The sequence below is a fragment of the Lygodium microphyllum genome, chromosome 10 (assembly GCF_053477565.2).
Source record: "Lygodium microphyllum isolate KBCC chromosome 10, Lygodium_microphyllum_v1.1.10, whole genome shotgun sequence".
Classification (NCBI taxonomy): Eukaryota; Viridiplantae; Streptophyta; class Polypodiopsida; order Schizaeales; family Lygodiaceae; genus Lygodium; species Lygodium microphyllum.
Genome location: NC_141144.1, coordinates 122412127 through 122484215, shown reverse-complemented (window position 1 = coordinate 122484215; position 72089 = coordinate 122412127). Strand labels below are relative to the sequence as shown.

Here is a 72089-nt window from a genome sequence, read left to right as displayed (position 1 = left end):
TCAACTAGGAGGGGGGTAATTGTAACGTGTCCCCTAGTATCATTCCAGGACACGTCTTAGCAGTCCATCGGAAAGGATGTCTAGAAAACTCCGCCCGGCACTCCCATGGAATGTTACGGGTTTTGCGATCTAGGTCTTCCCGCGTCTACCACGTAGCGGAAGTATCCTGGCCGTTCCCCACTTAGGATCGACCGGAATTAGGGTTTTCCTGATTGGTCATTAGCTAACAGCAACTAGCGTCAGACCCGAGCGAACTACTTTACGCAGAAACGCCAAGTCCGAAGCGGATTCACGCTGCACTTGGTTCAAGGAGAATGGGCAACGAGAGGGATGCAAGGCTCAACCTCTCTGCCATAAGGCATAGTCCCATTCCGTTCCCCTAAAATAACGTAAATCGGGTAAGACGTAACTCTAGGTCATCGTTCTCGTTATTCGTTTTGATGATGATGATCATCCCGCTGTTCTTCGAGATTTTTGAGAAAAGTTCCCAGCTAACCGGGACCACCCAACCGTAGGACGGACCCATGGCCCATCCTCCACACTTTCCTCGGTTTGTTTTAGTTATGTAATTATCTAAGACATTAATTTGACATATAACAATCAGCTTCTTTAATTAACCCTGTTAAGCAGCACTGGTTCCTTCACATAATCTTATGACGTGACATAAAAAAACAATATCAAGCAAGTTCTTTTAACATTTCATCATTTTATCTTTGAAATACAGGGAGTTCCGCCCGTAGGCTTGTCCATAATCCGCCCGAAGGCTATCCAGTGATTCCCAGGGATCACTATTCCAAGCTTCCGCCCATAAACTAGTATGCGGGCCTCAAGATCCAATCCCGAGTCACGTTAACCTCTTGTGCAAGACCCGGAAGGCGAGGGATTTACGGCCAGAGCCCCCCCTGGCACCCAAGCGTCCTTCTACTCCAAGTAGAGCTCAACGGAGAGACCTCTCGCGGCGGGTTCGATCCACATTCCCAGCGGGGTCAACAACCCCCTTGGTTAGGGTCAGGCAGGCAGTCGGGGGTAACTGAAGCTGCCTCTCCCTTCAGGCCTTTAACTTGAAGTATAGGTACTCATTTAATTTGTAATTCATAATTCAAACAAAGCCCTAAAATCTCTAGCAAGCACAAACATTTCCATTAATCAACCGAGTTGTGTGGCAAACTGCTAAGGAAGTGTTCTTTCCTTTTGAGTGTATCTGCACTCGTTCCCAAGGTGTCTTGTAAATTGGCAAGATCCTTTACATTCCGGTGTAGGGCGTACCTTATTAACCCAACTTGGTTAACCCTAAAGTTCCTTAGATATGCTAGTTTCCGGTTTACAACTTTCCTTATTTAGAAGGATATCCAAAAATACGTCCTTTTGCAAGATAACTTGCGTAGGGATCTGCCATCCTTGATGAGGGTTTTTACCCTTCCTCCTTGTGAATCAATCACAAGACTAAATGATTTTGTACTTGCTGCGCAAGTCCTGTGATGGAGTAATCCGTTATAGATCCTTTAAGCTGACGTATGTCGGGCCTAGGGTTTCTTTTTAAGGATCTTAGGGACAGCCCTAGTTCCTTATCTTTACGAATTTGTTTGACCCTACAATAAGGAAAATAGTCAAGTGCTTAGGGTATGAATATTTCTATGTCTAGATTGGTTTGGATAATTTTTGGAAGGTAATATTAATCGTCTTGTCATAGTTTTGCTATTCTTGTGACAATTTACTTTTTTAGTCAATACAGTTCAATTTAAACTTCCGTTTCCTTACAGACGAACTCATGCCAAATAACAACATTTGCCTTGCTAAGATGTGCAATTAGCAAAGATAACTTTCTAGTAAATTGGGCAACGAAAGAAACCTTCCATGAATTTAACCATTTACAATGACTCGTTGCGAAAGAAATAAGGCTAATAGTGCAAGATATTATTTCTACACCTTTAGGACTAAAATATACTACTATAGTAAATGGATAATCTTGCTCGTAATTTATAATGCTTGACGCAACTCTAAGGAAACTACGTTCTATTCGTTATCATTCATTCAAATAAGCTAAACTCCTTCATTACAAATAACTCTGACAAATATATCCTATCCCTAACAATTTCTCTTTGCAAGATCAACTTAAAAACCAAATTAAAGACAAGAAGAAAAACCTGGTTTTGGGGTGAGATATCCACATGGATACCGGGGGATGACCCTCCCGCGGCTATGCCTTGGACTTTCTTAGGAGGCATCGCAATTGTAGTCCTTCAGACGTAGAAGAAGCTTTATAACTTCTCCTTAGAATTCCACCGTCGCTCCCTTGCACCGTTCGTCAAAGTAGTTTTTTTGGAAGGCTCCCCCCTTGAATTCGGAAATTCGAAAGGGTGTTTTAGAATCTTTTACAACTAAGACCCATTGAAGCCATGGGGAAGGCTTAATGGCCTTTGTAAGCTCGCACGAACGGGAATAAAAAGGTGTGGAAAAGACACAAGGTGTGGAAGTGAACTCCAAGGAAATATAGTAACCGCAAGGATTATAAGTGAGGTCAAAAGACCTTGGGTTAACTTGGAGGGAAGGGGTTTCAATACGCCATAAGGGAAGGGCTAGGGAAGGATCTAACACGGAGGTGTTGTAGGCTTAAGGGATAAGAGGGGTGATAAGACATGGGGGGGAAAAAGTAATAAGACCCTTAAGGTCTTCGTGCTTTTAGGGGGAGTGACTTCAAAGTGAAGGTAAGGGGTTTTAGCACGAGGGTGAAATGGGGCTTAAAGGTTTTTATAACCCGGGGGGGAAAAAAAAAGGGGCTTAGAGGGATTAAAACCGGGGGGAAAAAGGGTTAAAAGAGTTATAAGGGGGTGAAAAGGGCTTAATGGAATAAAACAGGGAGGGGGAGGGGAAATAGTAGGGAGAATTTGGGGGGAAAAGGGCTTATAGAGCCCTAAGGGGAAAATTTTTTTGGAGGGGGGGAAAACAGGCAAAGGTGTGGAAAAGGGGGCTTAAGAAGGCCCCTTGGAAGCTTCCAAGGGCCTTCTAGAAGCCTTACGAAGGGCACGTGGGGGGTGGAGGGAAGGGGGTTTCAAGGCCGTCTGTCGACGGCGATGTCCAGGTGGCAAGAAATCATGGCGGTTCCTCCCCAGCACGCGCGGCTATGTCCTTCGGCTTCTCCCTCCCTCAGGCCCTCTCTCTCTCTCGCGTTGACAGCACGACGGCTTCTCCCTCCCTCAGGCCCTCTCTCTCTCTCTCACGTTGACAGCACGACGTTATGGCAGCACTCCCTTCTTCACGACCACCCTCACGCATTCACGGCAGCTTCGTTCTCTTCATCATTCGGCGGGCCCCCTTCACCCTGCGGCCCCTCATTTAAATAGTGGAGGGGAGGGGGATCTTCCCTCCCCTGCGTGTCATCATGCATGTTTCCCCCCTCATTCCAAGCTCCACCAAGGAGCTTAATTGCTCCTTCTATTTCCCTCCCCCTCCAGCTCGTCAGTCGGCTGGGGGGATAAGGGGGAATAAAAAAATTTTCATTTATCCAATTTTTCTTTTTCATTTGAGGCAGTTCACACGTGGATTCTTTTAGCAATTCGGAATATTACAGTAATGTTAACCTCAACACAAGAAAAAGTGAAAAATGTGAAAAATCACGTCGCAAGCTAAAAGAGGCGGCCCAAAAGGAAATCAAACACAATGGAAGAAGTAGGATGGAGAACAACCCAAATCACAAGGGTAGCCTCAAAAATCAAGTCAAAGGCAAAGGTGCATTTTTAAATGCAAGTCAGCACCCCTAAAACCTTTGTAAATGAGTGCCAAGCTCCCTTCTATGCAAATTGTAAAAGATAGACAAACATAGGTAAAGAGATAGGGCAAATAGAAGGGAATGGGAAAAGAGGACCTTGCCATAATGGCTGGTCATGTAAAAAAATGGGAAGGGTGCCCAAGGGATTTAGGGCATGTATAAAAGCCAAAAAGTGAATAGAGAAGCTCATTCTTTCATACGTGGCATAGTGGACTCGACTCATCTTCTTCTTTTCTTCCCTTCTCCTTCTCATTTGCTTGTGTGTGCTTGAGAAAGGGAATATGAGAGTGTGAGGAAGTGTGTGTTTCAAGGTGAGGGATCTTAGAGGTGAAGCTCTCCATCATCTCCTCTCTTCTTCTCTTCTCTTGTCTCGCATGCGGCTATGGAGGATGGAGAGCTTGGAGATGGAGGCTTGAGGATACTTGAGCTTGCATCTTGAATCGTGGAGCTATTGAAGTGCTTGAGGGAGGAGGCAACTCATTTTGGCGTCGAGGTAAGCTCACTGCACCCCAATAGGATCGAAGGTGCATCGATTATAAATAGCCATAAATGTTTGCTTGAAATGCTTAAACAATAAGTTGTCCATGGGTCTTGGCAGTTGAGTGTGAGCTTGCTTCTACAAGAAATACATCCTGTATGAAAATGTAATATTTTATACAAAGACAGAGGGGTTGATGCTATTGTTGAATAAGTTGCAGCCATTTGACCACCTCATGAAATGGCTGATCACTTTGCAAGAGTTTAATTATGAAGCTAGGAGTAAAGCTGCCAAAGTTGCAAGGCATCATTGAATGTCTTATGGATTTCAAGGAGCCAAAGGAAGTCTTGGCTGAAAGAAGTGATGTTAAGGGTCTATTCAAAATCGATACTACCTCCATTCCATGCTAGTATGCTACCATAATGCACTATCTATCCACAAGAGAGGCTAGGTCCAATTTGTCGAAGGGTGAAAAGAGGAAAATTAGGCAACAAGCCTTGAAATTTGCCTTTATTATAGGAATACTATATCTACAAGGAGTCGATGATGTTTGTCACCAATGTTTCATGCTTGATGAGATTCCATTTGTCTTGGAAGATTGTCATGACTTTGCTTGTGGAGGGCATTTTGCTAGATAGTTAACTATACAGAAAGTTTTGCGAGCTGGATATTGGTCACCATCCATTTTTCAAGATGCATTGGCACATGTCAAGAGATGTGATACATGTCGTTAGAGACATGATAATAGGAAGAATAAGAAGCGCCCATTGACTCTTATCATTGTTATACATTATTTCACAAAGTGGCCTGAAGCCCATGCTACGATGTGACACTGGATGGTACTTGCCAAGGTTGAGTTTGGGATATTAGTTAGGGTAGTCATAAGGGTTGGAAAAACCTTCTTCACAGACTTTACCAGGATGGCAATGGCATCTTCATCATGGATGGATGCTTGAACGGAGGCAAGATGTGCCATAAGCCCCTTTATATGTGAAATAAACTTGCTTGGATCTTCTCCCTGTTTGTATTCCAAGATGAAAAACTCAATCTTGAGAAATATCCTGGAATTATTCCCTGTAGCACCGTAGAGCCTTTCAAGCTCATCCCACTTTTCCTTGGTAGTGGAGAGTTGGTCAACATGATGAATTAAATATTCATATAAATGAAGCATGATGATGGCCTGAGCCCGTTCATCATCTTCTACATCAAGGGGATTGGATGGGTCAATTTCTTTGGTCCCTTTTATGAAAGGCCAATAGCCTCGTTCCATCATTTTGTATTTTACCAAGACTTGCCAAGGATGGAAATCTTTTCCATTGAACTTGCGAATTTGAGGCCTTACATCTACATAGGCCATGGCCATTATAGGAAGGTCTTACCAATTTCCTTAAGCAATGGCAATGTCTAGTTCTTTACATTTGGCCAAGTACAACCAAATAGCAGAACTAATAGCCAAGTTTTAAAGTTATAGAGTTGAAACTGGTTGGAAATCATACATATGCAATATCTCAAGATAGGATTTAGGAGGTCCTGTTCTTCGAACAACCCTTGATTTAGGCTTTACTATTTTCCTAGGTCTCAACGAGGTGAGCTTTGACTAGACTTCAGGCTCTTTCAGATAATGTGGCCTATTTGAGGAGTTCTTGGTGGAGCACAACTTATTGATCCACTCTATGCTCTTGGATGAATCAGAGGAGAGTGCAATAACACTCATCTGGGATATGGTCTATGTGTTTATAGTTGTACACATAGCCTTACAACCAAGCAAGAAGAGGTTAATGACATAAAGCACTTGATGGATTTAATTTTCTGCTAAAAAACACCAGATTGAGTCAACATCCAGCTAGCAACATGATTGTAAAATGCCACATTAGTGCTTACAAGCACTCATCTCAAAGTTTTATGCCACTTGAGATGTGACATGTAGATTGTTTGATGAACTAAAGAGGTCCACCAAGGGTAAGAAACTTTGAAATAGAGCTTTCAAATCTTTAACTAACTTTGAAGAAGATCAATCAGTAATTAGAATCACTATTAGTGCTCAGAAATTGAAAATTTTGAAGAATGGAAAAGCTTGAAGCTTTTTGGCTATGGCTGCCATGAAACAACCAATTAGGGTTTGACTAATTGCAACCACCATAGGAGTAATTTCTCCAAACCCTCTTAGAGGGAGATAGCCCACTGGGGGGGCTTTGAAAGCCCTATGATGGCTCGAAGGATTGCTCCGTCTACAGGCCGCGCTGAGCTCTAGGAGATGAGACTTGTAGATTTGCGTTGTTTTCACGATTTGCACAATGCTGCCTTCCACGACGCCCAATGTTGCCCTCTGATGTGTCACACCAAGTTGCCTTATGTTGGGAAAGAAGTCCTCAGTTGAATTCAAGAGCTGAAATGCTCTCCTTTGGCTTCCCCAGGTCCTCCAAGGTCGGGGGTCAAGGTTTGGCTATGGAGGTAAGAGGGAAAAGATGAAGATGATGGAAAATCATGTGCACTTAGTGAAGCTAAGGATAGAGGAAGCTAAAAGGATCAGAGGAGGCTCTGATACCATGTGGAAAATCAAAGTTTGCAACAAGAAAAATGTGCACAAGAGGGAGGTGAGACCTCAAAGTATAAGAACAAAATCTTGCTTACTAAGTTGCTTAGAGTACAACTTAGGTACACTCTATCTCACACTTGATAGTGACCGTAGGCTATTTATATAGCCTCTACCAAGCTAGGGTTAGGGTTTTACCTACCCCTTAAGGCTATTCACATCCATCTGCCCTCATAGACCCTTTCTTAGGGTGAATTTCCATGCCTATATTGTAACACATGTGATGGGTCTCGAAGGCCTTGTTGTGATCCCAAGGATACTATGAGGGTAACACCTCACTGTGGTTGCCCAAACTGGCAAATTCACAAGAGAAGGTTGAAAGCCAACGTCTAATCACATCTTATCAAAAAAAAAATCCCATGCCACTCCATGGGCCCAAGAGGGACATCAAATCATGACCAACGTGGAGCAAAGGCGTGCCATCAAGACCTCAAAGTACAACCTATGTGGCCCCCACTTCCTTTAGGGTGTTGGCCATAACCAAGAATCAGCCCTTAGAAGACAATGCCATGCTTCACCCATTCTTGGATAAGATTCTAAGAGAGAACTCCACCTTCCAAGTCGACTTGACTCAAGTGACCTCTTGATTGACGTATTGATGTACATCACACAAGTAGGGATTCATCCACATGATTTGGACCATTATGTAACCCTTGAATATAATGCAAGTTTTACAACAGGTTCATGAGATAGTAAGACACATCACGCATACGTTGAAGTCACATACACATTCATTCCCACAATCCAAGGAAGGATTTTCGAAGGGGGGTAGTGGATGAAAATTCAAATGAGAATTGAATTTTAAAGGAAAAGAATGAAGGTATGGATTGATTGGCATGTGAATTCTTAACTTGCGGGTTTTTCTGGGGTATTATTCCTCATTGTATGAGAATTTTTACTTTCAAACACTGATCTTTCTAGTCAACTTACTTTTTGTGCAAGAGACATCCTTTAAAGAGAACTAATGGTGGATGGTGTTTGGCAACACGAACCTAAATGGCAAGACAACAGGATAAAGACAACATGCTTCCCTTTTTGGAGGAGGAGCATAGAATATATGGGTTGGCCATGGAAATTAGGGCATTCAACCAATTAAAGTATCATAGCATCCACAACCTCAAAGGAGTGGTGACAGCTAAAGAGGCAGTGACCTAGATGGTGAAACAATGCAACTTTACCAAGTACCTGGAGAAGGTAGGACAAGAAATGGACCACAGCAAAAAACTGCATTGAATTCCTAACAACCTTTGATGTCAAAAGGAACATTGGCAGAGTGACCATGAGGCAGGGCGAGACTTCTAGAAGTGTGGTAATCCCCCTTAGCCCAGAGATTGTAGAAAAGGCACTAGGGCTAGTAGAGAAGCCAGAAAGAAGACCCAAGAGAGATGTGTATGGAATGCTAGGGATGGACAAGAGAAGGGTCTACACCAATGATGGCATCAAATTAGTAGATATCCTAGATCCCACCATTCGCTTGAAGGCCAAGATGATCCATACACTCTTTTCCAGCCAAAGATACAATGCTCTAATGAGAAGAATTGGGTTGCCCTTACTCGAAATCCTCACAACCAATGCCCTGGATGAAGTAAACTGGAATGCCTATGTCCAAAAAATGATATAGGCCTCGGCAAGGGTGCTAGCTGCAGCACCAAGGATGGCAAGAGGAGAGTCCCCAGTGACCATTGCAGAATTCAAAAGGAAGAAACCTGCCTCCAAGGCCTCAACCATAGGCTTCGGAGGAGTACTAACAACCATCATCCAAGAAGCATATAGGAGGCAGAGAGAGAGATGGTGGAGGAAACCTTGGAGCCATTACCAGCTCACCAACATCCATCACCAATCCGTGAGGAGCACCACTCCCCCACCCCAGCAAGCCCGACCATCTCAATCTCAGGAGGAGAACACGAGAGAGAAGAAACCTGTGAAGAGAAACATGAAAATTTTGCAAGAGTCATTAATGAGGAGAGGCAAGACCAACCATGTCAACACCAAGACGCCTCGAGTGAAAGAACAGTTAGTGAGTAGCAAGGCTCAGAGCACTCAAGCAAGGGGGAAGAAGGAACATTACCCTCAAGATCCCCAGAAGTCCCACTCCACCATTGAGGAGAACACATAGCTACAAAAGGTAAAAGAGCAGTCAAAGAGACTAGAAGAAGAGCATGCAAAGGAGGCAAGAGGAGGAGGAAAGGCTGAGGAAACAAGAAGAAGAGGAGATTGTTCTTGCTTTTCAGAGATCCGTGGAGAAACCCTCTCTTGATCTCAAGATTTGGCGATGATAAGCCTAGTGGGGGAGAAAGTGCCGAGTACAAGCGCAGTAGCAAAAGAACTTGGACCAAGATCAGTGATGGTGGAAGGCAAGGGCGAAACCCCAATGCACCCCATCCCACTAGTCTTGGCCACACTAACAATCACCCAAACACAGGGTGATGCAGAGGGAATGGTCAATGAAAGCAACATCATGGCATGGGTGCAGTACCTAGTCAATAAGGTGCAAGAGATTGCACATGTACCCACAACAAAGGAGCCCCTCTTACAAAAACCAAGAGACCAGCTGCATGTCGAATGTCATGCCAAGGGCCAAAGGTACCCTACTTGTTGGAAGTCTCAACCACTTCAGTACCTTTGGCCATGCTCCATAACAAAGATCAAGATGAATTGGTGAAAGAATTTTAGAACCAACTCCACAAGGCAATTGAGGACAAAAAGGCCACAAATAATAATTATTTATAACTCCATCTAATAATCTACTCAATACAATGCAAAACGTATTATTATCTTTTCATTTGTCTCCCATGCATCTTGTGACCAGTATCACATGCACGTGTTTGCACAATAAGTCACTAATCATGCGACAAATAGACAAAATTCCACAATAATCAAAATCATTTAATTTTTATAAATTACCATAATAAATAAAATTTTATGATATTTTTTGGGGGTTACAAAGCAACCATCCCATTGACAACTCAATGAAAAATGCAAGGGTGGCCAACCACATGTAGGTGCTACCTCTTGTGGCGAATCTACACCTTATACTATTGCTATCTTCTATGCATTATAAAGTCTCTACTAGTGCTACCTCCTATAACTTTATTTGCATTATAAAGTTCCATGGATTTTACATAAAACACTGCTCCCTGTGGCACCTTTTCTAGCGCTACTGCCCTCTTGACTACATGTTGCCGGCCACCTTTTGTGTGGTGCCTCTTCCATGGCGACTACCATCGTGGAGCTTGCTCACTGGCATGCATCATCACTCACCATGGCACGACTCCCCGCTATACCCCCACCACCATGGCTACTGCCCATACTGACACTTCTTGCCCACCTCCATAGTACTACCGTTGTGTCGCTACGCGGACACAATGTGAAAAACCTTCGAGTGCATCATCATCCGGCTTTCTTATTGATCTAGAGAGTCAATGTCATCTTAGTCATTAGTACTAGTGTCTACATGCAAAAAGCAAGTTGCTTTTTCAACCAATTTTGGAGATCTCATATAAGAAGAAGGGCTTTTGAAATCGCGCGGCGCGCGATCATAGTTTACAGGCAGCAAACAACACTCTAAACTAGGAGAAAAAGAATGAACAATCTGGGAGAATTTTGATCAAGTGTCATGGGGTTTTACCTCCCTTTCGGAACCAACAAAGCCATCAAATTTGCAATCTGAGCAGTAGAGAAGAAGTTGACGTTTGGTGCATGTTTTTGGTCTACCAGGGAGCTCTAGGAGATCTAATGCTTAGAGATTGCTTCCGAGTAGTCTCAGACAAGGATGTTATTTATATTCTCAAATTTTATCAATACATAGTGCTTTCATTCATTGAACTTTGTCTTTATCTTGTGTACCTCTTGTCTATTCTTTTTCTTCTCTTCTATCTCCTATTCTCTACTTTCTTGTCTCTCTAATCCTTGGTGGATATGACCTTTTGACTAAAAGCCCTCTAACATTGGTGAACCTGATGTGAAAGGTCATTAGAAGGAAATACATGATGGGAGAACCTTCAACCACAATTTCTAGTGATGTTTTTGTAACAGTTAGTGTAGAATATGAATATGCTTATGTAGATACAATAATAACAATAGGTGATGTATGCTTTTGCTCAAACAAAAATAGTTATGATAAATGCTCTACTCGCAATAAAGCGTGAGATGAAGTTGTTTAATGGTAGGAAAATATCTACATATTTGTATACCTATGCTCAAAAGATGAAATTCTTTGGGGTGGCTCAACTTGCATGGAGCCAGTATCTTGTACGGGTCACTATACATGAATTGGAAGCCCGAGTTACTGAATTGTATATGCAGGATACTGATTGGGTAGCTTTCAAGAAGACACTTAGGGAAGAATTTTACATTGAAGATACCAGTTTGATTACTTGCAAGACTTTCCAGGAGTGGGTTCTACAACCCAATAATGGTGTTGTGGCTACAGAGTTATTAAGAGAATTTGAAAGTCGTTTGAGCAGCTAGATCTTGCAGAACAACAAGCTCTTACAAGTCAGAAAATTGAATTGTCTCTACAAGCAACATATCCTGAGCTTTAAGAGAAGCTTGATGATTTGTTAGAGAATCAGACTACATAGATAGGGCTTAAAACAAAATGGAGGCATGTTAAGGAAGCTGTTACTGCATTGGTGAAAAAGCATAGAAGGAGAGAAAGATTGCATGTATCTAGCTTGCCCACTATTATGGGCAAAACACTTGATGTATCCAGTAAGCCACCCACTTCTTTGGCTAACCCAGTGGTTGTACCTGTTGTTTCGACTGTTAAGAAAGATATATTAGATGAATTGGTTAAAGGCATGTGAGATCTTTGATTAAAGGTTGCAAAATTGGATGAGAAAGGATAAGAGGAAAGGGGATGGGCAACAGTCTCTAAACTAGGAAAAAGGTGTATGTGGCGTGATAATTTACACCATGAAAGAAAGAATTGTGCTACTTATTACGAGGTATTGGCATGACAGCTCATCTTTTGGAAAGATGGCAAGATCCATGCACAAGAAAGGGGCTGTTCGAAATGCTTATGCAAATGTACATGCTACTACTTTTGGTCTGCAGTTGGATATAATGCCTGGCCAAGTGACGATTGGTCCAAAGGCTACAACATGGACATATGCTTTGCATGCAGCTGAAAAGAGGAAAGTTACTGGTAGTGAAATGTCCCATGTAGGGCAAAACATTTGTGATATAACTAGCTAGGATCACCGGTAGATGTATATTCAGTGGATGTATTTTTAGCAAAAGGGCAAAATACGGATATACTTGTGGAAGAGAAACAGAAGAGAGATGAAGATAATGCAAGGATATTTAATAGAGTGATAAGAAGAAGTGTGGATCCACCTAAAGCTACAAATCAGTCACCTCCCGAGCATATTATGAAAGAGGTTGGACAGGAGAACAAACATAATACCAAGCAAGATGGCAAGAAGTTCGGATATAAGCTATAATTTGATATTGAGACAACCATGGATGCCTTGAAAGATCATATAATAGAAGAGTTAGCCATTGCATCTATAGATTTTCTTAATGCATCTGAAGAGGTTTACAAAGCTCATGTTTTACTTAATGCAGGGACTTAGAGGGAGATTGGTGAAGTGTTGGATGTACATGATTTGTAGGATACAATTATAATTTTGAGACAGTTTATGAGCTTGAGGATATGCCTTTAGAGGATGTTAGATGTAATGCTCCACAGCTGGAAATAGTTTCAGATACTTTATTAGAGACCTTGATAGGGAATTCAAAGATGCTTCAAGCTATGGACTTCTTTACTATTTTTGGCGATAGTCAACATGTGTTGAATGTAAGTGAGGCTTAGTTTATGTTTGATGTGGTACACAATTGTCAATATAAGTAGATTTCCATGCGTTGGACTTTGAAAGAGCAAGCATGTTGCTATGTATTTGTTGATAGGTGTATTTTGAGTATATATATGGAGGTTTCACATCCTCTAGTGTATGATACACACCTAAGGCCTTATGACCCTAGAGGGGGTGCAGGCGTGGCTCAAGAGTTGCACCAATGCTAGTTGTTTTGATCTATGATCTAGGGGGATACCTTCTTATGTGCATGATGAGCAACAAGTTGATGCTATGGGTGTTTGATCCTAGTGGTATATCATTGGCAAATATCAGAGGATGTGTAGATTCAGAGGGGTTGGATTTCATGCTATTATGCAGACACAGTGTGAAAAACCTTCGAGTGCATTATCATCTGGCTTTCTTATTGATCTAGAGAGTCAATGTCATCTTAGTCATTAGTGCTAGTGTCCATAGTATGTTTAGTCCCAAAATACAGGATTTTTAGACAATTTTAGCATATTTTTGATATTTTGGATATTATTTCTTCTAAATATCCGAAAAAGCTAAAGAAAACTTCTAGAATAGAGTGATATACAAAAAGCAAGCTATTTTTTCAACTAGTTTTGGAGATGTCATGTAAAAAGAAGGGTTTTTGAAATTGCGTGATGCGCGATCACAGTTTACAAGCAACAAACAACACTCTGAACTAGGAGAATTTTGATCAAGAGTCTTCGGGTTTTACCTCCCTTTCAAAGCCAACGGAACTATCAGATTTGTAGTCTGAGCAGCATGGAAGAAGTTAATGTTTGGTGCACATTTTTGGTCTACCAAGGAGCTCTAGGAGATCTAATGCTTGGAGATTGCTTCCGAGTAGTCCCAAACAAGGATTTTGTTTACCTTCTCAGGTTCTATCAATACATAGTGCTTTGATTCATTGAGCTTTGTTTTTACCCTGTGTACCTCTTGTCTATTCTTTTTCTTCTCTTATATCTTCGATTCCTACTTTCTTTTCTCTTTGATCCTCAATGGATATGACCTTTTGACTCTAAAACCCCTCCAACACCGTCTTGTTGCTATTGCGGGGGCCCACCACAACCGATGCCTCTGCCCGCTACCACCATCGAATATTGACGCTCGCTTGCATCATGCTCCTTGCCGGCCAATGTCCTATTGGCGCTTGCCCAGAGAGAGAGAGAGAGAGAGAGAGAGAGAGAGAGAGAGAGAGAGAGAGAGAGAGAGAGAGAGAGAGAGAGAGAGAGAGAGAGAGAGAGAGAGAGAGAGAGAGAGAGAGAGAGAGAGAGAGAGAGAGAGAGAGAGAGAGAGAGATTTTGGTAGGCGTCATTTAAGAGAGATATATAAGATTTTCAAAATTTAGGTTTGGTAGGAGTGTAGGCTTGGGAGGCCCTGCTCTCTGGAGGTTTGAGGCCTCCCAAAGCCACAAGGAAAATAATAGTATGGTATAGATATTGATATTGATATATTTAAGATACACATGTGTCATGTGTTACTAACATACCTAACATTGACAACATTAATTGATAATATATTTATGTTATTATTATACTATATTAGGTATATCATGTTATATTATAATAATTATTATTATGTCAAGTTATTATTGTAATATATAATAACATATATCATACACAAATATGTTGCTATAAGTTATTAATAGTATTATTGTTATATTCTACATTTTTAATGTTGTTATTAGACATATCAATTAACATTCTCTTTCTCTCTCATACATTAAATTATTGATATATAATTATCAACATATACACGATCAAGGTTATTACTGTACCCATACATACATAAGTACATATATATACAATATAAGCATTAGCACACCTAATGCCAACAATGTTAATTACCAATATATTTATGTTATATATTATATTAATTACTACATTAATTAGCATATAAACAATACCACAATATATCTTATATCAATGTGTTATTAGATCATATCGATAACCTCATTATATTACATACCATATTCATGATATTGTCATCAAACATAATAAAATTACCCTTCCCTCCCTCCCTCGCTTCCCTCTCTCTCTACCTTCTTGCTTATGTATTCATTAACTATTAATATATGTTAGTATATTTATTAACATTTGTAATATAAACATAATATGGGCATATCAATTAATGCATACACATATACATATTCATAAAACAATATACATGCATACATATATTGAGTTTGTAATATTAAATTCTTGATAGCTGTATTGATATTAATAAAGTTATCAATGTTAATAACTTATAGTATTGGTAATACTTATTCTTAATATTAATATATGTAATAACAATAATGCATTATTATGTATGTAATTTACATTATATTAACATTAATACAATACTCAATAAGATGAACATGTTAGTATAATATAGTAATAGTTGAACTTATAATGATATAATTAATACAATTACAAATTATATTGGTAACTATATATAATACAATACTCAATAAGATGAACGAATTCATATAATATATTCATCATTGAATGTATAATGATATAATTAATACAATTACAAATATTGGTAACTATATGTAATACTAATATTAATATCAATAAATATTTAAAATGTTAATGACATAATAAGCATATCTTTTTGTGATCTATTTTTTATTATTTTATTCTTTTATATATCTTTACTATTAGTTAAGGGGAGGTTGGGGGCGGGTGCCACGTGGCAACCCCCAACCTCCCCACAAAGAAATGCGGGGACGGCTGCCACGCGTCCAGCACCCACCCTCGCCGCGAAAATCGCGCCTGCCACGCCGGGGCGAGTCTAGGCGCAGAGCGCCTAGTACTAACTATGTAGAGCTTTTGGCGGGTGCGATGCGGCGGGCGTTTAGGGCTCTGTTTATTGTGAAGCTGTTGGGATGGGCTAGAGCTATGCGTGGAGGTTTTATGGGCGACGACGCTATTGCCATACAAAACACACTCCGTTTCTGGAGAACTGTGCTCTGTGCTGTGTAGGCGCAGAATGCCTACCTGTACATTCGACGTCGGTTGCTGATGAGCTCACCGGTGGGAACTCGTTCTTATTATTCACATATCACATGTCATATGGATCTAAAATTACAACTTACGTATTAAGAACTTAGAAGAGGCAAGATGGACACGTTGTACGGTTGTGGTGAATTTGTGCGTGAGGAGGTGACAAGTGGGACTTGACACGGGACGCCATCATAGCGGGCCTGCAGATAACGAAAGGGACTCTGAAATCTCGACCAGGCTGTCTGATACGAGACACGCAGACCGGGAAGGGGGTCGGGACTCGGGACTCGGGAGCGAGGGAGGGAGGAAAGAGGAGAGAGAGAGAGAGACAGCCAGCAGAAGAAGACGAAGCAGAAAAGAAGAAGAAGGAGAGGAGGAGGAGGAGGAGGAGGAGGAGGAAGAAGAAGAAGAAGAAGAAGAAGAAGAAGAAAAAAAAAAGACAAGAAGACGAACGAAGGCTGTCTCCGGAGTCCGAGCGAACAAAAAGTTCGGTCGGTCAGTCTGATTTCTGAGGCCGAGGAAGAAGAAGAAGAAGAGAAGAAGAAGAAGACCGAAGCTCCGGATATGGCACTTCCGCAGTCGTCGTTGCACGAGGACAAGACAGATCGCCCGATGCGCGTGCTCATTTCAGTTAGCCAGTCCTCCATAACTGGATACCCCCACCCGTCCATCAGTAGCTCCACGGCCTTTAACTGGACACTTACCAAACTTATCCCCCCTGCCTGCAGAAAAGACTATGAGCTCCTCATCTTGCACGTCCAGGTGCCTGACGAAGACGGTAACTATTCTCTTTTTCTAATGATAGGATCTCTGAACTGCTGCATGGTGAATGTTTCTCCTTGAAATCGCAACGTAAATTGTGACTCGCAGCCGTCCTGATAGCCTCATAATGTTACATTGTTGTACCTGATTTGCTTAAAAAGTTCTCGAACAAGGGCTCCGAGTACGCATAGTGAATGATTTTCATATGATGACATCTGACCTGAATGTGTTGTAAGATCGTTTGTTTGACCATTCGTAATGTAGCTATGTAGAGACTTAGTTCTTCTCATTTGTTACTACATACTGACACTGAAAATTTTCCCATTCTTTGAACTGGCTGTTTTCTGTTTTGAGTCACGGAGCATCTGATTGCTACCCTTGCTTGCTTATAATGCAGGTTTTGATGATTTGGATAGCCTTTATGCTACCAATGAGGACTTCAAGGATATGGAACTCAAAGATCGGATGAGGGGCATTCACTTACTGCAGCATTTTGTAAAGCGCTGCAATGAGTCAAAGGTATTTTGACCAATTCTATGTGTATAGTTATTCTAAATGAGAATAACACAAAGTTTGTGCATTTAAAATAATTGAATCCAAGAATGTGTTTTTTTCTTCACGTGCATCTTGAGCCTTTTGGACAATGAATGTCAGATCTCTTAATTTACAATATTCTTGAAACTAGAAATGGTCTTTCAAACCCTTCCTTAGGACCGGTTTGTAGCTGATTAAATGGGAGTGAAGAGTTAAGTAATGCCAATCCTCAAGTGAGGAGTGGCTAGATGTCTTAGAGTCTCATTGTGGTGCCAAGATAAAATTATTTTTAATAGTTAAAATGGTGCCATCAGGTTTCAAAAGACAAGGCCTAGAGGACACAATTTGAACTCCCTAACTCACTAGCAAAAAACAGGGATTGATTGCTCTGAATGATAGCATTTTTAAAAAAAGATTTTGGGGGTTGAGGTTTGAGAATACACTAGGGTTTGCAGAGAAAATACCTAGTGAATGAATAACCACATGACAAACATAAGAACTAAAAAATTTAAAGAGAACATATGGAATGAATTATGAGATTTGATGAATAAATTGAGTTGGCTAGAAGGGCCAGTAGTATGGTAGCAACTGACAAAGCATTGATTCATGAAATAGGAGGAAGATTTGGAGAAAATCCCATGAGCTCTCTTGTCATCCTAGCATAGGTATTGTGCAAGATAATTTTTAAAGATTTTTGGGTTTCAAGGGCAGCGATTGAAGCCTCGTGATGGATTTTTATGACTATAAAAAAGTACATGTTGAAGAAAAACATGTGAGGACATAAGGAAAAAAAAATCATATGGAAGCCAAAAGCAGGTATGATTCAATCGTCTACCATTCGTGTTGAGATGGCGAGCTTAATATGTGCGGACATAGATGATATATTACATGGTTAGATAGAATTGTAGGTCTACACTTACCATGGCAATGGTCATTATGATTCTCACATGGCCATTGACTTATTACTTATCATATTTGGTTAGTTACACCTATCTACAACTAGTATATTTATAGCTTTAGTCGATTAATATAGTTTGTTATGCAGTATTTGACTTAGTAGGCTACTTTTCTTTATGCTATATCTTATTTATACTTTGTGTAAGGAAGAAAAAAGAAAAACCAGCAAGAAAACGTTTTGGTCTCCATATCTCTTTTTGTGTTCTTGAATGAGCCTACTTTTGTATATATTGTGTGTTTGACGCAATAGTTCAAGCGAGTTCCCCCTATTACGCGATTTTTAACATGGTATTAAAGTAGCACCACTAAGAGAGATGGATTCTAGAGGTTGAAGTGAAGGAGAAGCAAGAATTCAAGCAAGCAAGCAATCAGTAAAAGGCTCTTCCACTTTTTGTCTCTTTTCCTTTGAGAGTGTGTGTGGAGGTATTAGAAGTAGGGTAGAGCAAAAAGTTTAGATTGCTCTTAGATTTGGTGTGCAAGAAGAATGGTATATATTCTGCAAATAGTTCTTTCGAGGTTTTCCAATACGTTTTTGGTCATTTGAGGTTGTTTCGGGTCTTGTTTTATCTCTACAAGGTTGCAGACAATAGTTTTAGAGTATATTATAATTTTGGTTGTGTCGGCCATTCTTAGGTGCACAGGTTATAGACTATAGATTTCAAATTTGTAAGTTTTTGAGGTGTTTATTAGGAAGCAAACACAAGATTTATCAGTAAACATAATATACATTGCATGTATTATTGAGCATTCAGTGAAAAAGACTACTTGGTCTAATCCTATGTATATATTGTGAAAGGTTGCGGAAGACTTGCTTGTTGTTGTTTGATACTCAGTTTTGTCATGATGGTTAAGAACAATAAAAATCCTATTATTGAGAAGTCAAACATGAATAACTATATATCATGAAAGTTTCATGTGACACTTTCTTATTGGAAAAGGTCTTTACAAGTTTGTTTCAGATAAAAAAGGAAAGTGGAGCTAAGTGATTTTGTGACGATTGGACAAGAATTAAAGAAATGGAATACAAAAGAATGTTGTCTGTAGTCACTGATAACAGTATGTTGGGATATATAAAAAATGTAGAGAATTTACATGTAACTTGGATAACCTTTGAAAATATGTTTTAAAAAAATACAAAAATACGAAAGATGGATCTCAAGTAAGAGTTGAATACCTTAAAGAAAGCAAAGATGTTTATAAATGAGCATGTTTTGAAGGTGAGAAGCATTGCAAATGCCTTAGTAGCTATTGATGCAATGCTTGATGATGATTTGGTTTTTTACTTTGGGTGGCTTTAATAATGAGAAGGCTTGAAAATCCTTTGTTACTTTAGTATATGTAAGAAAGCTGTTTTTGGATGTTTATGAGATGGTCTCTCTCATGATTATTGAAAAGATCAACATATAGGGTGAATTGTTAGAAAGAAGCGGTGAATGGGTCTAAGCATTTTACTTAAGTTCAGGAAAGAGACATGATATATTTTCTTTAAGAGGCCATGGTATGGGTCGTGCGGGTGGTAACCGGTAAAACATGTTAAATCAATGGTTCGATAACATGCAGATTTCAGGAGACCATGGTAATTCTAGAGGTAGAGAGGAAGAGGTGGATGGTAGAATAAAGGTTCTAGCAATTTTGGTATTGTTTGTCATTATTATAAAATAATTGGACATCCTATTCATAGTAGTAAATTACAACAAGGAAATTGTGTATTATCTTTAAGATAGAATGATGATAAAAATGATTGTTTGTTTGTCATATAGCATATGATGAATGCTACAATAAGAAAGGGGACATGTGATGATGCATGATTATTGATTTGGATGCATCTAATCATACAATCAGCCACGTTGAATGATCTGGAGAGATGTAAGATTTACAAAGTTCCAGTTATGTAGAGATGAATAATGATTCGCACCATTCAATCACACATTGGAAAAGTTTCTTTTTGTTGTATAGGCAATGTGATTATTAGATATATTACATGTGTTTACACATTGGAAAAGTTTCCTTGTTCTTGTATGATGATCAGACAAAGTGATTATCGGATGTATTACAGATGTTGTCAATCACATACAATTTAGTATTAGTTGGTTAGATGGTAAAGTAAGGGCTACATTTTTTAGATTTATTGCGAAGGGATAGGTGCGTGATGTGCATGTGAAAAGGTTGCAAGCCATTGTTACCTTGATGTAAGTTTTTTACTCGATTGCATACTCAAGTTGTAAATTTAAATTTAAGCATTTTGATCCAAATTATAGCACATATGATAAATACTTGTTAGTTGCTGTTCATGCTTTGTGTACAGTGGAATTGCAATTTAATGGGTTCCAAATTTATGGTGAAAATTGATCAACAATGAGTATCTTTAGTTTCAATCAAAATGTTCTAATCATCCTATTTAATGGGATACCTTTATTCAACCCTTTTGTTTACTTATTCAATCTCATCCTGGTCATGAAAATGTTGTCACCGATGCTTTATATTAATGTTTTTTTTGTAAACAATATTTTTGTGGTTACTTCTAGTTTAGTGAATCAATGAAGGATACACACATGGTGTTCTTTGCTCGATAAATTTATTAAAATTTTAATATTTTAGTTTTGTGTTACTAAAGTATGAGTATGCACTGATTATAAGAATGAAACACGTTTTTGACGTTTCGTTTCTTAACGTTTTTGACGTTTCTGGCTACTATGGTGCTGTTGATCTTTGGGGAACTAGCTGAGCTGGAGCGGGCTGAACAGGTTGAGTTGCCCGTTGTCCACATCCTCTTGGAGGAGGTATAGCAAGAGCCATAACTCCGGGCCCAACTTCTTCACTATTGACATAATCCCAAAGATTCTTTGCAATCAGTACATTCTTCATCATAAAGGACCATAGGGAATAGTTGTTGCCATCCAACCTATCTTCCTTAGACACATATGTAAATACATCACCTCCTTGATTCGCCATGATAAATGTCATTGATCAGAGAGCAAAAGAGCAATATTTCAAGCCGGACCAACTTGGAAATCTCAGAATTTCTAGAAATTACAGCAAGTACTTTGCTGTAATTAGCAAATTTAATTACACTGTCAAAAACTATCTGAAATGCACGCCGTCCAAGGTGCAATTAATGCTCAACAGCACTGAAAATGCAAAAGCCCCAAAATTTCTTGTCCCAAAATGCACGAAATCGGTCTATTTCAGACTGTCACAAATGTACATTTGCCAATCTCCAAGATGACAACAAAAGGCCCAAAATTTTGACCCAAAATTCACAAAATCTTTGCAATAATTTTGACCTAGACAAGTGCAAGAACAGAGATTGTCTGCCCGGGCAAAAGCCCCTTCTAGAGGATTAAATTTGAATTAAAAAATTGAAAAGTTTTTCCTTTTTACCTCCTATATGGTTGGTGCAGAGACCTAGTAGACTTGGTAGAGGAGCACAAGTGGCTGAGCTAGAGGTGCAAGCGGTAATGGCAGCTGGCGAGCGGAGGGTGACCTAGGTTGGTGGTCAGGGATTGGCGGGCGGTGGCTCATAGGACCAGAGCCAGGCGGCATTAGTGGCAATCGTGCAGGCATTTGGTGCCCGCCCATGCAGGCATGGGCAGTTTGGGGTGGGGCAGTGCTGGAGGCGTTACAGGTGGCGCAGGGCGTTGTAGGTCAGTTGGTGGTGACCATTGGAGTAGGCGGCGACCTTTGGAGCAAACGTCAGTTGTGGTGGCGTTGCTATTGGTGCTAACGAGTAGACTTGAGGTCGACTAGGTTGAAGCCAAAGTAGAGTTGGATCCAATGCGGTTGGTTGCGCGCGCACGCACATACACACACACACAGAGGTTTGAGCTGAACTCTGCTTTGATACCAAATGTGAGATGGATAGATCGAAGCTCAACTAAGAGTATAGTTGATAGTGAAGAGTGTGAAAGCACAACACCCAATCCAATAATATTTGAAGTATACGGTGCAAGTTGTTCACACTCGAAGAGTATAAAACACGATAAGTGCCCAAATTGTGTAACATAGGCACATAAAATAAAAGAAATAAATATTGGGGGAAAAAGCCTCTCGTACAAAGTGTAAAAAATGCCGGAGTGTCTTGCTTAAGATCATTGACACTCCTCTGTGAGCATAGGCGTGAGTCAAACCCAACATTGCCAATTAGGGCTACAATAATAGAGGAAAACAAATCCCTACAGGATGTAATGTGCCTAGAAGCACCACTGTTAAAGGACCAAGTGCTAGAATTCTTAGGAGAGCTAAATGCTCTATTAGCCCAAGGTGAGTCATAACTGCAAGTGTAGAGACAGTAGTCACAGTCTACAACAAAGACGCGGACTCAATAATAGTAGAAGATGCATCAAGAACAGACATCCTTGACTCCTTCTCCTTGGCTATGCGCTTCTTACATTTTGTAATGTAATGACTTGGCTTCTTACAATAGTGGCACTTGTCTTTCTTGGCTTGCGTGTCCCCTTGTTTCTTGCTGCTATGTGAAGTACTTGAACTTTCAAACTCTGCGGAGCATTTTTGGACTGGTTGCCCTTGCCCTTTTACCTCGCCATAAAAGTGTGTTCCACTCCAATGTTCTTTCTTGTTTGCTTCTCTTCTAGGAGCAAAATAACCAACTGAAGAAAAGTAAGTGGTTGTGGAGAAATTCTCACAGTGAGATTTAGGGTCATATGAAAGGCCAAATAAGAGGGCGCCAATGAAGTCACAGTAGTAGAGATCAAACGTGAATCTGAATAATACTCATCTTTAGGTGCTTACGCAAGTCCTCGGTTTGCAAACATTTGCTGAAGTGTAAGCCATGCTTCTCGTGAAGAAGCTGCAGACTATATGTGGTAGATTGCTGAACTACCAATGCAATTAGTTATAATGCTTGAGCATCTCATGTGTCCCAAGCCTTTTGTGTTGTTGATCTCTAGGGAAGTGGCTGAGCTGGACCGGGCCTTCGACCACGTCCTCCTTGAGGAGGTGTTGTAGAAGCTACAACTCCAAGACAAACTTCTTTACCACTAACATAATCCCAAGATTTTTCGCAATCAGCACATTTTTCATCACGAAAGACCACAAAGAATAGTTATTGCCATCCAATCTATCCTTCTTGGATACATATGTGAAAACATCCTTCTGTTCTTGATTTCCCATGGTAAATGTCACCGCTTCAAAGAGCACAAGAGCAATAGATAAAACTAGAACAACTTGGAAATCTGAAAATTTAAAAAAAATACAGCAAGCACCATGATGTAATCAACAAATTTGATCACACTCTGTCAACTGTCCAATGCACAAACAATGCTCAATAGCACAAAAAATGTAAAAGCCCCAAAATTTTGTTGTCCAAAATGCACAATTTAAGTCTCTTTGAGATTGAACTTGATGTATATATGCCAATGTTTCCATTGAACTAAAAAACCCCGAATTTCTAGCTCGGATTTCAAGAAATTTCTTGCAATAAATGTGTCCCAAACATGTCCAGGAGTAGAAATAGCTTGTTCGGGAAAAAGGCCCTATTTGAAATTCAAATTTTAAATTAAAAAATGGATAAATGTCTTCTTTTACCTCTAATGCTGGCTTTGAGGGCCAATTGGCGTGGTGGTGTAGAAGTTTGTGATGTTGGCAGAGGTGGTGAGGTGGTGGAGGAGACTTGGAAAAGGCGGCGCAAACGTGGACAAGTGGTTTTGGCAGGCGGATGGCTAGGCTGGTGGTGGTTGCTTTGGACATGGGCACAGGCGATTGGAGGAGGAGGCACAACTTGCTGCGTTGTAAATGGGGCTGGAGCAGGGCACAGACGACTGGAGGCAAGTGCTGCAGTGGCAGACCTGGTGCAGTTGGGCGGTGTAGGCAGCTGCGTAGGCAACTGGGGGTTGTCTTGTAGGTGACTGCACAATGGCGGAGGCAATAGCTGACCAAGTTTGTTTTTGAGCAAGAGCTTAGCGAATCCGGATGCTGCTGGTACAGCTAGATTGGAGTTGTATCTGAGCTCTGATACCAAATGTGAGAGATGGGGAAGATCGAAGCTCAACTGAGAGTACATAGTTGATAGTGAAGAGAGTGTAAGAGTGAAGTCACGACTCCCAATACAATAATCAAAGAATAATGTGCAAGTACAAAGTACAACCCTTAAATCTTAGGGTTAATGTGCGTTGACACTTGAAGGGTGTAAAATAGGATAAGTGCCCGAATTGTGTAACATAAGCACATAAAATAAAGAAGAGTATAACTGGGGGAAAAACCCTCTCATAAGGAGAGTAAAAGGTGCCCTAGTGTCCTATCAAGGATCACTGACACTCCTTTGTGAGCGTAGGCATGAGTTAAAACCAACAATGATGACTTGTTGTCTAAAGGTATGCCTGCCAACCTTGATCTCTAAAACCTTAGGGATATTCTTGGTATCTTCCATTGCCACCCGTACTTTCAAAACCCTTGTGGTTGCCATTGTATCAACAAAGGAAGGGGGGAGGATTGTGTCGGAAAAATGCCCAAAATCCTCCAATCAGTACTCGATTCTAAGTCTGAGAAAAGCAAGGTGATCGGATAATGAGAAAGTTTGTTGTGGAGCTTGAAGCTCTCAATAGTGAAGCGATTGTACCACAAGACCATGTAAATGACTCCGCAATATTTGAATGTGGTACTTGCATGTCACTCTCATCAAGGAGTTGCGGAGCACATGCAAGGTGTATGAGTGGGGGGCACTTGCATTGCGCTTCGGTGTCGGACCGGGGATTTCCATTGTGGATCTTTACGGGGGACCTTTCAAGAGTGCTACTGAAGGTCTAGGGGGAAAGGATACCTTGAGGGGACGGGGCAGCAACAAATGGTTTAGTACAACCGGCCTATCGTGGGTTTTGGGGGGGGGGGGTGTGGTGGTGGGACTGGGGGGGCCACAAATGGACAAGATAGCTTGGCAACTAGGCCTATGGAGAAAGATGGCTTGTTTGGAGGGGGGGCGTATCATGCACAGAGGCAAGGTAGGGGTTGCTAAGTAGTGTGTGGGGGAGGGATTGAAGGAGGTGCTAAGTGCTAGGTGGGAGATTGTGTGGCTCAGGTGGGAGGGTAGCATGGCTAAGGCAGGATGATGGCATGGTGGCATACAAATTTTAGTGGGGGTGGTAGTGCAACTTGGAGGGGATCACAGTGCTTGTCTTGGCGATGGACATGATTTGAAAGTTACGAAGGTGACACAAATCCTAGAGGATATGCTTTGAGCATATGTAAGTAAAAAGCAAACTAATTGAGAAGAGTACTTACCACTAGTAGAGTTTGCATATAACAATGCCAAGCACTCTTCCACTGGATATAGTCCATTCATGTTGATGTATAGGTTCCAGCCGAGAGCTCCTTATGAGTGGGACTACAAAAGGAAAAGGTTTAGGCAATTAAGGATTTATTGGAAGGTATGATGTTTAGCTCATAGCAGTGTTAGAAAAGCATAGGTTAGAGTGAGAGTCTATGCTGATTCAAAGAGAAGGCCTTGTTCTTTCGAAGAAGGAGAATAAGTGTGCCTTACAGTGATCGAGCATTTTGAAACCATGAAAATAGGACTATGTACTAAGTTATCACCAAGGTATTATGGTCCACTCACAATACTTACGAAAATAGGCACTATGGCTTGCAAGCTCAAACTTCTTGGCCATTACAAAGGTTCATCTAGTATTTCATGTGAGTAAGCTTAAAAAAAAACTAGGGGACTATATGGACGGAGATGGATAGAGGGATAGAAAGCTGGTTAGGGTTCGGTGACAAGGGGGAAAGTGGTTTGTAAACTTGTTGATTAGGCAAGTGGTGTGAGTAGTATCCGCAGCAAGTGTTAGTGCTTGTTGGAGCTGACATGGGGACGTGAAATTTTGAGATGCTTTAATCTTGCCGATAACATTTAATTAAGTTATTAATCAAATGTGCAAGGTTGTTTAGCATATGTGATGCACATGGCAATTATTTCACGGTAACATGCCAAGAACCTCAAGGATGCAATGGGTGGCAAAGGCAAAAGTTGTAATAAGTTATGTTTGATAGGTACTAGGTGGTACTCGATGTGAGATTTTGACGTAGACTAATTTATTGGCCACTAATGTCAATGGTGACATTAGAGACTAGGCATTAATTAAGTAATTAATGCGAGTCCAAGGGTCAATAATTGCTCAAGGATACTTGAAAGACAAATTGGCCTAGCTAATTTAATTATTGATGGTGAAATGAGTTTTTGAGCACTAGAATAATTTTAAATTAATTTTCAAAATTAATATTTTAAAAATTAATTTAATGAGCTGGATAATGCTGGAAAATGGGATTAGAAGGCTGCCAATTGGCAAAAGTTTTCCATGCAAGTGTGAGAACGTTTTTAGGGATTGATGGAAGTCTATCCTAGCCATTGTGAGAGAGAAGGAGGTTGTTGGAGAGCAAGGAGAGGTTGCTGATGTGATTTGCAGTCACCAAAGATAAGTCCTACAGCATGTGGCAACAATTTGGAGCTCTCTAGGAGCAGGTGATAGTGGCCCAAGATCCTGTTGGTGCAGATGATAGTAGACAAGAGGTGGCTTCCGTCTTTTTGGTGGTCCTAAGTTGTAGATGAAAGCTTCCATGGCTGTTTGAGCAAGGCAATAGTAGCCCTGCAGTGTTTCTTGCAATGAAACTCCAAACTCTCTCTCTCCCTTGCATTCTTTCTCATCCCTCAACCATCTCTCAAGTTATCTCAATATTTTCCAATAGTTTGAGCCATTGGAAGAAGAGATTTCGGTCAATCTTTGCTGTAAACCCTAATTTATCCTAAAAATTAGGGTTTTAATAGCTGCGTTTTGATGTGTGCTCAGAATTTAGGGTCTAAGACTTGAATCCTAGCAACTGAAATTGAGGAATTTCAGGGAGATTCAAGAGGTTAGCCAACCAATATGAGATTTGGGGCTGAATCTATCTTTCAAGAAGTAGGGTGAAGGCCAATCCCCAATCAAACCATGGGAAAATTGGTTTGGACTCTGGAGGCTTGCTATGTCCGTTTTTGTTGGAAAATGGCAATTAGCTATGGAGAGAGAGAGGAGAGACAATGACAGCAAGAGAGTGAGCTGAAGCCAAAAAAAAAAAAGAGTGTACTTACTAGAATGAAAAATAGAGTGAAAGTACAACTTATGTTTAGGTCAAGGGTTGACCTAACCAGCCTTCCACCAACTAACTAGAGTTAGGTTTTTTCTACTCTAGAGCCTAGTGTCACTACTTTTAAGTTTCTAAGACACTTGGTGTACACACCTTACATTGACACTTTAATAAGTGTCCACACCACACAAATTACATTGGGCGCTGTCCATAGAATCGGCAAATTCTAACACCCCCTTGCAGTGCCAATGTGATGAAGTACAAGAATGATCAATCACCAAAGGGTAATAAGTTCAAGGACTTTCTAAAAGCCTCAAACTTCTTGCGTGGTAGTGCCTTGGTGAAAATGTCTGCAACATTTTTCTGTGTGGGTACATACATCAAGCTGATCTCTCCTGTATAGCATCTCTCTCTTACATAATGGTAATGCACCTCTGTGTTTCGTGCGAGCAGGAAACACACGATTTCGTGCTACTGCAATAGTGCTCTGACTATCAGAAAGAATGGGTGTAGGACCCTCCAATGGTAAATGTAGATCAGCCAACAATTTGCACAACCATATACATTCCACTGTTGTCGTGAAGGCTGCCCTGTACTCAGCCTCACAAGACGAGGTAGCCACTGCAGGCTGTTTCTTGCTTAGCCATAAAATGCATAAACGGCCTAGAAAGAAACAGTGTCCTCAAGTAGAGTGCCTAGTGTCTGCATCACCAGCCCAATTTGAATCACTGTAAGCCTGTAAGTGCAAGTCTCCCCCCTAGGAAATAATAATGCATGTGATTGAGTACCTTGCAAATATCTAAAGATCCGCTTAACAACTTGCCAATGTATGATCTGTGGGCTATGCATATACCTGCTCACTTGAGATATTGCATACTGAATGTTAAGGCGTGTGTTGCAAAGATAAATAAGACAGCCAACAGCCTGATTGTAAATTGCAACATCAGACATCTCTTCACCATCATGCATAGATAGCTTTAAGCTTGGATCCATAGGGGTGCACATAGGTTTGCAATCTTGCATACTAAACCTATGTAACAGCTTATCCACATGTTGTGACTATGACATGATGATACCATGCTGATTTTGGGTGAATTGAATTCCGAAATAATAGTGTAGACAGCCCATATCTGACATAGCAAATGCATGTTTTAATTCAGCCTTAAAATCTGCAATTTTTTCTTTTGTAGGTCCTGTGAGCAGCATGTCATCTACATAAAGAATGATAATCAGCAAGTTCCCCTCCTCATTCTTAATGTATAGAGCGGGAGTAGTTGGACTATTTTTGAATCCTTTGCTAGCCAAATAAGCATCAATTTTGGAGTACCATGCACGAGGAGCTTGCTTGAGACCATAAAGAGCTTTATGCAGCTTGCATACCATGTGCTTTTTCCCTTTAACCACAAGCCCTGGAGGTTGTGACATATAAACATCCTCATGCAAATCCCCATTCAAGAATGCTGTCTTAATGTCCAATTGATGTACTTTCCAGCCATAATTTGCAGCCATAGCAATCACACATCTCACCGTACTCATACGGGATGGAGCAACAAAAGTTTCTTCATAATCTATGCCCTTCTTCTGTGCATAGTCTTTTGCTACCAACCATGCTTTGTACCTGTCAATTGTACCATCAGCCTTGCGTTTGAGTTTGAAAACCCATTTTGTGCCAATGGCCTTCTTGCCAGGTGGTAAATCCACAAGATCCCACGTAGAGTTAGTGGCAATAGAGTCTAACTCATCCTGCATGGCTTGCATCCAATGTACATCTTGCTGAGCTTCGTCCAAGGAAGTAGGCTCATCATCATCCAATAGTGAGCTCATAAACACATGCTCATTACAATCATCTACTTCCGTAAAATCAATCAAATGTTCCCCCCCTGCATCATTTGTTGCATTTCTGGCAGCCCTTCTAGTGCGTTGAGGTATAGGAGCATCCATTTTACTCTCCTAGAGAGTGTGTAACAGCCATCTTGGGATTGTTTTGGCTGCATTTACAGCAGCCCTTTCATGCTGTACTACTTCTTCCACTGCATGTGGCAAACCATCATTGATACCCTGTTGTTCGAGAGCATATGGTGCAGCAACAACTTGCTGTATTAAGTCTGTCCTGCCATTTACAGCAAGCACAACTCCAAAGTAAGTGGCAAAAGACCCTCAAAGACATCACCAATGTCATGGGTGGCTGGCATTTGAAACTGATCACGTGAAAATGCAACATTTTTAGCAAATAGGACATCCCTACTGACAAAGACTTTCTTCGTGCGAAGCTCTTTCGGAACATGTGCATAGGCTATGCAACCAAACACCCGGAAGTAGTCTACTTTGGGTTTCTTGCCATGCCAAGCTTTGAACGGTGTGATCATCTTCAGTGCCTTAGTGGGTGCACGATTCAACACATGATTTGCACATTGAAGGCCTTCTAGCCAAAATTTATGAGGTAGCACCTTGCCTTTTAGCATACAACGAGTCATCTTCATAAGAGTCCGAATCTTCCTTTCAGCAACACCATTTTGCTGAGGAGTCATTCTATCAGTGGCTTGATGCGTAATGCCATGATCAAGCAAATATGTCTCAAAAGCATGAGACCAGTGTTGTCTACGTACGTAGTACGTACTGATTTGTACGGTATGGTACGTATTTGTACAATTTAGTACCAAAAAATAGGCACTTTTTGGCCACTCTTCTTTAAGCCTACAACTTTCTTTTTTTCTTTCTCCTTTATTATTTTTTTCTTTCTTTCTTATTTCTCTCCCCCAAGCCTCTCTCTCTCTCTCTCTCTCAAGCTTCTCACACACTCTTTTTCTCTCAAGCCTCAACCTTCTCTCTCTCTCTCTCTCTCTCTCTCTCTCTCTCTCTAGCCTCTTCCTCTCTCTCAAGTTGAGACATGTACTCCCCTCCTCTATCTATGTGAAGTGTCTGCACTTATAAGTCAATTTCAACTTAAAGCTTTGCAACAAGATGTTTGAAATGCATAAACACATTGGATTTTTCCTTTAGCCCATACACCCATATCATTAATAAATGTAACAAAGTACTGATGACCTTCAAGCGCAAGTGCCCTCATGGGACCACAAACATTAGAGTGAATAAGCTACATTTTTTGGATAGTATGTACTGCACCATTCTTTTTCAAACCTATGCATCTTGCCCAAAATACATCCCTCACATGCATGAGGAGGTGGAGTCTCCACTGGAGGCAATGTATCTACCATATGACATCTTTGAAGGGTCATCAAACTCCCAAAGCTCATGTGTCCATAGCGGGCATGCCATAGCTCCGCATTTTGCATAGCGGGCGATAGAGTAGTGATTGCTAAAGCATCATGAGGCTGTCTGTCATATGTATCCAACAAAAATAGACCCTTAAGCATTGTGCCGGACAACCTAAGTGCATAATCCATCTCTCTGTCTCTAACAATGCATTTGTCATCCTCAAAGATGATTTGAAAACCATGCTTATTAAAAGCAGAGATAGACAATAAGTTCTTTGTAATGCTAGGTACAAACAAGACATCCAGAAGCATGAAATCACAACCATCTGCAGTAGTAATAGTGACTCTCCCAATGCCACATACATCATAACTGCTGCTGTTCGCACATGTAACATGCTTCCTAGCAGGGGCTGAATACAAAGAGGTAAACAAACACTTCTTGGAAGTGATGTGCTTTGATGCTCCACTGTCAAAATACCATGTTTGCTGCGTTTCAGCAGCATTAAATGTTGAATCAGCCATTGAAGAATCATAACTGCATGTGAGAAACGCATAGTCCTCCTCTACAAAGTTGGTTGAAGTATCATCATCGATAGATTTGTTGGCTGATGTTTCTTGGACAGCCAAACCGGAGTTCTTTTTCTTCTCTTTGGCCAATCTCTTTCTACATTCATCGATATAGTGACCGGGCTTCTTGCAATAATGGCATTTCCCCTTCTTTTTAGTCTTTTATGTGTCTTGGACAACCTTATTTGATGGTTGTCCAGCATCACCCTTTTGCTGATTTTTTACATTTTGCTTGACTTTTCCTTTGCCTTTGAACTTGGAAAGCATAGCCACATCACCTGAACGCAATGCCACATTCTTCGGAGTCTGTTCCTCTTACCGCAAGAGGCCTTCCAACTCCACAAATATAAAGGGCTGCTGGCCCCCCCTCAAAGACAACATAAAAAAGGTGTGTAAACCAAGATATGACTCTGGAAGAGAATTCGGTCTGATGTTTACCGATTTAGCATCTTGAATGATTTCATCAACATTGAGTAGCTGCTCATGCAAATCCTGTATGTGAGTAAGGTGCTTTGTCATGCTATCACCTTCATCCATGGTCAAATTGGCCAACTCTCTATGGAGATAGGATATCATGGCCTCAATGCGTGTTGCAAATATATGCTGGTTTTACAAGATCGAATGTGTGGAATAATTGATCTTTTCACTGACAAGGCAATCAAAGAAAGTGCCTGTGCATCTTTTAAGTCCCATTTCCTTCGATCCTCGGTAGGAGGGAGAGGAGGGGCAGCAGCAGTAGCAGCACCAATACCACCAGCAACAGCACTAGTAACCTGTCCTTGAGCGTTACGCTGAGGTGTCTGAGGTGCAAGACCTCCTGGTCGTTGCAAATCACCTGTAACATAGTCCCACAAGTCCTTCGCCACAAGAAGGTTACGGACCATAAAATTCCACAGTGGGTAGTTTGAGCCATCAAGTTTGTTCTCTTGAGTGAGGACACCAAGGATGTTGCTCTGATCATTATTCCCTTGATGTGCCATGCTGTCAATGATAGACAAAAATCTACAGCCAAATACTTCAATGCTGAAGTATAGAGTATACTCCTCAGAGTACCAAAATCCCCCACGTGATTAAGAAACAAGTACCACACTGTCACACAAATGTCAAAGTGTGCACAATGCCACCCAAATCATCACTCAGCTAGTAAATTATAGCACTATATTGCTGTACCACACTCGCCTCGAAATGTGTGCCCACAAAAGTACAAAATACAGCAACTTAATGTTGGTTCTTACCAAAATTTATTGAAATTTTCCAAAATTCTCTGCCCAATTTGATTGTAACAGCAATTAAATGCTGTTGTACTGTTTGTTGCTTTTGCCTTGGAGTGCATGTCAAGCAAAAGCCCCAAATTCCTTTCTAAAATTTCAAAGAAATTGAAGAAATTTGTACCTTACAGCTGGAATTTTTGCAGAAATGTCGTCTTGGGATGTGTGTCAGCAGTGAATAGCAGCTGAAATGTGCCTCGTGATGTGTGCCAGATCCAAAAAACTGATAAGCCCCAAATTTTCTTGAGCCAATGTGGAAGAAATTGTGCAATGTTTATGAGTTTGGTAACAATTTGTGCTAAGGGCCTCCAATCGGGCAAAAGCCCCAAATTTTTGGTGGGAATGTCCAAGAAATTGAGAAATTTCTTTGAATTGGTTGTTAGTTCAAACTCCGGGAGCAAAAATTAGCAAAATCCCCAAATTTTTGGGCAGCACGAGCTGAGATTCGAGAAGAGATGGCTGAAATAGAATGGAAATTCCAGAAATTTCGAGAAAACCCCAAATTTGAGAATTAGGGTTTTTGCACTTTTTAGGGTTTGTAGTAATTGGTGGGCAGGACCGAGAAAATGGCGGGCAGAGGTGAAAACAGCTGCAGCTCTTCCAAAACAGCAGCTCCTCGGGGTGCGTGTGGGACTGCGCGTTGGACTGTGTGAGGGGCTTCGTGCGGGCTGAAAACAGCAGATCTGGAGCAGATGACTGAGCTGGACAGATCTGGAGCAATTGGACAGATTTGGAGCTGATGGCTGAACTGGACAGATCTAGAGTAGACAAGAGACGGCTTAGCTATAGCTCCTCCACTTCAGCAGCAGCTCACAGCAGCTGAAAACTCTTCCTCGAGCTGAGAACCAAGCTGGCAGTAGTAGGACCTTGGGCAGGATGGCACCGGCTGATGGTGGCTGAACAGAATCCGTGTGTACGAGCTGCTCTGATACCAAATGTTGGAAAATGGCAGCTAGCTATGGAGAGAGAGAGGAGAGACAATGACAGCAAGAGAGCGAGCTGAAGCAAAAAAAGAAGAGTGTACTTACTAGAATGAAAGATAGAGTGAAAGTACAACTTATGTTTAGGTCAAGGGTTGACCTAACCAGCCTTCCACCAACTAATCAGAGTTAGGTTTTTTTTACTCTAGAGCCTAGTGTCACTACTTTAAGTTTCTAAGACACGGTGTACACACCTTACATTGACTTTAACAAGTGTCCACACCACACAAATTACATTGGGTGCTGCCCATAGAATCGGCAAATTCTAACAGTTTTGATAGCAAGAGACACTTGGATTAGCGGAGGAGATTGGAGGATCTCAGTTGCACTCCTTCCATTTGCAATATAAGATAAAGAAATATCGCAAGGGGTGCTAGTTTTGGGGCCAACCAGGTGTCCAATGTCCAAGCTTAAAATGGTTAAGTGTGCATTCTAAGTTTATTTGGTTTTTATGCTTGCTGTAATTAGTACTTAATCAGGTTATTTACTACCCTATCCAAGGAGAAAGGCTGTTTTTAGGAGTCTATATGGAGTCCGTTATACACTTATCCAGTTTGGACCCCCCTTTCTTATTAGATGTTAGGTTGAAGGTAAAGATTGGAGCCCGCACCTTACAGCATAGGCAAGCCAAACTGATAGGAGCAAGCCCAAGTTGATCAAGACTTGGGCCACACTTGCACAAGAGCACACCTAGAGCTGCCATGTAAAAGTGCTTATATGGTGAATTTGATGGTAATTCACTGCATAAAATCAATATTGCAAAAACATTTACAATAACTGTTAGCTTAGTACTTAAATTAAAAGGAGGCTCACTGAGCAACCGTCATTAATATACTTACGTAGATGTTTTCCTTGGGAGTGTCATGGATTGTTACTATTATGTTTGCTAATTGTGTTTGTTCTATTCAGCTTGGTTGCTCTACCATTGTCATAAATTAAGGGATGCTACAAATATTACGGTGTTTTACAGCTGCCCTGTCAGGCATGGATAAAGAAAGGAGATCCTAAGGAGGTGATTTGCCATGAAGTTTCAAGAGTCCATCCAGACATGCTAGTGGTTGGCAGTCGTGGGTTGAGAACTTTTCAGAGGTTTTGTCAACTTCAGCTCTCTTGATAGTTTGACATTTGTGTGTAGAACGAATGCATGTTTGCTTTTTGAAAATAAGTTCTTATCAGGCTTAGTACTTGAAATAATCTGCTTGATTTATGTTCTTCTCATGGAGAGGTTATTCAAACAATGATGCTATAGAGAAGTAAAGATATGTGGGATCCTTTATTTTGGATGTCCCTTACAGTGCTTTTTTGTTTTGCATTGTGATATGTTGATTTATTAATAGAATCTTTCTTTTATCTGTAAAAAGGAAAAGGAATGTTTGGGATTCTTGCCAGTTGTAGCCAGCCAAAAGTGCTGCACTTTCCACTGAAGGGAAGAAAATAGACTGAAACAAATCCCCCCTGACATCGAACTTGTATGCAATCTGATCAACTTTAAAAAGACTAGATTGTTGCAATCAGTATGAAGTGTTGGTTATCAAGATCTCATAAAGCTGACCCTCTTTAGGGGAATTATTGAAGGGCACATTCGTGTGTCAAACAAGCATGAGATTTCTGAAATTAAATTGTTAGCAATTATAACACACATTTTAAATCATTGTTTCCATGAGAGCTGTTCCCTTACTTACTTACTATCACATGCAACTGCTGCACTAAAGTTGTGCACAGTGTCTATAGACCTGTTATTAGTAAATGCATAATTTCCATAGAATTTTCTTGTTATGTGTCTTAGGATGCTATCTTAGCCTGTGGTCCTAAGATAGTTTCCCTTGAGGTTCATGCCCTTACCTCAGATCGATTCTTTCTGTGTCGTTCCCCATGTATGTTACAAATGCAGACAGTTTGGTCACTTTGCTCGACAATGCAAGGGGATTGCAGGCTCAAATGAAAGAGACTTTAAAGAGGAGTGGGGTGCCTTATCTCAAAGGGACTCTGCCACCACTTTGCCTCCTAACTTCTAAGACACATATTTAAGGCAAAAAACTTTTGGAGAAGGGCCTCTAAGGAATCTCTTACAGCATATCAAGCATGCAATAGTTGTACCAAGCATGACTATGGCATTGGTGTTACCTCAGCCAGCAGGGGTTACTGCAGTAATGGAGCATGATCCTTTGTCACCATAACTCATGTTACCCTTTTCTGTAAGGTAAGTACTCCAAAAGTTTCAATTGGGTCAGATTTTGGGCTTTATGGGAATGATTTGGATACAAAGGGACTGTCTATTTTTGGGAGCTTAGTCATTTCATTCCTATAGCTAGTTTAGATGCTCATTGCAACAATCTTTACAAGGGGGAAAATCTCCTTTCTAAGGATATCTTGTTTATCTCTGGTCTGAGACTGGGAGACTCTTTACAGATTAAACCCTGGTTATTCATGCTGCCTATCCAAAGCTTGGAACTCTTGTATTTATAGAGCTGTTTTCAAGCTCTTAAGGAGTTCAGAGCTGCTGGTTCTAGCAAACTTCTTTTGCTTTCAGTTTTGATTATTTAAGCATCAGTCTTGCCACAAACTTATAGAAGTTGAAAGTAGGAATCAGTTGCTATGGTGGATGGGATCCTTAACAAAGCTATGAAGCCAGATGTTGTGAGCTCTCAATCATCAAGCTTAGTTTAGAAGCTATGCTGCTTTGAATTGCCTCAAGTTGCCTTGGATTTCCTGTCTTGCTGATGGTATACCTTGGGACTATCTCCTCGATCTTGTTAATGATCTCATCTCATTCTTTTGTGTTGAAAGAAGGGATGGGTTTCATGGAACCTCGGCAGAATCCTCCTCAATTTGTTAGTGCACTGATTTACGGCAATTTACAGCAAGCAATAAATTCATCAAACATTATGTCAATCAAACTTGAACACTTCATCATATTGGGCTAGAATCCCATAAGAAATTGAGATGAGCGGATAACACAATTAGATGAGAGAGAAAATAGCAGGCAAGGGCACCTATACGATCTTCAAATCAGTGGGGGGGTGTGCAAAGTTTTTTTGTTGAGCAGGTTGTGTGCCCCTTTGAGTTCTTCGATAGCAAGGGAGAGTTACTTCTCTTTTCTTTCCTTATCTCCCTTGTCATTCACCGTTTTCTTGGGTGGGAATTTCATATCCAATAGTAAATCTAAGCTTTCTAAGCAAATGAAAATGGAAATGGAAATTGCAAGTGATGGCAATTGAAAGAATGATAATGGGGCTCAAGTTTAGAGAGTACCTTTGATAAGTGGCTCACTAACCTTACAATTTACTTACTTTGCCTCATGTGGTATCTCTTTTTTTTCTTAATTCTAAAAACCTATTTATATAACTATAATTTGATTCGAATCTCTGAGAGGAGTCGGGCCCTACTTTGAATCCAAGAAGATTGCTCTCCAACAACCTTCAAAAGAGCAGCTTATTGAGCTCAATCCTATGGAATCCCCTTTTCTTACGTAAGGGTCCTTCACCATTTGTATGCCTTTGGCCCTTCTGAATTGTGTCTTTATTTTGTTTTTTTTTCTCTCCATTGAATTTGAGGTGGTTTCTTATATTAAGAACTGGATTCTCTCTTTGTCTTGTTGAAGTTTCCTTGGACGAAATATCCAAGCTTTATCTTCTATTAATTGCTCGCTCATTGGAATGATAAAAAAAAGAGAGATGACTAGAATTCAAAAAGAAACAAAATAATGCACACATTCACTTCATCCCAATTGAAGTCAGCCTCTGTTGATTTCAATTTCAGATCCCATAGGCTAATCACCCTCAACATTACACTCAATTGTTCACTTCCTTGCCTTTTATGTTTCTGCGATTATTATCATTGGATGGTTTGCCTAGACAGAGAGTGCTCACATAGTTCCTCACACTGCCTTAGCTCCAGGGAGTTCATCCTCAATGGGGATCATCCTAGAGCAAGGCGTATCCCCAAGTCAAGTGGATGTCCTCGACCCCCAAGGTGACAACTCAGGCATTCTCCCCCATCAATAAATATGAGCGATCATTGCCCGACATGAACCTCAGTCCCCTTCTGTTGGAGCAACTGCGGCAACAACCTATGAGAGGGATCTTGGGATGAGCAGAGATTGCAACAACTTTAGTTTTTTAGATTTAGTTCTACTTCTAGTTCTACTTCTTTCAGTACTCTATTTTACTCTATACATAGATCTTTACATTTGAATCACTTATTTAGATATACTTTGATTAAACTCTTTGATGAGACATCATTGCAATTGTACTATATGCTCAAATCTCATAGGCAGTTGCACCTATGGGACACACTAGTTGTGGGAAGCGCACATCAATTAGCCATGGTCTCTCATGCTGGCCAAGATCAGATGCCCTAACATGTTGGAACCGCATGCAATGGCAAGTACAATGGACTACTGAGTAGGATCACCATCGTTAATATTAGACATCAAGGACTTTGAGATCTTGAGAAGACCAATTGGGCTAGTAGTAGATCACGCCATCTTAATCTTTACAGTCTCTTGTCGGCACATGAGAGACATTGTACCATATCTTCCCAAGCATCCTAGATATCACTTTACATAGGAGACTTAGCATATATATGTATGTATATATGTGTGTGTGTGTGGTGGTGGTGGTGGTGGTGGTGCAGCAACAGGCCCCCAAAATGGCTAGTATGATGATGAGTGCAATGAGGCTTACTCGTATACTAAAGAGAGAGAGTGTTATGGCACTTGGACACATTACCAATCAAGGATGATCTTTAGAAGCCTTGTGCGGAAGAAACGAGACTACTTCACAAAAATTGAGATAGAGATGTATGAATTCCAACAGCCCCCTATACAAATTGCATCGCCCAGTGCTTGGTGCCATTATGGGAGAGAGTTGTTATTAGACTGCCTATGTTATGTTAGTTTGTCATCTTTTGGTTGTGAGCTCCTGTGACATTAATGTGACATTAAAAGTGATATTTAATGTCACATTAAGGTCATAAATATGGAATGTGACATTAAAAGTGACATTTAATGTCACATTAAGGTAAATCTAGGGGAACATGCACGAGAATGACCGTTCGGGCTCTTGGGCGCCCGAACGGGGTTAAGGGGAGCCTAGAGAGTAAGAGAGTCCAGGAATAGTAGGACTCCAGGAAGTTGACGACTGGCAAAAGGATCCGGTTAGAGGGCCAGCACTTATCTAGGCGTGGTTGGGAGGAGAAGGACTCGTGCTTTTCATCGTTTTGGTGGTTCTGTCTCTCCGTCATCTATCATTGGTATCAGAGCCTATGGTTCAATGTTTCAGATCGTTAATCGTTCGTCAAACTGTCAGAAATCCATCAGGTTGTCAGTCGCTAGACAGGCCGTCAGTCTTTTGTAAAGTCGCGTGAGCACCAGGCGACGGGCCGTGAAGAAAAACGAAAGGAAGAAGCGCCACGTCACATCGCGTGAGTATCTGGAACCAGGCGCCGTGAAAACGCGACAGGACGGGCCGTGAAGGAAAACAAAAGGGGAAAAGCGCCACGTCACATTAATGTGACATTCTACGTTACGGGCAGAAAAAGAAAAAGAGAAGCGTGGGTTGCGAGGACCAGGATCGCGTGGAACCAGACTAGACATGGGTCATGAAAAAAAAAAACGTGATTCTGTCACGATTGCTGTTGACGGATATGACTGCGACTGCTGTGAGAGGGACAGAAGAATGTCATATATGACTGAAGTCAGGAAACTGGATTTCCAGCATGATTACTTCACTGTTCTAATCCGGGAAGATACAATCTGTTTCTTACTCTTCGAGTTTCTTTCCGAATCAACAGCCACTATCTGCCATTAAAAATCAGGGAAGTACTTTACTTGTATGCAAATTTCTTATTTTTGCTTTCCAATTCGAGTGTATTAATGGCAGAAAAAGGGAAAGAAAGGGTAATGGAAAGTTCTAGTTCTGGGGATCAACCTATGGTAGATCCCCATGAACCAGACATGCAAGAAGAACAATGGGAAGAATTTTTTGCCACGCGAGAGCAATTCGATGATCTTACTGCTCGTGTGTAAACTCAGGGGGTCCAAATGGAATTTTTAACCCAAACACTCACTGAAATAAAATCTCAATTAACTTTATTGTTGGAAAGAGATAAAAATAAGATAGAAATCTCGGATGTCCCATCTTCATCGAAAGATTTAGATGTGACTATGTGAGATCCTAGGGAACCCCAAACTTACCATAAATTGAGGGATAATCCAGTTTTAAAGGATATGAAACCACCTCAATTTTACGGGGAGGAAAAAGATAGGAATAAAGAGACAATCTTTAATTTCCTCAAAAAATGGGAAGATTTACATAAATTAAAAAATACCCCACCACATCTCCAAGCACTGGAGGCTAGTTTAACTTTGGGGCCCAAAGCATATAAGTGGTGGCGAACTTTAAAGGAGGCGAATAAAATACCTGAAACTTGGGCTCAATTTGAATCCGTCTTTTTGAAAGAATTTCTTCTTGAAAATGAAATGGAAAGAAATTGGGAAGATTGGGATTATGTCAGACAAAAGGGAAGACCCCTGCTGACATATCTGGAGGAATATTGTGAGATAATCCTCAAACTGGAAGGAATAGATGAATTCCAAAAAACAAGAGGATTCATTAGGGGACTGGATAAAGCCTGTAAAAAGGAAGTAAAACGGAGTTTACCTAAGACGCTCGAAGAGGCAATTAAATTTGCATTAATTTATGAAGATAGTACGCGTCCAGGTACACTCACTAGTCTCACTGATACGGAGCCCAAGTCTAAGGAATTGGAAACCTCAAAATTTGTGGGCAAATTTAAAAGGAAAATGCCATTTTTCAAGGGTAGAAAACAACCTTTTGAAAAGAAACCATATATGAGGCCAAAGTTAAGTCCTGATGACTTTGATAAGGCCAAAAAAGAAAAATTGTGTTTTAATTGCCTATCCCCTAACCATGCTGCTTGGAATTGCCCTCAAAAGAAAAAGGGGGAAGACAAAGCAAAGGATAAGGACAAGGGCAAGGGAAAAGAAAAACAAATCCATGTAGTGCAGACCTTAGAATTAAAGGGCCATGAAAGATATAAATCTTTAGAGGTCTTGCACATGGATGTACAACATAAGTGTTGTATGTCAACTTCTATGTGGCAGCCTACTTTTGGGCCACATGATTTACTTAGAGTACATGGATTGATAGCTGAAAAACGGGTTAGAGTCATGATTGATGACTCTGCCACACATAATTTTATAAATTATGCACTTGTCAAAAAATTGAAACTTCCCCAACAAAACAGTGAGCATCAATATGTTGTTCGTATGATGCAAGGCCAAGACAATAAAATATGGGATACAATGGTATCCAATTTGGAAATTGAGATTCAAGGATATAAAGATAAGCTTGATTTCCAAATAATGAACATGGAAAGAGCTGATATTGCTCTAGGGAGGGAGTGGCTACGGGGATTGGAACCATCCTTAAAACGTAGCTATCACCATAATACACTGGAATTTGAAAGGGATGGTAAGACTTTTGTTATTCAAGGTGAACATGAAGTATCTGATAATCCTTTGCTGTGTTCTACTGAAGTTCAGAAGCTGATAAAGAAGGAAGTTTGTGAGGTATATATGCTATGGTCTTTTCCTGTACAGAATACTTTTACTCTCTGTAATATAAAGCAACATTTTTCTTATGTTTGTGAGTTGAATGTTAATAAGGAATTGAATAGTTTGTTAGATGATTTTAAAGATGTGTTTCCTTCTGATTTACCAAGTGGCCTTTCACCAGATAGGGGTGATATAAATCACCCAATTGACATAAATAAGGATACACACCCAATCTCAAAACCACCGTATAGGTTAAGTGAAACAGAGCATCAAGAAGTTGAAAAACAAATTAAGGATTACCTGGATAAAGGGTTTATTCAACCTAGTAATTCACCTTGGGCTTCACCAATTTTATTGGTAAAGAAAAAAGATGGTTCTATGCGACTTTGTGTTGACTATAGAGCACTTAATAAAATAACGGTGAAGAATAAATTTCCTATGCCCAGAATGGAAGATCTTTTTGATCAATTACAAGGGGCAAAATTCTCACAAAGATAGATTTAAGATCAGGTTATCACCAAGTAAGAATTAAGGCACAAGATGTTTCCAAGACGGCATTTCGTACTAGATATGGGCATTATGATTTTTTAGTGATGCCTTTTGGCCTCACTAATGCACCAGCTACCTTTATGAAGCTGATGAATAGTGTTTTACGGCCCTATCTAGGACATTTTGTAGTAGTGTTCTTGGATGATATCTTGATCTTTAGTAAATCAAGAGAAGAACATTTGGAACACTTACAATTAGTATTCCAATTGTTAAGAACACATTCCCTTTATGCGAAGAAAACTAAATGTGAATTCTTTGCACAAGAGGTCAAATATCTAGGGCATATAATCTCGAAAGAGAGAATCAACATGGATCCAGAAAAAGTAAGGGCAATTATTGAATGGCCATCTCCAAGGAACCTGGAAGAGCTGCAGATCTTCCTAGGTTTATCTGGATTTTATCGTTGATTCATTCGAGATTATGCCAAAATAGCTGTTCCAATGACAGACCAACTTAAAGGGAAAGGGAAAAGTTTTAATTGGGGAACATATCAAAATGAAAGTTTTCAAAAACTTAAGGTAGCTATTGCTACAGCTCCAGTATTATTAATAGTGGATCCCAATAAACCATTTGTGGTTGAAGCTGATGCCAGTGATAAGGCAATAGGCACGGTCTTATTACAAGAAGGTCGACCAGTTGCTTTTGAAAGCAAGAAATTAGATCGTGCAAAACAGAATTATTTTGTTTATGAGAGGGAGCTGTATGCAATAGTACATGCAATGAAGAAATGGAGGCACTATTTGTATGGTGCCAAACTTTTGATTTTATCGGATCATGAAAGCATTAAGTGGCTTAATGATCAACCAGATTTACATGGGCGTAAAGGCAGATGGGCCGAACTCCTCCAAGAGTTCGACTATGAGATCAGATATAGAAAAGGAAAGTATAATATAGTAGCTGATGCACTCAGCAGAATGCCCATCATTAATGAATTGAGTTTTACTCAGTTCACTTTCAACTTGCTTGAATCTTTAAAAGGAAAATGCCAGGTTGATCCGGCATATTCCAACATATGGGAAGCAATAAAAAATGGGGATCCAAATGAAAGTGCTTCTACTGAGGAAGGAATATCTGAGGATGTTTAACAAGGAAATGGAGCATCAGGGGTTGCTCAAACTGGATTCAAGTGGAAGAATTTTACCATTGATAATGGTTATTTACTCTACAAGGGTAGGGTATGTGTCCCGAAAGATATAGAAATAAGGTGCCAGATACTCTTTGAGTGTCATGATACCCCTAGTGCGGGACATCCAGGAGTTAATAAGACTTATAGTCTTATTAAAGGGCAGTTCTATTGGCCTGGAATGAATAAGGACGTCCTTGACTATGTGGTCAAATGTAATAAATGCCAGGTTAATAAAGCTGAAAAATTAAAAATAGGAGGACTTCTCCATCCATTAGAAATTCCTTCGGGAAAATGGGAGAGTATCTCCATGGACTTTATTGTTGCTTTACCTAGAACACAGAGGGGGCACGACTCTGTGTGGGTGATTATGGATAGGTTAACCAAAATGGCTAGGTTTATTCCAACTTCAATTGATGTTAAAACACCAGAATTGGCTAGATTGTTCGTAGAGAACATATACCGATTGTATGGCCTTTCGGCAAATATAGTTTCTGATCGGGATAGAAAATTTGATAGCCATTTTTGGTGTGCGGTATTTAGGAAATTGGATACTAAACTTAGCATGAGTACGGCGGATCACCCGCAAACAGATGGGCAAACTGAAAGGGTTAACCAAATTCTTGAAGATATGCTTAGGGCATATGTAAGTAAAAGGCAAACTAATTGGGAAGAGTATTTGCCGATAGCAGAGTATGCATATAACAGTGCCAAGCACTCTTCCACTGGATATAGTCCATTTATGTTAATGTAAGGGTTTCAGCCCAGAGCTCCTTTTGCAGTAGGACTGCATAAGGAAAAGGTTCAGGCAGCTAAAGACTTTTCGGAGGATATGAATAGTATGTTAAAATTTGCTCAAGAAAATATTAAAAAAGCTCAAAATCGAGCTAGAGCATATGCAGATCCTCACCGAAGAGACATCTCCTTTGAAGAAGGAGAATTGGTCTATCTTAAGGTGCCTGAACAAACCAAAACTATGAAAAAGGGACATTGTCCAAAGCTTTCACCAAGGTATTGTGGTCCTTTCATAATACTTAAAAGAGTGGGAGAATTGGCTTACAAACTCCAACTACCTGCTGGTAGTAAAATACATCCAGTTTTTCATGTAAGCAAATTAAGGAAGAAGTTGGGTGATTTGGATAATCTAATCTTAAATGATGATATTGAGGAGTTATTCTATGACCAATCTAATCCACATTTACCAGAAAAAATATTAAATGTTCGTAATAGGCGAACAAGGAATACTATTTATCAAGAATGTTTGGTTAAGTGGAAAGATTGTTTAGAAGAAAGCTCAACATGGGAGCGAGTAAGTATTTTAAAGAAAAGGTTTCCCGATTTACACTTAGACCTTTCAAATATCGTTTTCGAGGACGAAACCGATTCTTAAGGGGAAGGAAATGTGACATTAATGTGACATTAAAAGTGATATTTAATGTCACATTAAGGTCATAAATATGGAATGTGACATTAAAAGTGACATTTAATGTCATATTAAGGTAAATCTAGGGGAACATGCACGAGAATGACTGTCCGGGCTCTTGGGCGCCCGAACGGGGTTAAGGGGAGCCTAGAGAGTAAGAGAGTCCAGGAATAGTAGGACTCCAGGAAGTTGACGGCTGGCAAAAGGATCCGGTTAGAGGGCCAACACTTATCTAGGCGTGGTTGGGAGGAGGAGGAGGAGGACTCGTGCTTTTCATCGTTTTGGTGGTTCTGTCTCTCCGTCATCTATCAGCTCCTCTTAGAGTGTGATAGAGACATAGGAGCTTTGGCAGTTTAGGTGCATTTTCTTTAGTTGTCGGCGGCTTCTTGTGTGTATTTCTAGGCTAGTTTTTGCTTTTCACTGTTTGCCTATACCTGTCGGACATTGTCATTGTCATTTGGGAATTTTATGGGAACTCCCTATTTTTTCTGGCATTTTTATGAGAGTGACCAACATTTATTGCTGGTCAACCAACATTTATGCCCCCCTACAAGTGCAAGTCAGCTAGTTTTTTGGTCTTTTGGCTATTTATAGCAACACTCTCTACTTGGTAGACACACTTTCTTTAGCCTTTAGTCTTCCATTTGCACACTCCTTTTTGGTCTTTTGGCTATTTATAGCAATACCCTCCACTTGGCAGACACACTCTCTCTTTAGTCTTTAGTCTTCCTTTTGCAGGTGCACACTCCGACACTCCTTTTTGGTCTCTTGGCTATTTATAGCAATACCCTCCACTTGGCAGACACACACTCTCTTTAGTCTTTAGTCTTCCTTTTGCAGGTGCACACTCCGACACTTTGACATTCCGCGCTTAGTGCTGCTATTGCCATAAGCTTGATCTGGTGCCCTCAGTGACGCTTTGGGTTGCATCTAGGAAGTGATTAGTCTATCTCCATTGCATCAGCATTCTTCTTTAGTCAATGTAGTATTCTTCCTTCATTTCCTGCTTTCTCTCTTTCTGTCTCTCTTTGTGCTTCTCTTTGTGTTTGTGTTTCTCTTTCGTTGCGCACTCTCATATGGTATCATTGCCTAAGTGAGGACATAGTTTGGAGATTTCTTGTAGAAGTTCAGTTTTCATGGTGGAGAAGCAGTCCAAATTTCTTAAATACAGATTTTCAGCCTATGTTTTGCTGCATTTACAGCTTGTACAGGTGGTCTGCTGCCCGGCAAACTTGATTTCTATGTTGATATTTAAGGAAAAGAACCTTGGCTTAGATTCCTCTTTTTCTCAAAGCAAGAATAAGTCTAAATAGGTGTTTTATTCTACTAGCAGAGGTAGAGGTCATGACAGAGGCCAAGGTAGTGGTCATGGTCAAGGTTATGATGCACAACAAAATAGAGGACGATAGTCGCGAGGAAGGGGGAGTCAAAGAGGACAAGTTACAGATTCTAATAGACAACAGAATTCTAGTGATAGTAAAGAGTGCTGGTGTTGTGGTAAAAAATGTCACATTGCTAAAAATTGCTTTAAAAAAAAGGCTGACATTAGAAATGGAAAAAAGTAGCAAGACAATTATGTATCCAACAACATAAACAATGATGACAAAAGTGAATAGTCGGTTGTTATATAGCACTTTATGAATACCATGATTGCTGATGGTTCATTGAAGAATGATGTATGGTATGTGGACTCAGGTGTCTCCAACCATATGACTTTTCATGGAGAGTGGCTTAGAGAGAGATGCAGTCCAAAATCTCCCGGTTATGTGGAGACAGGGGATGATACACCTCACCCCATTATTGATGTTGGAAATGTTTCTTTGAGTATATAAGATAGTAAAACTAAGTACTTAGTTGATGTGTTGTATGTACCAAATATTACAAAAAATTTGGTTTTGGTGGGTCAGATGGTAAAACAAGAATTGTAGATTCGATTCACATCTAATGGTTGTTATGTAGAAGATCTAAAAAATAATTGTAGGTTGATTGCAAAAGAGAAAAGTGCTGGCAGATTGTTTACTCTTGATATAAGTTTGTTTCAAATGGATGTTGCCATGTTTGCATAAGATTCAAGTGTTGTGGTTGATATTGAAATTTGGCATAAGAGAATTGGTCATGTGAATGTGCAGCGGTTTGAAAGACATGCGGTCAAAAGAGATTTGTGGATAACTTGCCTAAGCTTAAAAGTTGATGGGATGCATAAAGTATGTAAAGCATGCTAAATTGGAAATCAAGAAAGGCATGCGTATTCACATGAAAAGCATTTATGCAAGAAGCTACTTGAATTGATACATTTTGATGTGTGAAGTCCTACAAAGACTACAACTTTGCGTGGTTGTAAGTATTATATTTCCTTCATTAATGATGATACTCACAAAGTATGGGTTTAGTTGTGAGAAAAGTGAGACGTTTATTCATCTTAAAAGCTTTAAGGGTTTGGTTAAGAAGGAGAAATGATTGTATATTAAATGCCTAAGACCGGATGGAAGGGGATAATCTCTCTCCAATGAGTTTTGTGATTTTTTACAGAAAAATGGTATGCAGAGGCAATATATATGTAGATATATTCCATAACAAAATGGAGTTGTTGAGCGGAAGAACATACATATTACAGAGGTGGCTCGTGCGTTGATGTTAGAAAGAAACTTGTCTCATTACTTTTGGGTTGAAGCAGTTGCTATTGTTATATATATTATGAACAGGATATCCACTGTTGCTATACATGTTATGACACCTACAGAGAAGTTTACAAGTAGAAAGCCAAATTTGTCCCATCTGAAAGTATTTGGATGTATTGCTTATGTACATATTTTTGTGTGGAGAGCCATGAAATATTTCTAAAATATCTTTAATACATCTGCTAAAATCTCTAAGTAGTAATTAATATTTACAAAGGATGTACAGGCGCTTTAGAATAAACGATGGTGCATCTATTTAAATATTTTAATGAAGAAGTCTATGGAATAAATCACGCTTGTTATTTATATTGCTTTACATATCATATGTTAAAAAGTAAAAAAATCATGCTAGGAAAAGAATTAATTGAATGCAGCTAGCTATAATAAATAAAATGATTATTGGAATTTCTTAAAATACTTAAATCACGTAGATGTTAGCGCTTGAGATATGAATATTGTGGCATTATCCATGTATTGTTTTACTCTCGTTTATACCTGCAAGTCTCACATCCAGAAAGGATAGGCGTCCCCATCAACCTTCTATCCAAGATGAAAAATAATATGCTCTTAGGATCATGCCTCATGCTAACATAGGACCATTTAAGGCACTCATCCTACCAATGTGTACACAAGGGAGAACCATTGAATGCGCTTATCCCATGTGTATTTGTGAGATATTCTCTCAAGCAAAAGGGATATAGATGTTATAACCTTGTTACACGTGAGTTGAGGGTTAGGAGGGATATTGTTTTTGATGAAATGAATAGCTGGTATAGTATTGTGTAGAATGTAGTTGAGGCTTATGAGCATGGAAGTGTGGTTGTGCAGAAAATAGGTCAGCAGGAGTCATAGACATTGAGTGAACCACAAGAGTCTCCTAGTCATGGTTTTGTTGATAGACCTTGGAGTGGCAGATTAAAGTCACAAGTTACTTTGCTAAGTACATCATTGATATCAAGAAAAGGTAAAGAGAAAGTTGGGGACTCACTTATTATGACACATGTATCATGAGGTTTCTCTTATATTGATGTTGTTTTAGATGACTCTAAGTAGAGCTTAGATGAGAGTCTGGGATTTCATCTATTAAAACACTTGGTGTGCGCGAGGCACAAGAGGATGCTAAAGCACATGGTAGTGATCCAAGTCTATGTAGGTTAAGTAGAGTAAGAAAGCCAACGCAATGATTGACATATGATAGCTATGCAGCTCATCACTATGCATACATGGCTAAAGTTGTGTAAGATGTGGAATCCACTTGTTTTGAGGATGCAGTGGATAATGAGTATTAGGATTGTGCTATGGATGAAGAAATGGTTGCACTCATGGATAATGATACATGGGAGTTGGTGCCTTTACTTGAAGGCAAGAAAGCTATTGGTTGCAAACGTACTCTAGTAGGTAAAATGGCCATTGTAAGGGCTGTCATAGCAATGGTTGTATCAAAGAGTTGGATCATGAAGCAAGCACCTAGGGCATGGCATGACAGGATTGCAAAATACCTTGTTAGCATTGGATTTTGCAAAGCACAGGTTGATCATTTACTCTATGTATATGAGAGTGATGCAAGTATTGTGGTCATTACTATATATGTGGATGATTTAATCATTGTAGGTGATAGTGAGATAGAGATCAACTATGTGAAGGGTCTCCTCAAGACTAAATTTGAGATACAGGATTTGGAAGAGGTGTGCTATTTTCTTGGCATATAATCATGACTCCCTAGGGTACATGGTTATCGCAGAGAAAAATGCATTGGATATATTGAAGAAGTATAGTATGACTGATTGCAAGCTTATTTTTATACCTTTGGATGTTAATGCTAAGCTTAGTGCACATGAGGGTGACTTGATTGAGGATGCCACTATGTATTGGAAGATTGTGGGCAATCTTATCTATTTGACGATCACTAGGCCATATCTAAACCATACAGTTGGTTTGGAGAGTCAATTTATGCAGCTTCCACGGAAGCCACATTTGGATGTAGTGCAGTGGACATTGCGCTATATTAAGTCCACATTGGACTATGCCTTATTCTATGGTGCAGGTATAGCATTGGACTTACATGGTTACACAGATGCAAATTGGGCTGATAGTGTTTCAAACAAGAGATATACAAGTGGTTTTATATTTTACTTTGATAGTGTTGCTATTACTTGGAGCAACAAGAAACAAGTGACAATTGCCTTGTCTAGTATAGAGGCAAAGTACAGAGGTGTTGCAAATGTAGCATGTGAGGTAGCTTGGTTATGCAAGCTAATTGGTGATTTGGGGATACAGGTGGACAAGAATGTTATCATTTACTGTGATAACATTAGTAGCATTCGATTGGCTAGGAACCGAGTGCATCATGTGCGGACCAAACACATAGAGATCCATTATCATTTCATTCGGGAGTAGGTTTTGATAGGTGATATTGACTTGGTTTATGTCAGCACAGAGGATCAAGCTACTAATATTTTCACCAAGGCCTTGGGAGCTAGGAAGTTTCAATGCTCCAGGACTATGCTTGAAGTTCAAGAGCTCATGTTGAGCTTGAGGGGGAGTGTTGAGATGTTGAGCTCTACATGAGTTGGCATCCGCTATGTTACCCACATAGTCTACCTTTGGTTATGGTACACTTATTGTACCATCTCTTCTTTCCTTAGCGGGTTCACACTTAGTGATCGCGTGCACATACGCTGTGGTACTTTTGATATTATTCTTTTACATAGAAACATGAAACAGGAGCGAGAATGGGAACGATGATGGGGATGTCAACCTCGAGAATAGTGACGTGGAAACGAGAATGACATAAAAAAATAAAAATTCATACTTTAAAAAAAATATTTTACTCATAACTCATGTGGAGTGTTAAAGCCAACGTATATAATTCACAAGGAGAAATCATTATTACTTTAAAGATATCACGCATCATTCTAAAACTAGTCACTATAAATTAAATTATAACTTTCAAGGTTTAAGAGTCAAGCTAGTCAATTATAAAACACATAAAACATATTTCATAAAACAATGAACAATGAACTAAGTTGGAAGAACTTAGAATATACCAAAAAACTTAAAAAGACTACTAATATGAAGTCTAATATGTAAATTGAAGTAAAATGTGGCATGCAAAAATAGCCTAAAGTGCTGTGGGCAACTACAAGATTACAAGTACAAATATAATGCTAGCATGGCACAATGGCCCAAGTGTCATCAACATCATATATATCTGTCATGATAAGTAAACTAAATCAAAGATCATCATGATTTGAGGCTTCTCTAGTTGCTCTTGAAGTGCCAGTCTTATGATTATGTGTACCATGAACTTGCATCTCCCTCACCATCAACATGTATCTCCTCTTCTTGTTGCATCTCCCACTTTGTGAATGGATCTGGTTTTGTTGCCATAATATTACATAACATCCTTAAATTGGCACTAACAAATATTAGATTGTTTGCCCTCTCCACACCAAGATTGTTCCTCTTCTTTGAAGCAATGTGAGTATATGTGCTCCATAATTGCTCCAAACAAGAGGAGCTAATTGACTTACTCAAAATACGGATGGCTAGTTACTATACTTGGGACCATTTGAATCGTAGTCCTCCCACCATAAAGCTGTTCTAATCTTACAACGATCCTCTTGTGCATCCCTATAACCAAAAGAATCTCGAAAGGTCCTATAACATGAAAGTTGGTCTTTGATCTTTTGTCTAATATCATGATCAAGCACTAGATGAGACAATATAAGACTCCATGCATCCATAACCTCAGTGTCATTCTCTTGACCCTTGCCCTGGAACTCCGGATCCACAACAAATGCAATTGCATGCATGGGTGAGCTATAGGAGTTTCATATCGTCACAACTAAATGACGTATCTCCTCATATATCTCATCAACTGGTGTCAATTGCAACTTTTCATTCAACCTATCCATAGCCTTATATACCTTGCCAATGCAAGGTTGTATAGTATCCATAACTCTCAATAAATATACAATAGGTGATACCATAGCATCTATCCGCTTTACATATTCCAAAAAGCTAAGTTATTTGCTTTGTCCAAGCATAATATATCTGTAGGAGTATCTACCAATGGTGATGAGGTAAACTCATACCTAAGAAATAACTCTCTCAAGGTACCATTATATTCTCTCAATTTGCCTACTAGCATTAAATAGTTAAAAGGCAAACCTAGTGTTAAGAGTATTTTAAAAGGATATTCTTTGACCTCAGAGAGATTTAATGGTAAAGAAACTCGTGATTCAAGACAAAGCTAACCATTTGAGCTCCTTGCTCTATGATAGGTGCAATCCATGATAAGTTACTGATGTTCTTCAATAGGTTATTCAAGCAATGAGCCATATAATGTGAAACTATGATATGCGGATAGTATCCTTGGATGATAACACTTGTTACCCTATTTGCAGGTTCTCTATCTGCAACAAATCCCACCACATACTTTGGACCAATAAGCTCATTACTTGTAACCCACTCTGATGCAAGTACATATGCTAACTTTCCTAACCTTGATGCATCATGAGAAGATACAAAATACATCTTCGTATAGGAATAAGTGACTATGCTATGAATGGATTACCTTTGTGTATCACTCCAACCATCAGCAATCAATGAAACTCCATTTTTAGCCCATAGACTCTTTCTAGTCATGTTGGTTGCTCAACAAGGCGCTTCTCTTTGTTTAGCAAAGTGGTGTGTAAGGTCTCTGATGATGGAGGCACATATGAAGGACCATACTCACCAATCTTCTTGCGCATCAATTTAAAATATTGTGATCTAGCTGCATGAAACTGAATGTAGTTTGGATTAAAAAAACGAGCCACTAATGTATCCACCTGTTGCTTCTTCTTTGGATCCCAACTAGCATCAATGTGCTTTGTCTACGTGCAACATGTGGTACTATTGATGCGATAGCCGATGCAAAGCTTGTAGTAGGTATGAAGGTAGCACTTCTTGATATTGATCCTACTCTAGACACATTTGATAGGGGTTGTGTCACAAAAGTCGCAGGGTTAACTGCAACACGTCATGATCTAGATGTAGGATAAGCTTCTTGACTTGCAACATGGTCACGAAGCTTCCTTTGCTTCTCCAAGGTCAAAATTAAAACAAAATTGCACCTCTAAAGTTGGCTTATGTAGGAGATGAGCTTGAACCTAATTTTTCATAAGAGGAAACAAGTGGCGATTGGTATTCCATATTGGCATATTATAATATTTAAGAAACTTTGAGAAGTTAAAATCAATGAAAATTCAAAATAGAAATGCTCCATTCAATGGTTTACCTTGTTTGTTCCACTAGTTTGCTTATATGGGCAAAAGCTTGCACGCCTATGGTCGAGATCCTCCACCACTCAATGGGCAGTCCACGTTTACCTCTTCCCAACATGACCAATCATCATACCTTATTTCTCAACCACCGGCACGATGGGCAAGATGGGATGATGAAGCCATTTTAGGGCTGAATGCTGAAATAAAACTGGCTGGCCGCTACGCACGAAGAGAGAAGGGAAAAGAAAGAAGGGAGAAGGATGGAGAAGAGGAAAGTGGGAGGAGGAGGAAGAGAGAAGAGAAGAAGGAAGAGGGAAGTGGGAGAAGAAAGAAGGAAGAGAGAAGATTGAAGAGAAGGCTGAAGTGGCTGGCTACTGCCTGTATAGTACAAGTAGGCAGCGTGCGGTGTGGAGTCTGCTAGCATTTGGTATGCATCGTGGAGGGTAGAGGCGTGGCTTTCAGTCAGAGCGAGAGACAGGTGAGAGTTGAGGAGAGACGAAATAGGCGGCAAAAGGTGAGAGTGAACATTGGGCGCGAGTTGACTTGACTGGGTAAGTTCGTGCCACGTGGTGTTTTCTGTCCTATTCTTGACAGGGAATGTCTCGTCCGATAGGGTTGCGATTTTGAGCACAGGTAGGGCAAAAACGGCGACCGAGTGTTTTGGGGGGGCATTTCTGCTGTTTCCTATCACTAAGGTATGTTATCATGTCGTAGACTTATTTCTCTTGTGTGGAAGAAGAAAGAAGGAACAAGAAGATTTCAGCCCTCTCTCTCTATATTCTCAAGTCTCCATTGCTTTTGTGTGTGTATATGTTTGGGTTCTTTACCTCTCTCCCCTCTTGCTTGTTTTTAGGGAGTCCCTACCACACACGTGCACTACATGTATCGGAGACTACTCAATCTCCCTTGTAGCAAGATGAGCCTATTCGGATTTCTTGTTGATATCGATAGCTCATGTAGTATTCATTTGTTTCTCACCTTTGTCCTTCTTCTATAGGCCCACGCAGATCAGCTTGGTTACAAGCCGAATGGAATAATTTACTTTGTGTGAACTATGCTCTTATGTCACAAATTCTTCATAATAGTGAGCCTACTATAGTTGAGCAGGCTCTTGCACAGGATATTTGGCGTTAGGCCATGCTGGAGGAGCTTGATTTCATTGAGCGTAATCAAGCTTGGGAGTTGGTTCCGTGTCCTCTGAAGTGGAAGGTGATAGATGTGAAGTGGGTTATTCCGAGTTAGCAGTGGCCCAGTATCCCACGAAGGACAACGTAGAACCTCTTCACGAAGCCTTTGCCCAAGGCTTCTATGCTTTATCATATGAGGTTATTGGGACTTCAAACACTTTGAGGATCTGAGAGGGGGTGTTATCCTGCCTACATCAGTTATGTCATTCTTCATCTCCTCCTAGGCTAGTTTTTGCTTTCCATAGTGTGCCTACACTTGCTAGACATTGTGATCGTCATCTCAGATTTTTTTGGGGCCTCCCTATTTTTCTAGCATTTTTTAGAGAGTAACCAGTATTTATTGCTGGTCACCCAGCATTTATGGCCTCATATAGGTGTAGGTTGGCTATTTTTTGGTCTTTTGGCTATCTATAGCCACACCCCCCACTTGGTAGACACACACACACATTAATCTTCAGTCTTCTGTTTGCAGGTGCACACTCCAACACTTTGATACTCCATGCTTGGTGCTGCCATTGTCATCCGCCTGATTTGGTGCCCTCATTGATCTTTTGACTGCGTGCAGGGAGTGATCAGTCCATCTCCATTGTATTAGCATTCTTCTTCAGTCCGTATAGTATTTTTCCATCTTTTGCTTCTTCTCTTTTTGTCTCTCTCCGAGCTTCTTTCCATGCTTGTGTTTCTCTTTTGTTACACACACTCACAATTGCATGATGTATCAGGAGTAAGAGAACATAGGATGAGGATAGTCTAGTTGGCAAAGCACTTCTCACATGCATGTGACACATTGGCATCCATATTAGCATGCATGTTCAATAGAGTAGTATGCAGGGAATTCCTTGAAGCATGGTCAGACCATGCTATACTAACTCAAGACCATGATCGGCTGCACTCTAGCTAAGATATATGGATTGATATTAGAGCATGAGCTCAGTTCAGTGTATGGGCTGAGATGCAAGGAAGGGGAGCACAAGGGCATATCCTCGCACTTGGGAATGTCATTGAGGAGGGTCTAGTTAAACCAACCTTCCTTCTGTGGACGGGTGGTAAATCCTTGATTACAACTTAATTACAGTAGCAAACAATAAATGCAAATCTGAAAATACAAATTTACCTACTTTTCTTGGACAATGCACGCCTGATTGGCCTCGAGAATTGGCGCTCCTTTTGGTATTTCTTTAGCTTTATTGAAGAAGAAGTTGATTTACAATGGGATTCTCTCGATCCCCTTCGCAATCCAAACTCCCCTTGCTGTCCAAAGTGACTAGCAAGTCTTCAACATGTTTTGCCCTTTGATTTGGGCACTTAATTGGCCTTCACCCACTTCATAGACGATGAAAATGCTCCAAATTCAATGGCTGGCTAGTCCTCCACCTGAATTTAGCTGAAATTCATCTTCAGACTTGAAAAATCCAAGTCTTGGAACTTCCAATTTTCAGCACACTTCTCGAGGCTGTTGCTAAATCCTAATTTTTGATGTATATTAGGGTTTACAGCAAAGAAATTTGCAATTTCTTAGCCTCCAAGGGTCTAAATGTTGAGATCTTTAGAGCAAGAAAGTGAAATGGTTGGCAGATGAGAGAGAAAGTTGTAGAGAGAAAATTCAGAGTTTTGTCGCAAAGAATGACTGAAAATTAGTCAAATGCAGATGTTGCCCTGCCACAACAGCATTAAATGCTGTCGCCTATAGCTGAGACATCCAAATTAGCTGTCACCTCGTACTTGGATGCAATCACCCAACTGTGGAGGGTCCGAATTTGCAATCGTCTCCTGAAAACTCACTCGTGGTTGGTTGCAATGGCTGAAAATAGACTGGCCATGGTTGTTCACAACTCTCCCACATTTGCTACAACAAGAATGATCTCGTTTTTTCTCTTCTTCAGCCTTTTACCAGCTTGTATGGGAAAGTTTGCTAAGTGTCAAGTCTTTTCAAATGGTTTTTCCAACATTATCCTTAAGTAAATATTAATTTTCAGCCTTTAATTACTGAAAATTAATCTAATAATTATTTGCTACAACAATAATGATCTCGTTTTTTCTCTTCTTCAACCTTTTACCAGCTTGTATGGAAAAGTTTGCTAAGTGGCAAGTCTTTCCAAATGGTTTTTCCAACATTATCCTTAAGTAAATATTAATTTTCAGACTTTAATTACAAGAATGATCTCGTTTTTTCTCTTCTTCAGCTTTTTACCAGCTTGTATGGGAAAGTTTGCTAAGTGGCAAGTTTTTCCAAATGGTTTTTCCAACATTATCCTCAAGTAAATATTAATTTTCAGTCTTTAATTACTGAAAATTAATCTAATAATTATTTCGGTGCCCAAAAAAATAATCTATTGGCTAGTAATTAAATTGGCTAGGCATCTTCCACTCCTGAGTCTCTCTGTTTCATCTTTGACCATTAGATCAGCGTCAGGTACCATTAAACGCCACATCTCTAGTGTCACCAATTGACACCTATGGCCAAATGAATGATTGAGGCCAATAATTGATACCAGATACCACCAAGTAACTGTGCAACATAACTTATAGCAACTTTTGCCTTTGACCTCTCGTGATTTTCTCGGGTACTGGGCTCGTAAATTTACTCTAACCCCAACTGCACCTCACATGTGCAACATGCACTTAATCATGTGTTTAAAAATTAATCCACATGCTAAGTGAGGTTTCAAAAATACATGTCTTCATAACAGCCCTCCCCTTGAAATCCTTGCAATTGTTCTCGATTGCACTGCCAAATGCATCAAAAGCAAAGTAGTACATTGGAATTTCCATAGGGCATCATAGTCAATACAACATTGCACACAGCTGTTCGACCATTCCATATGCCCAACATATGCTGAAAATTACCAGCCAACATAACATAACATAAGACTCCAAAGAATCTCAAAAACATTGCGAGATTATCATGTGACATGTCCATTTCTCATGAGCTCAACTCATTTGGCAAAACCAAACCATAGTATAGCGAAAACCAAGCATAAACCATGGCTAAAACATCAATGGTATCATAAGACATGTTGTTGTCCACAAAACCAACTGAATACCACTGAATATTAATGATCATATGCTGAAAACTAACTTTCGATAATCAGCACTGATGCTACACCAAGTATAACCAATGCCATACCAAGCATAACTGATTACACACCGAGCATAACAGATGCAAATGTACAGTTTCAAAGCTACAGTGAAAACCATACCGATTTGTATACGAAACATAGTGACTAGTACACTAAATAGTGATCTCCTTGCAAACATACTGTTCAGCTACAGTACACTGAATGTATGCTGAATATATTTGAGATTCACTGCTTCTAGAGCTATCCATTACTAAGTAGCGGAGGTGCTAGCTCCCTCACAAGCATCAGGTAATACTTTGGACCTCTACTCTGCTGAACTTGATTGAGCCCGAACTAAAGTCGGCTCTAATTGGAAAGCATCAAGGTAAGGCTGCAACAATTGAGGACGGTCTGCCAAGTCATTCTTCTCCATCCATTTGGCATCCATTGGTGAATAATTCTGAAACTTCATCAAGTACCTTCTTGAACCCTTACCCCTGATCTTCCTCTTTGTGCGCGCCAAAATCTGCTCTAGTACCGATATTTCATCGAGCTTTTCAACCTCTGACTGAATTTCGGCTGATACATCCTCTGGCACATCTCCATGAAAAGGTCTAAGGAAGCTCACATGAAAGGCATTGTGTATCCGCCAGTGTTGAGGCAATTTCAGCCTATAACATGCATCATTGATCCTCTCCAACACTTGAAATGGCACATAGTATCTCATAGACAACCTTAGATACAATCTCTCTTTGCTCTTCATATTTTTCAGCCGTGCTTGTTCGAATCGCAGCAATACATAATTTCCCTCTGCAAAGTGCAAAGCACGCCTATGACGATCAATTGCTCTCTTTTGCTTATCCTGTGATCTTTGAAGCGCATGCTTAACCTTTTGATAAGCTGCATCCATGCTTTCCACATAGTGATCAGCCTCAAAGACCTTATCATTTGTGTCCAAAATAGGGGGTACTTTCTTACCACCCTCTACCACCTCAAAAGGAGCCTTACTAGTGGAACTATGCATTATGTTGTTGTATGCAAACTCAACCAACGGCAAATACTTGTTCCCACTGTGATTTGTGGTCTGATACATAGCACTTCAAAAGATCTAACACTGTGGAAATTGCCTCCTCAGACTGACCATCAGTTTGTGGATGGAAGGATGAAGAGAATCTCAGTGTTGTGCCCATGTTCTCAACAATCCTTTCCAAAACAAACTTGTCATCCATGGGTCATGATCATTGATGATCGACTCTAGCACACCATGATACTTAAACACATGCTGCATAAAAAGCCGTGCCATATGATCAGCCTTTATCTTTTTCCTCACAAATATAGCATTTATTTGCAGCCATCAGCTCCTTGCGTCGTTGTGCATCACTTTTCCCACTCTTTCTGTGCGATTTGTTTCTCTTTCCAGCCCTATTTTCAGATCTGCCCTGATTTTCAGCTTTATTTTCAGATTTACCCTTTTTCTCAGCCTTTGCCTCTTTGACATGTGACTTGGCATCATTATCATGGAATCCTGAATCCTTTCCACGCAGCAATGTGTCGGTTGCAGTAGCGGTTTCCATAAGCTGAGACATGCTGGAAACAATGGACTTATGCAAAAATCTTGAATATCCTTTGGCAAACCACAAATATACTTCTCCACTTGCTCATGGAGGGGTAGTGTGTGATAAGAAGTAACAGGTAGCAATACATCCCAAAAATTCTTATTATATTGATCCAAGTTCTTGCAGTCTTTGGAATTTAACTGATTCCAAGCTGTCATAATGTCTACTTCAAAGGTACTTGTCAACCAATTTGAAGCAAACATTTGCTTGAACTGGACCCAAGTGGTAGGTGACTTCCCTTGAATTAGAAGTGTAGACCACCACTGCAATGCATTTCCCTTAAAAAATGTGGCTGCCTTGCATATCTTAGATGCCTTTGTGAAGTTGCCTCCAAAATAGGTTGCATCAAATTGCTGAATAAAAACAAGTGCTTTCAGTCTATTTTGTGCACCAGTGAAAGGCTCAAACTTCACGCTTTTGCCACCTTCATTATAGTCCTTCAGCGGACCTATGGGAGTCAAGTTATCATAAATGCGCTGTTGCGAAAAGGGTGCATTGGCTGTATTTGCATGAAAACCAGTACTATCTTACCTACATGACCATCACCAAATCCTTGTGCTCCAACAATCCTTGGGGGTGCCGATATATATCCATATGGCGTGCTTTGTGTCCTAGGCATCATGCCGATGCTGCCATACATGGGACTAGGCATTCCACTTGAATTACCCGGATACATCGGGTGTTGTGAGCCATGCATTGGTTGCTGCATACCATAGGGATTTGTGCCATACAGTCCCGTATGCGATGCCTATCCAATCATAGCATGAAAAATGGTACCACCACCAAATTATTCTTGCTGTCCCATGCTTGCATGTGCATATTGCCTTGTTGCCCATGTTCCCATGGATTGGCACTACCAAGTTGGCCATGCATTTGCACTCTTTGCCCCACGGATACCAACTGTTTGTGCTCATTAGCATTTTGGCCCCTTCTAAAGAAGGCTTAGGCATTTCCTTTGGTTCTTGTGGCTGTTCCGGAGCTGTAGAAGGTATCTTCTTCTCTTTGCCTTTGCTGTCTTTCTTTGGGGCATTCAAGAATTGAGTAAACTCGGGATCCTTTGCCAATTCAGCAAAAAGATTTGCTGTTGTACACATTTGGTCCTTGAAGCTATCATCAAATTCTTCAGCTCCTTGTTGGTCATCAGCCTCTTTATGCATTGAAGTGCTAACATTTGGATCATTTTCCACATTTTTAGCATGCTGTCCATGTTGAGAACCATGCCCAACATCATTCATTGCACTTCCCCCTTCACCATGTGATTTTGACCAAGGAGTGATGCATCCTCTCCACTTGATCCCGTATCACCATGTGAAGACATGCTTGCTGTAATTCACTGCTGAACAATTTCAGCAATAATGCAATAGTCCGGAGTTGCAATCAAGTACCACGGGCCCACCAATTCAAAGGATTTGATGGTATCCCGGCAATGAAACCATGAAACCAACCTTCCTTCCATGGATGGGTGGTAAATTCCTGATTACAACTTAATTACAGTAGCAAACAAAAAATGCAAATCTGAAAATACAAATTTACCTACTTATCTTGGACAATGCACACCTGATTGGCCCCGAGAATTGGCGCTTCTTTTGGTATTTCTTTAGCTTTATTAAAAAAGAAGTTGATTTACAATGGGATTCTCTTGATCCCTTTCGCAATCCAAACTCCGCTTGCTGTCCAAAGTGATAAGCAAGTCTTCAATATGTTTTGCCCTTTGATTCGGGCACTTAATTGGCCCACTTCATAGACGATGAAAATGCTCTAAATTCAATGGCTGGCTAGTCCTCCATCTGAATTTAGCTGAAATTCACCTTCAGACTTGAAAAATCCAAGTCTTGGAGCTATTTTTGGCACGCTTCTCGAGGCTATTGGTAAACCTTAAATTTTGTTGTAAATTAGGGTTTACAGCAAAGAATTTTGCAATTTCTCAGCCTCCAAGGGTCCAAATGTTGAGATCTTCAGAGCAAGGTAGTGAAATGGTTGGCAGATGAGAGAGAAAGCTGTAGAGAGAAAATTCAAAGTTTTGTCACGAAGAATGACTGAAAATTAGTCAAATGCAGCTGTTGCCTTGCCATAATAGCATTAAGTGCTGCCGCCTATAGCTGAGACATCCAAATCAGCTGTCACCTCGTACTTGGATGTAATCTCCTAGCTGTGGAGGGCCCGAATTTGCAATCGCCTCCTCAAAACTCACTCGTGGCTGGCTGCAATGGTTGAAAATAGGCTGGCCATGGCTACTCACAGCTCTCCCACATTTGCTATAACAAGAATGATATTCTTTTTTCTCTTCTTCAGCCTTTTATAAGCCTGTATGGGCTAGTCTGCCAAGTGGCAACCTTCCCAAATGGTTTTTCCAACATTATTCATAATTAAATATTAATTTTAAGCCTTTAATCACTGAAAATGAGTCTTACAATTATTTCGGTGTCCAAAAAAAAAACTAACTGATTGGCCAATAATTAAATTGGCTAGGCTTCTTCCACTCCCGAGTCTCTTTGTGTCATCATTGACCATTAGATTGGTGTTAGGTACCATTAAACGTTACATCTCTAGTGTCACCAATTGACACTTATGGCCAAATGAATGATCTAAGCCAATAATTGACACCAGATACCACCAAGTACATGTGCAACATAACTTATAGCAACTTTTGCCTTTGATATTCCGTGTTTTTCTCGGGTCTTGGGCTCGTAAATTTACTCTAACCCCAATTGCATCTCACATCTGCAACATTTACTTAATCATGTGATTAAAAATTAATCCACATGTTAAGTGAGGTTTCAAAAATACATGTCCTCATTACATTCAGGCTAAGAGGATTTATTGTTGCTTTGTGGAGTTTCTTAAGGCATTTGACATAGTACCTGGAGCATGTTTCATGTAGAGATTACAGGAGATTGGAGTACTAGAGGGCATGGAATGGAGCATTTATGTATTGTATGAGAGAGTGACATGTTGTATGCGCACAGCTAGGGGGATGTTTGAGAGGATTGATAGCCAGCCAGTGCTAGCCTAGCTAGTGTTAATATTGATACTATTACATGTTGATGATATTGTACTTGTTTTAGATTCACCAAAGGGCTTGCAGTGTCACTTAGTGCGTTATATATGAGATAGAGACCTCAGAATGAACCAAAGTCATAGTATTCAACGCTTTGGCACCATGAGTGACCCGATCTATGCATTAGTTCACATTTGGAGAGATGTAGTGAAGCATGTAAAAATATATTTACTTGGGAGTGACTTTTTGTGGTGTGAGATTTTCATTGAGCGGCGTAGATGAGGCTTGACTAGCATGAGGCTATGCAACAATAGGGGCCTTGGAGAGTTGGTGTGCCCACATATAGTTTCAGGAACCTCTCACCAAGCTATGATTATTGACCTTTTTGACACTAGTGACACCTACCCTTCTGTATGGAGCTGAAGTTCAGTGTTGCAACCTATACCACACAGACAATTGAGCTCGGTCACTGACCGAATTGGCCCAGAAAAGAGCATTATGATGGTTCAGATCACATAGAGAAACCATTGATGATGATGATTTCACGCATGATTAGGAGTAAGCCCTCCATCCCACACCCTATTTTTAGAGTAGAGTTAGGGGCAACACCTATGGTTGTGGAGGGACTCTTTAGAGCAGTGACTTCCTTACACAAGATATGGGAGCTCTTGCACCACAAATATCCTAGACTAGCATTGACATTCTCTAGACAACTAGGAGAGGCAAGTGGGAGGGAATGTTGGTGCTCATAGATGACAAGCTGGATGAGCTTACATGGGCTAGACATTAGCAGGCTCTTGCCCTTTGACTATAGTCAAGGCTGTCTACACTTCCTCTTAGCCGATCTGAGTTGACTTTAGTCATTAGGGCCGATGTCTTGAGAGTTGAGTGAGGGAGGACTTGGATCCAACCGCCTCTCCCTCTAGGATTGAAGATGGAGTTTTAATGGAGCCACTTCCTATATCTCTCTAAGGATGAATTCATTGTCCACAGTATATGGACATGCACAACTCCCATGGTATGCAGGCTGTTATTGGACAGATATGCACCTCCCATGGAGGATAGAGAAAGGCAGATGGACAGATACCCTAGCAGAGGATAGGATATGCCAGTTCTGTGATAGAGAGCTTGAGACAGAGGAGCACTACATATGTAGATGTTCAATGTACTTTGACATACAAGCAAGGTACCACGTGAGGGCTTCGGACCTCTTTGCTGTGTCACGGAGTATGAGGACTTCGGACCTCTTTGCCGTGTCGCAGAGTATGAGGAAAGAGGTGTCTAGGGCTTTTCTTCTTGGAGCTCCAGAGGTGCCACACAACACTACTATGGCATAGAAGACTAGTTCGCTCAAAGGGACACCGGACACGTACTTTGGTCCTATCTCATAGGCCACATTGGCCTTTTACAAACGTTAATATATTATATTATCTGTATGTGTGTGTGTGTCTCTCTACATAGATAAGACTGACCAACAAAAGTAGACACATGCATGCATGTGTGTGTGCATGGTCTCCAGTCTCACAATACCTTTTAGATGTGAGGTAATTTGATATTTTTGTACTCTATGACAAGAACAAACCTCACTTGTACTATTTGCTCATGTTCCATGGGGTACCTTTGGCTTTTGCAGATGTTAATAGATCTTCCTTCCTTTCTTTGGATCATGATCCAGCTAGATCTTGTTGGAAGTGTGTTTTTGGGGGGGCCTTGGAGAGAGAGAGAGAGAGAGAGAGAGAGAGAGAGAGAGAGAGAATTAACATAGTTTCTTCACTTTGAAGGATATTTGTCGGGAGTATCAGTGAATATTGTTTTAAGCATGCAGACTGCCCAGTTCTGGTCATAAGACGTAAAGCAGAAGACGCTCCTGATGATTCAATGGATGATTGAGTGCAAGTGGCTTGCCTGGTTTGGTTGAGCCTAATTCTAATATTTCGAAACCTGAAATCAGTAGTGTACATATCAACAATCTCAGGTGACTGGTTCAGCTTGCACACTAATGGTTGAACTGTATGGATAGACATGTATACATATCTTGGAAGTTTGGAAGCTGTTTATCAGTTTTCATTTGTTTTATTATTGGAGAAGCGGTTCTGCAAACAATCCTCAGCTCCAATGCACTGCACAATATTCTTTGGTTTTGTAGAAAGAAGTCACATCTGTTTTGCAATTATTCTTCTGGACTGCAGTTTACTACAATGTGGAGTATATGTTGTTGGCACCTGACTTTATGGACCCGAAAAACTTAATGCGATCATAAGTTCTCATATAAGGTGAATATAAAGAATATTATGTTGTCAATTTTGCTGAATAAATTCAGATGTGAGGAGCAAATTTGGATCTCCACTTTGCATGTCATTAGTGCTCGGTATCAGGTGTTGTATTGATTCCATAATCCCAATGCAATGGCATGGACGAAACTTAAGGTATGGTGTCATGCTGCGTCAGAAAGAGCTATACACATCTCCATCTGCATCTCCCATTCGTGAAGAAGAACAAAAGATGGTTGCTAGATTAGTCAGGTATTTTTTGAAAGAGGCACTGGTTACAAAGTTGTACAAATGACACTCTTCCAGAATTTTGCCTTCCACATTTGAGAAGTTCCATGACTGAATTGAAAGTCTGATGCTTTGAGTACATGTAGATATTATACCACCTCTGACAGTGTGGAACATTAAGAGCTTTAAACATACATCAAATGAACTTCTATAGTCATCAACCCAAGTTAGGTGCAAAAGTGAAATGGAGATCTTGCTAGCTAAAAGGATCACAAAAGCTTAGAAGCAGGTCTTTCTCACAGTGCCACTCAAATAGGAGTCTTTGTGCATAAAAGGGATGGGATGTCTGAGAAAGTGGATTGAAATAAGAAAATGTGCAAACATCGTAGTCATTGTTTTGAGGTGTTCCACATTATTTTCAATCGACGCATTTTGCAAAATGGTTGCAGATAGCTGAATAAAGTTACAAGTTCTCAGTAGCTAAAGTTGTAGTTGGTGAGCTAACTAAAAGGGTAGGTTTCAACATCAAATAACTAAATCAACAACATGCTACAACATAGTTCGAGGAGGGAAGTAAGTCAAGTAGATACATCAAGGCGGAATAGTTGGTATGGGAGGTGATAGCTATGTAACTACTAGCTGCATTAGTGAGTAGTTACTAGGCACTCCGTGAGTCGGTGTAGTTGAGGTAAATAGTTACTTTGATGTAGTGAGGTGCTCTTAGCTAGCTTTAATATATTAGTCACTTCTAGCAAAGTAGCTAGTGGCACTCCCAACAAATTAGTACTAATGGCTTACTAGTTCAACAAGCTAGCTAATCACCAACTATTAGCATAGTTAGTGAAGACGTGTTGATTTTCACAAAGTAGCTTTATGCATCGATATAGCTTCCTTTGATAAGCCAAGCAATGGTAGGATCCACTATTTGCTTTATAAAGCTAGTCGGTTCCTTTCTTCCAACAAATTTGGGTAGTGACTAACTAGTTTGGGTAATCTAGCTAGTCACTTTCTACTTTCTTAAGACTAGCTATTGAATAGAGTTGTTTTCTTTTGTGAATATATGTTGTCGCTTTCTATTTTCATAAACCCAATTCGTTAGATGTAGCTAGTTATGGAGTACTTTATAGACTTTGTGTACCTTAATATTCGTCTAATTGCATCCAAGTGAGGCTTTCTAGGCATCTCCATAAATTGATTGATAAGGACACAACATAGCTCCAGTCTGATCTTGTGATAGTTATGTAAATCAAAGTTTCTACTATTCTCTTGAACATAGTAGGATTTTCTATCTCATCCCTAACATTAGCACTCAACTTCACAATTTGCCCCTATGGCATTGAAGGGGGCTTACATGCTATCTTACCATACTTAGATAACATATCTAAGCCATACTGTCTTTGGGATAACTATATACCATTGTCACGTTTGATTACCTCAATACTAAGAAAGTACTTTAGCTCACTTAAATCTTTTACTTCAAACTTTTTTTAAACTTCCTCAACTTTAGTAATTTCATTGTCACTGTCACATGTAATAATTAAGTCATCCATATAGATGATTATGATGATCAAACTTGTATCTCCCTTTCTCACATAAAACGAGTGGTCAGCATTAGAAACATAAAAGTCAATTTTGACAAGATACTTTTTGATCTTGTCAAGACCATGCTCTCGGTGCTTGCTTCAGTTCATAGAGTACTATCTTTAACTTGCATACACATGTGGGATGCTCTAAATCCTTGTAACATGTTAGTTATGCTATATACACTATCCTTTGGAATTCACTATGCAAAAAACCATTCTTGATATCCAATTGCTACAAACTCTAACCTTTGGCTGTAGTCAAAGCAATTATACATCTGACAATTACCATTCCAACAACTAGATTGAATGTCTCTTTATAATCTATGCTATACGTTTGAGCATAATCTTTTGCAATAGTTTAGCTTTATATATGCTAATAGAATCATTTGTATTATGCTTGATTTTATAAATCCACTTATAATTAATAGCTTTCTTGCCCTTAGGCAATGATAATACATCTGAAGTCTTATTAGTTTCTAATACAATTATCTTCTTATCCATTGCTACATTTCAATAAGCATGATCAACACCATCTTCAAAGCACGTGTGCTCAATATTCTCAACCACCTTTACTATATAAGTATAATTGTGAGTTGTATAACCTTCAAAATCAAATCTTTTAATAGGGTATTTGACCCTGCTAGACATGCAAACCATTAGATTACTTAGTACAGTCTTTTCATTACCATGTGCTCTTCATACATCGGATGTCTTGAGACTGAAGGAATACCAAGCGCTCATCATTCAAACTCTCTGAAACTACTAAAATCTCCATTAAATCCCAAATGACTAGTAGATGTATCATTATCATCCGATACTTTCTTCTTTCCTTTGCTTTTACTTGCAACACTTGTAGATGCACTTGAAAATGTGGAGCTACTCAGTATCCTAGACCAAGGCTAATTGTAGATGTAATATCAAATGATATTTCTGGTCTACTAAGGCTCTGTGATTCTTTCTTTTCTTTCTACACAATTATCATGATCACGATCATCATCCAATATATCACTACTAGATGTATATCAACTGCTCATCTTATAAAAAATAACATCCATGCTCACTCTGAACTCACTTGTGAGAGGGTTATAATAACGATACTCTTTTTGATCTAAAGAATATCCAATAAAATAACAAAATTTCAGTCTTTGGATCAAGCTTCTTTTATAGCTCATCTAACACATGAACATATGCAATACAACCAAACACTTTCAAGTGTGACACATCGAGCTTCTTGATTGTAAAACATTCTTCGGGGGTAATCCCGTGAATTACAAGCTATGGGAGTTTTGCTCATAATATAGACGATATGAATAGCTTCAGACTAAAAGTATTTTGACATATTCTTTTCAACCATCAATGCCTGTGTATTTTTTGCAATATGGCTATTTTTCCTTTTTGCAAACCCATTGTACTGTGGAGTCTGGCTGTAAGTAAACTATCTCTTTATCCCATGAGACCTTAAAAAGTTATTAAAATCATTAGAGAGGTACTCTCCCTCTCCATTTGATCTTAAGCACTTAACTTTTAGACATGTTTCTATTTTAATAGTAGCCTTGAAAGTTTTGAAGTGCTCATATATATCAGTATTTTTCTTTATGAAATATACATAACTTTCTTGAACAATTATTAATATTTGCTGCTACCAAGAGATGTTCTGTGTAGGCTTCCAAACATCTGTATGCATAACATCAAGTATATTTTTACTCACATCTTTGTTATGCGAAAAAGGTTGTCTTGCCTACTTACCAAATTGACATGCTTCACACACTTCTATAAAATTTTGTAACCCTAAAAGTAGACAACCCTATAACCAATACTTTGGAGTGCATTAATTTTAGTCTTTGCACATTTACATGTCTAATATGTCTATGCCATATTTCAATATCTGCAACCACTTCTATTTCTTTAGCATACATATCAGCATTCATAGTAGAAATTTTGACATCTAAAGTGAACATGTGACCACATTCCTTTTGTGATCAACTTATACTTATCATTAAAGTCTTCTACAAAATAATATTTTATATTCAATCAAACCTATAACCCTTCCTACCATTTGGCCAATAGACACTAAATTCTTTGTGATTAATGATATATGTAATACATTTGATAGACTCTTTCTCTGGCCATAATGCAAAGACAAGGAAACTTTTCCAATATCTGAAATTAGGTGGCATGAATCATCACTCGTTTGTATATAACTTGGATTTTGTAAATCCTACATCTCTCCAAATCATTCAACATGACTAGTCATATGATTAGATATACTTGAATTGATATACTATACATTATTATGTATCATCTTTCATGTAACAACATTCATCATATGTTGCATAACAAATTGATGGTCATTTATTTCTTCATTCTGTCATGAAGACGATGCATAATTTTCTTGCTACAATTTATCACTGCAAATATCATCTTTCTTAGTATAATAATGAGGTGCAATACAACTTGTTTTTCCACAATAATGACAAATAATACCAAAATTTTTAAAACCTCTGTTTTACCATCCACCTCTTTTTCTAAAGTTTCCCTATTTCTAAAGTTTTCATGGCCTTCAAAAACCTGCATTTAATTGAATTGCTGATTTAACATGTTTTACTAATTATCACCAACATGTCCTATATCACAACCTTTTGAAGAGGATGTACCATGTCCCCCTGAACTTGAATAAAATGCTTGGACCTGTTCACCACTTCTTTCAGATGATTCACCCTGCATGTTGATCTCTTCAGTGTGATCATAAGAGAAATCAACTCATTAAAATTTAAAAATGGCCTTCATACATATACAGAAGTAACAAATGATTTTTAGACCTCATTATTAAGCCCACCCAAAGTAGATGAAATCAAATTATCATCGTCAGGCATTGCATCAATCATTGCCGAAGCATCTGTAATACTCCTCACCTTCAAAATTAACTCATCAACAATTATTTTTCTCCTCTTCAAGATATTCAACTCTTGCTTGAGTTGAATATTCTATGCTTTTGTATTGACTGAAAATGTGTTCTAAAAAATTGTGTAAGCTGTACGTGAAGTTTTTACATTTTTCATATGTCCTAACATAATATTTTCAATGACTGCTGATAGCCAATATGTCACCTTGTTATGCTTTACATTTCGTTCTTTCCACACCTTTAATTCATTTGTAGCCATATGGTTACTCAACTCTGGCTCATTTTCTGCAACTATAGGGTTGCTCAATCAATACAACACCTTTTTTTCCTTTTCATTCCATTATTTAATTCATTTGTAGCCATAGGATTACTTAGCTTTGACTCATCTTCTTCACCTGAAATAAACTTGTAAAGTCATTTTCCAATAAGGAAGTTTGTCACATAAAACTTCCACGATGGATACTTGTTCTTGTCTAGCTTCACAATGATGGGATTTCTTAGTTCTTAGCCATTATCACAAAGTTGATACAAAATAGTAAAAAAGTCTTTTGCAACCATTCACAATAAGTGCACATCAATACACAAGCAACCTTTTGCACTGATTGCTTAAGAGCACATTTAATCTACAACCTATTTGTATATAAAACTTGTGTTTGCTTCTTGGCACATGCGCGCATGCACGCGCGCGCGCGCGCACACACACACACACACACACACACACACACACACACACACACACACACACACACACACACACACACACACATGAGATGAGATAGCACACGTAGTCTTCGTGGAATACTCTTAGCTACAACATTCACTTACTATCCAGTATCCCAAAAACAATAATATAGTACATCAATTTGTATTCCCATTGATGGGTGGAATACTGTACATGGAGAAATGCTGAAATTTAAACCAACAACATCTCACTTAAGGCCAATGTGACTTTAAGGGAGAAAAAAACATGGGGACAAGCTCATCTAGTGGCAAGTAGCTTGTGGCAATGTTAACCCCTTTTAGGTAGGCAAAGATGAAGGCAATATGTGCAAGAAGAAATGCAAAATTTTAGAATAAAAGGAGAAGAAAAAACAAGAGTGTCTCTCAATCACTTATAATTTTTGACAGAAAATTATATTGTAAAAAGAACTAAGCACACTTCCACATGTAAGTTGTAATATGAATTGAGTGAGGTATAAGCATAAAGTTGAAAAGGATCTCTAAAACCAAAGAGTGTGTACGAAGTAAGAGGACATCCGTTTAGGCAAAAAAAATGGGAGGGTGCTCAAAAAATCAAGGCCATATTCTTCTAGTGTGCAATCTTGTGGAGAGATCCCCCTGCTTATTGAAGGTATCTTGCTTGAGAGAGAGTGTGTGTGAGAGTGAGAGAGGGAGAGTGTGAGGTAGAATGAGGGACTAGCACATGGATGAAGCTCTTGCTTCCCCTTCTTCTTTTTCTTCTTCTTCTTCTTCTTCTTCTTCTTCTTCTTCTTCTTCTTCTTCTTCTTCTTCTTCTTCTTCTATGTGAAGTACGTGTGGTGAACAAGGCTATGGAGTTTGAGCTTGCTTATTAAGCTACATTGCTTGAGTCGTGGAGCCATTGACAAACTTTTGCAACTAGACTACAACAAGAAGTTAAATTGGTGAATTCATCATCCTTTTTGAGAGTATGTAATGGCTATGTGAGAGGTAGCCATAATGTTATTGCTTAAAGTGCTTGAAACAATTGTGTCCTATTAAGTTTGGCATTTGTAGCTTGGAAAAGCAATGTCATTTGGTTTCATCTGCTGGGATCGATGGAATCGAGCAAAGAGGCATGCACTCTCTTTGCCAAGTGATGGAATTAGAAGCTTATACTTCGAAATGTCATGTGGATAAGCCTAGTATAAGTAAGTCAAGTGACAATTGTGTTGTGGAGTATGTTGGCCTTTGAATTTTTGCCTTTGTAGGTATTTTAAAATCTTCAGGTGATTAGGAATACAATAATATTAAAGTTCGAATGGTTAAAAATCATTAAAAAATAAGAGTTTTTAGGTCTCTATCACTCACAGGAAAAAACAAACAAGCATGGGGGTTTAGTAAGCAAGGAGTTTGTAGAAGCAAGGGGTTAGAGGATCTCCCTCAAGTGTTGCCATAATGTGTTCTTTTCTCTCTTTCCTCTAGGAGTGGAAAACTAGTCTTTGCTATTCGTGCTTTTGGAGTGTCTACTTATCCCAACTACTATGAAAGTCCATCTGTATGGAGGTACTCCTTTCATGTTGTTAGGAAAGTGCCAAGTGATGTTGACTGTCAAGACTGAAATTCTACTTTCCATCTTCTATGTGCTACCTAATATAGGAGTTGGAAATGAGGCATTGTTGGGTCAACCATTTAAATGACAAACCTAGTGTATGGTCCATTATGAAATGCAACATATTCACCTAGAGATACCTAACCTAAATAATTATGACTTTTAGCAAGGGCGCACTTTGCTTAGCAAAGAATGCCACCAACATCCACAACTTCATCTAGCACAATCTCGAAGGAGGGGAGGTGACACTCGACAAGTTACTCCAACTACGAGCAGATCAAAGCGAGCCATTGAGAAATATAGCTAAACCAAGTATGATTAGCCAAAAATGGATTCCCAAGATAGAGTGCAAAAACACAGAGGTCTAATCTCAAGGCTAATCCACAATAGCAAAAGTTAGCTCCCTGAGGAGAAAGAAGACATTGCCAATGTTGCAACCATAATCAAGCTAGATGGGTTCCTAAAGTCTTGTTATGAGCACATGGCTACCATACTAGCAACACATGGATATGGCTGCCCAAGCTATCACATTTCACAACCACAAAACCACAAGTATTTGATGTTAGAACATTCCAATCCTACCATCACCATTCGCCCAAATCATGAATGTAGCCAGGAAAACAAGTACCACAATGCCCAGTGTAGGTTGCTGAATCTCAACTAGTCTACAAGAGGAAAGAATCACAATTTCCAAATGGATTCACAAAGAATCCAAAATATGAACTTCATCGAGAGAATTGCCATGAGAAGCATATCATACTCTCGTTGAATCCAAATGGCCTCATTACCATACAAAGTGCCACTGACTATGATTTGAAGTCATCTAGTGAAAGTGTTTCTTCTAACACAATTCCTCAAACCAACCTAGAAGCGAACATCATAGAAGATTCATCCGACTCTAGTGACATCCTTATTGCAACTCAAACCAATTGCAAAATCCAACTAGCTACTCCTATCAATCAAATCAATTAGACAAAGTGAGACCATCTCTAGGCCTAAAATCCTCTTATAAGAGACCATTCCTCTTCACATTAGTTATATGTATGGCCATAGATATAGGTGATAAAATTGTCACATGTATTCGAAAGCTCAATAACACCTTCACCCTGTTTGCTCATAGCTATGCATGACTTGATTAAGGTCTCTTGGATGCAAACATGATAGAGGATGTGAAGTATCTACCTTCCTCATGAGAGGATTTCCAACTCATATTCACCAAGGCATTCTCAATCACTAAGAAACTAATGACATTGTGAGAATGCAAGCAAAGCTTATCCACTCAGTGTTCTCCAACACTAGATATAACTCCGTAATCAATAGAATCTAGGTGGGAATGCTAGAGAGTGTAGCAGTAGGGATAATGGACAAAACATATCTCAATGCCTTTGTGAGAAAAACCATCCATGACAACCAAGATGCCCAACATAGAAACAAAAAGGCTTGAAAGATCTAGACCCTCACTTGCAATGAGCAGGGAAGCAAAAAAGATGAAATCTAAGACAAAAGCTGTGTTGGTGGGATTTAAAGGTGCATTGATTGCAATAATTGAAGAACCACTAAACAAGGGAAGGTTGCATTTGAGGAGAAAAAATCTACAGGGAAAGCTAAAGATGAATCAAGAAAAGAAGAGGAGGAATGAAAACAAAAAAGGTATGAGGCAAAGGAGCAACTCAAGAAACAAGAAGAAGAGGATTTAGCCCTAGCGCCATCAGATGCTTAGTTAAGCAACCTTCTAGATCAAAGGAATTGGCACTCATGAACATCAATCTTGAAATGGTACCACAAACATGCAGAAGTGCAACATGACTGTTAGAGTAGCCTCTAGTAACCGAAAAGGGCAAACCACCATTAGAAGCCCCTCTTCCACAAATTGTAGCCACCATACCATCCATCCCAATGTTCACAATAGAAAGCAATACTAAAAGGAGGTTGGAGGATATGATCTATGAATTACATGCATAGGTTTTCATCCTCTCACAAGCAAGATCAAAAGATGTAAAAGCCATAGGTACAAAGAGAATGGCAATTGCAGATGTGGAATCTGAGCACTAGGGCACCTAAAATGCCTACAGTTCAAGGATCAACGACCTCCATACCTTTAGTCACTGAGCCTAGCACAAGGATTTAAGGAGTTGTTGAAGGAGCTAGAGGATTAGAGAGATTAGTTGGAGAAAGAAAGGAAGGGTACCTTTGTTGCCCTAGAAAAAGAGAAATGGTGTTAGTAGTCATATGTGTCTTGTGTGGTCATCTCCTGCCTGTGAGCCTTAGTCTAAGTCAAATGAGGACATTAGGATCTCTGACATTGTATTTGTTTAAGATTTCATGTG

At 39.7% G+C, this 72089-nt stretch overlaps 1 protein-coding gene across 1 annotated transcript; it reads left to right on the top strand.

Moving 5' to 3' along the window:
• Window positions 1-15904: 15904 nt before the first annotated feature.
• Window positions 15905-62776, top strand: LOC148030514 (universal stress protein A-like protein). The gene is made up of 4 exons (XM_087686851.1): window positions 15905-16433; window positions 16815-16936; window positions 33978-34096; window positions 62271-62776. The coding sequence occupies exons 1-4, from the start codon at window positions 16220-16222 to the stop codon at window positions 62377-62379; spliced, it is 564 nt and encodes a 187-aa protein (XP_087542977.1). The 5' UTR covers window positions 15905-16219; the 3' UTR covers window positions 62380-62776.
• The last annotated feature ends 9313 nt before the right edge of the window (window positions 62777-72089 follow it).

Coding starts and splice junctions, on each gene's coding strand:
- LOC148030514 (XM_087686851.1), top strand. CDS start 16,220: ATGGCACTTCCGCAGTCGTCGTTGCACGAGGACAAGACAGATCGCCCG. Junction 16,434..16,814: donor CCAGGTGCCTGACGAAGACG/GTAACTATTCTC, acceptor CTTATAATGCAG/GTTTTGATGATTTGGATAGC. Junction 16,937..33,977: donor AGCGCTGCAATGAGTCAAAG/GTATTTTGACCA, acceptor GGTGTTTTACAG/CTGCCCTGTCAGGCATGGAT.